The sequence below is a fragment of the Mya arenaria genome, chromosome 7 (assembly GCF_026914265.1).
Source record: "Mya arenaria isolate MELC-2E11 chromosome 7, ASM2691426v1".
NCBI lineage: Eukaryota > Metazoa > Mollusca > Bivalvia > Myida > Myidae > Mya > Mya arenaria.
The window spans coordinates 16,875,148-16,947,236 of record NC_069128.1 but is presented as its reverse complement, the minus strand read 5'-3'; the positions used below and the strand labels follow the sequence as shown (position 1 = coordinate 16,947,236).

At 38.5% G+C, this 72,089-nt stretch overlaps 5 protein-coding genes across 5 annotated transcripts in view; all 5 read left to right on the top strand.

Moving 5' to 3' along the window:
• Positions 1-10,491: 10,491 nt before the first annotated feature.
• LOC128240964 (uncharacterized) lies at positions 10,492-11,954 on the top strand. The gene is made up of 2 exons (XM_052957952.1): positions 10,492-10,977; positions 11,490-11,954. Exons 1-2 carry the CDS (start codon positions 10,492-10,494, stop codon positions 11,952-11,954), a joined length of 951 nt encoding a protein of 316 aa, XP_052813912.1.
• Positions 11,955-14,400: 2,446 nt separating this feature from the next.
• On the top strand, positions 14,401-21,653 carry LOC128240963 (mucin-2-like; the record flags this gene model as incomplete). The annotated part of the gene is made up of 7 exons (XM_052957951.1): positions 14,401-15,012; positions 16,813-17,524; positions 18,539-19,180; positions 19,649-19,867; positions 19,982-20,418; positions 20,611-21,412; positions 21,619-21,653. Coding segments are annotated over 7 exons (3,459 nt in total), but the record flags the coding sequence as incomplete, so codon positions are not given.
• A 139-nt stretch (positions 21,654-21,792) lies between these two features.
• LOC128240962 (integumentary mucin C.1-like) lies at positions 21,793-23,013 on the top strand (the record flags this gene model as incomplete). Its single annotated transcript, XM_052957950.1, has 3 exons — positions 21,793-21,870; positions 22,549-22,699; positions 22,913-23,013. Coding segments are annotated over 3 exons (330 nt in total), but the record flags the coding sequence as incomplete, so codon positions are not given.
• Positions 23,014-26,361: 3,348 nt separating this feature from the next.
• Positions 26,362-38,919, top strand: LOC128240961 (uncharacterized). Its single transcript, XM_052957949.1, has 12 exons — positions 26,362-26,380; positions 28,217-30,325; positions 30,494-30,934; positions 31,195-31,295; positions 33,140-33,195; positions 33,670-33,896; positions 34,324-34,519; positions 34,856-35,035; positions 35,407-35,545; positions 35,852-35,971; positions 38,264-38,329; positions 38,681-38,919. The coding sequence occupies exons 1-12, from the start codon at positions 26,362-26,364 to the stop codon at positions 38,744-38,746; spliced, it is 3,720 nt and encodes a 1,239-aa protein (XP_052813909.1). The 3' UTR covers positions 38,747-38,919.
• A 31,248-nt stretch (positions 38,920-70,167) lies between these two features.
• Positions 70,168-72,089, top strand: part of LOC128240960 (sialidase-like) — a gene marked incomplete at its 3' end in the record, with an annotated part of 9,447 nt that continues 7,525 nt past the window's right edge. Inside the window, exons 1-2 of the mRNA XM_052957948.1 lie at positions 70,168-70,360; positions 71,747-72,089. The exon at positions 71,747-72,089 is cut by the window's right edge and continues 79 nt beyond it. Coding sequence (XP_052813908.1) covers positions 70,168-70,360; positions 71,747-72,089 — 536 coding nt within the window. The remainder of the gene's footprint in view (positions 70,361-71,746) is intronic.

The window sequence follows — 72,089 nt, the reverse complement described above, 5'->3', positions numbered from 1 at the left end:
AAACAGCCTCGGATGTATGCCGGTACATCAGTAGAAATAGTTCGTTAAATTTTGAATAATATCATTAATTAAATGTAGTGTTTTAGCTTGTTTTTGTTGACCTAAGTTTAACTTGATGACCAGTGAAGTGTATTATTGCAAACATAATTTAAAGTCCCAAGAGTTAAGTCATTAAGTTTAAAGTGACACTCCTATTCAAAATTAATACATGCCCATGTATAACACACATACCTTGACTGATAAACCTTAAATTACTTACAAAATAATGCATTTATGAAAAATATTAAAGTGACATTCTTATTCAAAACAAAAACATACACATGTTTGACAAACATAAATATTGAGTGATATACCTTTAAGTACTTACTAAATAGTGCATTTATGGTAAATATTGATAACAAGTATATAACCGTGTATTTTAAAGCTAAAAACGCAAAAATATTAAATGATTCGTGAATGGTAAAAGATTTACTGTGATCTACTTTCGTCTCATGAGGTAGAAATACCGTGTTTTCGCAGCTTTCTTTCAAATTAAACTCGGTATCCTTCATAAGTACCATTGTTTTCGATATTTACTAAACCTTTTTCGTAAATGTATTAAATATGGTAAATCTTATTTGGGCGTAATAGTGCATCTTTAACTACTGATAACAAGATTGTAACCTCGAATTTAATAGCAGAAAGCGCAAAAATATTAAATAATTGGTGAATGCTAAAATATTTACTGTTGTCTACTATAGTCCGTGTTTTATGCTAATTTCTTTCAATTTAAACTTGATATCCTTCATAAGAACCATTGTAACATAGTAAAAAAAATACTACGCGATCTACTTGCAGCGGACTCGATTTCTGATATTGTAAACCGTCCATATACATCCGAAGTTGTTTTTGATAAAATGGCCGAGGAGTTCCGAAATTTACTAAGAGTTAGTATTTTACCAACTACGTTGAAGAATAAATAATACAAGAAAGCATCTGTTTTTATAGTCACTAAAAGCACAACTACAAATCGCTGGTTGTGTAAACAAGTTACAAACAAGTATACTTCCAGAAAATTACTGATATTGTGTACAAGTTACACAAAAGTCTGCCTGACCTTTTCCAGGAAAAAATAGAGGGTAACTGGTTGTTATAGGCTAAGATCGTAATATGTTTTACTTATTGAGCGCCAAAAGTTATATTTTACGAGTGGCGTAGTCACTAAAGAAATATTGACTTTGTTATTCACGAGGTGAAATATATTGCGATCTCAAACTGAAAGGAATAGTTTTTCTTTTTATGATATGCCTTTAAAGGATAGCATATGACAGTTTATTGTTGATTTTAAGAAAAGCCCGCCAAATTGTATGCGAACAGAACGTCATTTCGGAAATAACATCGTTGAATTTGTGTCTAAGCCCAGTGCACGCTGACCTTTGAAATGGTTTTAAGAGTGGGCTTAAAATTCAGAACAGTGAAATATATCAAAATGTTATTTCAATGTTGGAAACAGTGAATTTTTATTTCACTGGTAAATCTCTATAAACCACCGGAAAGCATATAATAAATACTTGTATTGTAAACAAGTTACTAAAAAAAGAATGCATCCTCTTTACGAGAAAATTATAACCTATGACTAAACTACTTTTAGTACAATACGAGTAGATACAAGTGTCACATAGTTTTTGACTTAAATAAGGATACTGTTATTCGGGTGTAGATAAAACTCAAGGCTATTAAGATCCAAGCCCCGATAATACCCAATCCTTATTTACTATTTCCATGAAGCGGACACTCTCATACACAAGATTACGATGAAGTTAAGCGGACGGTTTTCATTAAATTAAGTGCATATAGAATTAAACTTTGAGTAGTGATTTTTTGATCATGTGAATTGTAAACATATTTTAGATGTAACTGGATCAAATAGACGAAAGAGTTTGTTTTTTCCACGTCGCCACTAGTTAATTATAAACGCTGTTCAAAGTTGTGTTGTTGTTTTTTTTTATAAACGGTAGACACTTTAGCGAAAAAAATAGAATTTTACAAACATTTTAGACTATTAAATGTTAAAGTGTTTTCAGTATCCAATGAGGAGTTTATACACTTCGTGAGATTAAAGGTACCAGTATGTTTTAATAATGTTATTTAACAAAAAAATAAATTTTCGAACTTAGTTAAACAGGGGCCTTATTACAGAAGCATCTTAAGTTAAAATTTTACCTTTTCCTTAGATTCAACAATTTCCTTAACTGATTTATTTCATTTGAAGAAAGTGTGATGCTAATTGTATATTCTGCAATTAAAATATGGACCCTAAAGTTTTTTAAAATGAAAACTCCATTTTAAAAAAATAAGTTTTTTTAAAGAAATAAAACAATTCCAAATTTTACGCTTAAGTTGAGATATTTTAAAAAAGTCTTAAGATGCTTCTATAATACGGACCCAGGTAATTTTTCGTTTAATATATGTTTGCACTCATCACTGGTAAGGTCATGGGATTTTTTCATTAAGAAGAAAGTAAAGATACTCTTACTCAATGAATCAGATTTACGAAAGATACTCTTTCTAAATAAAGTCATTTCGTTCAGATCTACGAAAGATACACTTTCTAAATAAAGGCATTTCGTTCAGATCTACGAAAGATACACTTTCTAAATAAAGTCATTTCGTTCAGATCTACGACAGATACTCTTTCTAAATAAAGTCATTTCGTTCAGATCTACGAAAGATACACTTTCTAAATAAAGGCATTTCGTTCAGATCTACGACAGATACTCTTTCTAAATAAAGTCATTTCGTTCAGATCTACGAAAGATACACTTTCTAAATAAAGGCATTTCGTTCAGATCTACGAAAGATACTCTTTCTAAATAAAGTCATTTCGTTCAGATCTACGAAAGATACACTTTCTAAATAAAGGCATTTCGTTCAGATCTACGAAAGATACTCTTTCTAAATAAAGTCATTTCGTTCAGATCTACGAAAGATACACTTTCTAAATAAAGGCATTTCGTTCAGATCTACGAAAGATACACTTTCTAAATAAAGTCATTCCGTTCAGATCTACGAAAGATACACTTTCTAAATAAAGTCATTTTCTAAATAAAGTCATTTCGTTCAGATCTACGACAGATACTCTTTCTAAATAAAGTCATTTCATTCAGATCTACGAAAGATACTCTTTCTAAATAAAGGCATTTCGTTCAGATCTACGATATATGCGCTTTATAAATAAAGTCATTTCGTTCAGATCTACGACAGATACTCTTTCTAAATAAAGGCATTTCGTTCAGATCTAAGATATATGCGCTTTATAAATAAAGACATTTCGTTCAGATCTACCAAAGATACTCTTTCTAAATAAAGGCATTTCGTTCAGATCTACGAAATATTGGCTTTATAAAAAAAGACATTTCGTTCAGATCTACAAAATATGCGCTTTATAAATAAAGGCATTTTGTTCAGATCTACGAAATATGCGCTTTATAAATAAAGGCATTTCGTTCAGATCTACGAAAGATACTCTTTCTTAATAAAGGCATTTCGTTCACATCTACGAAATATGCACTTTCTAAATAAAGGCATTTCGTTAAGATCTACGAAATATGCGCTATCTAGATAAAGGCATTTCGTTCAGATCTACCAAAGAAATTCTTTCTAGCTAAGTCATTTCGTTTCGATTAAGATACTCTTTCTAAATAAAGGTATTTCGTTCAGATCTACGAAATATGCGCTTTCTAAATATGATATACTAAATAAAGGCATTTCGTTCAGATCTACGAAAGACAATCTCTCTATACTAAGGCATTTCGTTCTGAACTACGAAAGACAATCCCTCTATATTAATGCATTTCGTTTAGATCTACGAAATATACTTTTTTTTCTATTTTCTGATTATGACAAGTTATTTCAGCGTCAATATACGTATGTTGGAAAAAAGTGACCTTGACATTAGCGAGGGCAGTGATTACGAACAGTTTCAAGTCTGAGCTCAGACTCAAGACTCAATAGGGTGAAATTTCATTTCATTGTAACTTTCCTTCTAGAAAATCATTGATGGTGAAATTTGCTGAAATATGTAAGTTGTTTTATTAGTAACATATATTTTTGTAAAAAAAATGAAATGTTCCTTCATAAAATGAATTTTGAGTCTAAGTCTAGACTTGGACTTGAGACTGTTCGTAATCATTGCCCCTGGTTATCCGTTTTGGTGCGTAAGCATTGTCGTCCTGTCAATGGGCGTAACCCCGTCCACAATCCTTTTTTATAAATAAAGCATTTTGTTCAGCTTAATGAAAGGTACTCTTTTTAAACGAGGCATTTTAATTAGAATTTTGAAAGATACTTCTTTAACAAAGCATTTCGTTCAGATTTCCGAAAGATAATCTTAATCATACATTTCGTTCATATTTATCTAAGTTCCATTAAACAAGGCATTAGTTTTATTAAAATTCTGAAAACAAACAAGCTACTGGGGACAATGCAAAACATATTGACAACGAACTGTATTTATTATGCATAAAATGCGAAAAATATGGGGGGGGGGGGGTTATATATATAGAATTTTTTATCGTATTTGCAAAATTCAAGAGCACTGATACACATCTTCATTTCTATTTGAAGGTAACTAATAAAAACACCTGGTTAACAAATAAGAGGATTTCATTAAAAACAACAAAAACAATGATTGATTATGAATGCCAGCTTAAGACGTTCTCAGGCCAGATATTTAATTTTACTTCATAGATAGATTTCAACATGGATGAGCAATAAAGCGCCTAGCAATGCCTTATAGGGCTGGTATTAGATTCGTACCAACGTTGCAATAATATTATTCAAACTCAGATAAATTTTATAATAATAGATACTTTGATGTACATGTGTATTAGAACATAACCTTAAAAAAAGAATGACATGAGATAGCAGTACTTATGTCCATTTCAAAGTCCGCAAAAACAAAATATGCAACGCCCTAAATTTAAAGAAATAAAAACAAAAACAAACATACGAATCTTGTTAAAATAAAAAGGTCAATGATCGCATCACAGTACTTTTAGAACAAAGGATCTGTTAATATTTTTTTGGATATATTTTGATTTTGATATCAATTATTTTACATATTCATACACTGTATATCGAAAACTTAAGACAGGTAAAATTGTATTGTTCAGACTCTTTTTATCACATGATTTCCTAGTAAAAAATAGCATAAATGACCTACCTGTTTCACCTGCTCTAGTGATGAGCCGACTACCACGAAGCAATGCCCTTTCTCGCTATACATGCATTGAATAAGGGTTCTACCCGGAATAATTTAAAACCACAGATACATCCGATCATAATAATTTTGTTGATAAGTAGAATGCATACTTAGAATACAACCTACATTTTCTGACAATGACATTGCAGATAGGCAATCATTAAGTATTACATTAATCATTAAGAATTTCAATTTTCGCGGGTGTTTAATTGTCCGCCTTCTGCCACTCATCCGATACACACTGCCTGCGTCAGATTTTGCGTTGACAATGTGTCAGCCAATGAGGTAGTATTCTTAGACAGTAAGATGACCTGAAGTAAAAGTTTAATAATTGAGAGGTGCTCGTTCGCTAAACTCACTTCACACAGTCTTAATCATAAAAATGTTACTTCATCTTATCTAACCATTACTTAAGTAATAGCCAGTGAGAATTACAACAAAAGCAATAGAATAAAACGAAACTGGCTTTCTTTTAAATCTTGACGTCATATCCCGTAAGATGTCGTCATATTTTACAAAAATGTTCAGGACGTCATTTTCTTTTTTTACACATGAAGTACCGAACGACTGCATGACATCCAACTTTTACTTGGCAAGAGTAGCATATGGAATCTCCCTGGAATAAAATAAATACCTTTTGTCCTGAGTAACTTTAGGAGCTAAATCTCATCGGCCATTTTCAGCAAAAGAAGGCGACATTTTACAATTAAATGACTTAAATACTTACAACGTCATAACATTACTAATTCAAATACTTTCAAACTTGAGGAACTTATGAATAGCAAAGATAAAACAAAAGTTCTAAAGCTTGCTCTATTCTGGGAAATAATATTATCCAACTTTCGATAACTTATTAGCCATATAATAACATTTTGACATTTTTATGAACATGATTTTTTGTTTGTTTTGTTTTACTATACTTTTGTTCATTTGTTATAATCATATGCATGATATATGCCTTGATTATAAATACATTAAATAATAATCATGAACTTATCATTCCGCCGTCGTTCTTAATCGTAATAATTGAACAATACTACAGGCAGAAACATGCGTACGAATTGCAATACGGAGATGACCCGAAGATGAAAAAGGTTGTTCAGTAACCCGATTACGTAATAATTTGAGTAAGTTTTCTTAACCACTTAGGTTTTAGAAGGAATAATGCAAGTCAGCATCTTGTTTTCACAAGAAATGCAACTTTAAATCGCTGGTTGTGTCAACAAGTTAATAACAAGTATGCATGACCACAGGGGCAGGTTGCGTTGTTTTGACATCACAAGTTACATTTATGACGTAATTTATCACGTGGTATACACACACTGTTACAGTTACCACATCATAATTTTACTAAAAAATGACAAACAAATAATAATAAAAAACAGGCGGGGGAGTGGTGTGTCAAAACAACGCAACCTGTCCCTGTGTGCATGACCTCTCCCAGAAGTTTATTAGTATTGCATACAATTTACACAAAAGCATGCCTGACGTTTCCCAGAAAAAAATACTACTATTGTATACAAGACACAGAAGTATGTATTACCTTTCCCTTAAAAAAGTGGAGGATAATTCTTGGTTTCAGTGTAAGATCGTAATATATTTTACCGAGTAAGTGCCAAAAGTTGTATTTCACGAGTGACGTAGCCACGAGAGAAATACTGACTTTCGGTATTCTCGAGGTGAAATATATTGCGATCTTACACTGCAACCAGCAATTTTTCTTTTTATTGTTGATTTTAAGAAAAGCCCGCCAAATTGTATGCGAAAGTAACGTCATTTCGGAAATGACGCCGTTTATTTTGTGTCCGAGCCCTGTGCGCGCTGACGTTTGAAATGGTATTGAGAGTTAGCTTAAAATTCAGAACAGTGCAAAATATCAAAATGTTATTTAAATGTTGAAAAAAGTTAAATATCATTTTTATTTCACTAATAAATGTATATAAACCACCGTAAATCATATAATAAATACTACTATTGCAACAAGTTACATATAAGAATACACACCTTTCCATGAAAATCATAATCAATGACTAAGCTAATTTTAGTACAATGCGAGAAGATACAAGTGTAACTATATTTTGGCCTTAAAAGTACCACCAATTGTGCGATTATGATACAGATATTGAGAGTAGATAAAACTTGGGCGACTAAGATGCAAGCCCCGTTATACCTAATCCTTTATTGCTACTTCCATGAAACTGGCTCCCATATCGAAGATTACGTTGAAATTAAAATGAAGGATTGTTATTATAAAAATAATTACATATAGTTTTAATAAACGTTATCATTTCGGCCATGTGAATTATAAACAGGTTTGGACTATAGAAGTGACTTGATTCAAAAAGAAAGAGTTACTTCTCTCGTGACAGGTGAATGTTAAACGTTTTTTTTGTTTGAATTCAAAGACGATGAAAACGATATAGGCGTGGTTCATAATCGTGTAATTTTTTTTTCTCGGTTTAATAATAGACATTATCGAAATTATCAAAAGTTTAGAAATAATAAACATGAAAGAGGTTTCAATGTCTAATGAGGAGTTACAATTCGTGACATAAAAGGTAGCCGCATATTTCAATTATACATTTTGACAACACTTTTTAACATGCCATAAATCTATAGGTGAGTATACATTATATAAATCCCATATTTAATGATCTTTATCAGGCAGTGAACCTATTTCGTAAACAAAGACAATATAAATAAGTGTGCATGTTTCCAAAAAAAGATCTTACTTATCAGCCATATATGGGAAAACTTATTTTTTGGAAAACAAAATACAAAAGCATTTGAAAGATACACTTTTTTAAATAAGGCATTTCAGTTGATTTATGAAACGTACATTTTCTTAACAAAGCATTTCGTTCAGGTCTTTGAAAGATATCTTTTTTTAAATACGGCAATTCGGTAGATTTATGAAGTTACTCTTCCTAAACATTAGAATTTCAAATGTATGGATGTAAGCCTAATTTAATTAAAAAAATAAATACGTTCTAATGTGCAAAGAAAACACCGAAAAACACAAAGAATAGTGTTGATATTTATGACAGCTGCTTACTATGAACATAAATCATTTTTTTATGACAGTTTACTCTTTATCAACAAAGAACTACGTTAATTAATGGCAGCTTCATATTATAAACAAAGAATTACTTTTAATTATTAAACAGTTAATACTTATGAACAAATTAGTAGGATCATTAGTATGAGAGCTTAAGTTTATAGATAAGGAAGTACATTCATTTTTTGGGACATGTACTCTTTATAAACAATGAGCTACGTTCATTTTTGTGATAAGTACTCTTTATAAACATAGAATTACGTTCATTTTTGTGATAGGTACTCTTTATAAACATAGAATTACGTTCATTTTTGTGATAGGTACTCTTTATAAACATAGAATTACGTTCATTTTTGTGATAGGTACTCTTTATAAACAAGGAATTTCGTTCATTTCTTGTGACCGATACTCTAAAGAAACAAAGAGTAACGTTAATTTTTGTGCCATATACTCTTTTTTTTAAACGAATAATTACGATTTTTTTTTGTGACAGGTACTCTTTATGAACAAAGAATTACTTTCATTTTGTGGCACATTTCAAAAACATTCAAAAACATCTTAAATGCATTAAACTTTCTTGAAGGTCAACACTAAAAAATAAGTGCATTTTAATAAAACAAAAATGCAGTTTAACGCTCGAAAAATGCTTGATTAAGATTGCCAGTTGAAACCAACTCAAACAGAATACTTGAATACACTATTATTTCAACACTTATCATATTGAGAGATGAGCAATCAAGCACTTAGCAGTGCTTTATCGGGTTGAAATGAAGCTCGAATCAATGATTGTAGAACTTTCTTCAAACTCAAATCAATTATACATTGTAAGCAAACTTGAAAATAAAATTTTGTTCAAAGAACGACCGTTTTTGCTACCTAAAATCCTTTAAGATTGATGAGCAGTTTGTTATGTGTCACAAATAGTTCAGTTAAATTGTCTTTCAATTAGACCTTCAAGAAATTTTAATGGATTTTAGATGTTTTGGAATGACTTTGAATTGTTAAGCAAAGTGGAAAAGCATTAACAATACATTTATGAGATAATAATAAATTTATAATTGGAATATTATCTTCTTGTCTCCATGACCACAGCGGAAAACTGATACACATACAGTAAAATAAACATGTAGATCTACACATCAGGTATAATATGAGAACTTTTAAAAAGAAAGAAGTTCATCAAAACTAACGGTGTTAACAAATAATCTTGAAGATATATGATTTACTGTTTACTCGATAAACTGATACTTTATTGTGTCAAACTAAGGCTATTTATTACAAAAAACTGGTCAAACCCTTTCCGTCTCTATGAAAACATCATTGTTTACGTCTCGCTAGGGCTACTATATCCGGTGTACGGTGATCCACCGTTGTCCCGGGTGTCTGCAAACGTTACTTGAGAATAACTCCATGGGCTTCTTTTGGCACGGAAAATACATCGAAAGAGCAACCCTTACATTATTGCGCACATAATTAACATGATTAAAAGCTACCTTTCAGATTAATTTTCGAGGCTATAAGAGCGCCTTTGAACAACGGTTCCGTGTCGTTTTTAACCATAGGGATGACATGACAAGAGCTGCTCCATGAGAACAGCTGTGCTTTATTAGTTGGTGGATCTAAAGAAACAGGATTGGGGGGGGGGGGACGGCAAACTCGTGTAACATTAGATATATGATTAAAATGAAAGTGCATTTTTCCGGATATTTTGCACCGCCCGATACCTATTAGACATTGCATTACAATGTGTCTCGTGACAAAATAAAATGAGCGCTTCAAAAAACTGAAAATATCCAATAAGTAATGTTTCAAAGAAAGTAAAACCTTTTTTTAAATCCAATTCTTTATTTGTTTACCATTTTTCGGCTGATCAGCTATTAATATCAAGTATATATATTAATTTCAAAAGTGAGCAAAGTTGTTAGATAGTTAATATCACTCTTCGTAGATTTAAATGAGTCCTTTCAATGTAAAAGCGGCGCTTTCTGAAATGTCTTTCTAAAGAAATTAAACATTCTGTCGTTATTTGGAAACATTTACATTTTTAAATTTTAAACACACTTGTTGCCATAAACAAAGAATAACATACTTCAATCATGTTTTAAGGGAACAGATACGGACAGGATAAAACATTAAAATGAAGTGGCACGAATGGATAGTCTTACTGGTTTTCATTACACGGCCATCGACAATGAAGACAACAGATAACACTAAGCCAAACAGTAATTTCACCAACCGCGCGCCAAATACGACTGCGCCTAATAACAACAATGCTACAGAGAACACTTCTGCTACACTTCCAACCGCAACTACTACGGAGGCTCCTACTGGTTTCCCTACCTCAACTTCTACCGAGGCCACTACTGGTTTGCCTACCACCATTACGAGCGAGGCCACTACTGGTTTGCCTACCACCACTAAGAGCGAGGCCACTACTGGTTTGCCTACCGCAACAACGAGCGGGGCAAGTATTTGGATGCCTACCACTGCTACCAAGGTCACTACTAGTTTGCTTACCAACACTACTACCGAGGCAACAACTGGTTTCCCTACCACCACTACTACCGAGGCTACTTCAAGTTTGCCTACCAACACTACTACCGAGGCCACTACTGGTTTCCCTACCACCACTACTACGGAGGCTACTTCAAGTTTGCCTACCAACACTACTACCGAGGTAACAACTGGTTTCCCTACCAACACTACTACCGAGGCAACTTCAAGTTTGCCTACCAACACTACTGCCGAGGCCACTACTGGTTTGCCTACCATTACTACTACCGAGGCTACTTCAAGTTTGCCTACCAACACTACTACCGACGCAACAACTGGTTTGCCTACCACCTCTACTACCGAGGCTACTTCAAGTTTGCCTACCAACACTACTACCGAGGCAACAACTGGTTTCCCTACCAACACTACTACCGAGGCTACTACAAGTTTCCCTACCAACAATACTACCGAGGCCACAACTGGTTTGCCTACAACCATTACTACCGAGGCTCCTACTGGTTTCCCTACCTCTACTTCTACCGAGGCCACTACTGGTTTGCCTACCTCCAATACGAGCGAGGCCACTACTGGTTTGCCTACCACCACTAAGAGCGAGGCCACTACTGGTTTGCCTACCGCAACAACGAGCGGGGCAAGTATTTGGATGCCTACCACTGCTACCAAGGTCACTACTAGTTTGCTTACCAACACTACTACCGAGGCAACAACTGGTTTCCCTACAACCACTACTACCGAGGCTACTTCAAGTTTGCCTACCAACACTACTACCGAGGCCACTACTGGTTTCCCTACCACCACTACTACGGAGGCTACTTCAACTTTGCCTACCAACACTACTACCGAGGCAACAACTGGTTTCTCTACAAACACTACTACCGAGGCTACTTCAAGTTTGCCTACCAACACTACTACCGAGGCCACTACTGGTCTGCCTACCATTACTACTACCGAGGCTACTTCAAGTTTGCCTACCAACACTACTACCGAGACAACAACTGGTTTGCCTACCACCTCTACTACCGAGGCTACTACAAGTTTGCCTACCAACACCACTACCGAGGCCACAACTGGTTTGCCTTCCAACACTACTACCGAGGCTACTTCAAGTTTGCCTACCACCACTACTACCGAGGCCACTAATAGTTTGCCTACAACCATAACTGCCGAGGCCGCTACCAGTTTGAGTACCGCTACTACTACCGAGGCAACTACTGGTCTGCCTACAACCAATACTACAGAGGCCACTGCTATTTTGCCAAACACCAATACTACAGAGGCCACTACTGCTTTACCTAGCACCGTTTCTACAGATGTCACAGCTAAAAAGGGAACTACTGGAGTGCCAACAACCACTACTACCGAATCCACCACTAGTTTACCTCCCACAACTACTACAGGGGCTCCCAATGGTTTACCTACCACCACTACTACTGAGCCCACTACTGGTTTACCTACCACCACTACTACTGAGCCCACTACTGGTTTACCTACCACCACTACTACCAAGCCCACTACAGGTTTGCCTACCACCACTACTACTGAGCCAACTACTGGTTGGCCTACCACAACTACTACTGAGCCCACTACTGGTTTACCTACCACCACTACTACTGAGCCCACTACTGGTTTGTCTACCACCACTACTACTGAGCCCACTACTGGTTTGTCTACCACCACTACTACTGAGCCAACTACTGGTTTGTCTACCACCACTACTACTGAGCCCACTACTGGTTTACCTAACACCACTACTACCGAGCCCACTACTGGTTTGCCTATCACCACTACTACCGAGCCCACTACTGGTTTACCTACCACCACTACCACTGAGCCCACTACTGATTTACCTACCACCACTACTACTGAGCCCACTAATAGTTTACCTACCACCACTACTACTGAGCCCACTACTGGTTTACCTACCACCACTACTACTGAGCCCACTACTGGTTTGCCTACCACCACTACTACTGAGCCCACTACTGGTTTGCCTACCACCACTACTACTGAGCCCACCAATGGTTTACCTACCACCACTACTACCGAGCCCACTACTGGTTTACCTACCACCACTACTACTGAGCCCACTACTGGTTTACCTAACACCACTAGTACCGAGCCCACTACTGGTTTACCTACCACCACTACTACTGAGCCCACTACTAGTTTACCTACCACCACTACTACAGAGCAAACTACTTGTTTACCTACCACCACTACTACTGAGCCCACTACTGCTTTACCTACAACCACTACTACTGAACCCACCACTGGTTTACATACCACCACTACTACTGAGTCCACCACTGGTTTACCTACCACCACTACTACTGAGCCCACTACTGGTTTACCTACCACCACTACTACTGAGCCCATTACTGGCTTACCTACCACCACTAATACCGAGGCCACTACTGGTTTACCTACCACCACTACTACCGAGGCCACCACTGGATTGACTACCACCACTACTACCAAGCCCACTACTGGTTTACCTACCACCACTACTACCGAGCCCACTACTGGTTTACCTACCACCACTACTACTGAGCCCACTACTGGTTTACCAACCACCACTACTACTGAGCCCACTACTGGTTGGCCTACCACCACTACTACTGAGCCCACTACTAGTTTACCTACCACCACTACTACTGAGGCCACTACTGGTTTACCTACCACCACTACTACAGAGGCCACCACTGGATTGACTACAACCACTACTACTGAGCCCACTACTGGTTTGTCTACCAACACTACTACTGAGCCCACTACTGGTTTACCTACCACCACTACTACTGAGCCCACTACAGGTTTACCTACCACCACTACTACTGAGCCCACCACTGGTTTACCTACCACCACTACAACTGAGCCCACTACTGGTTTACCTAGCACCACTACTACTGAGCCCACTACTGGTTTACCTACCACCACTACTACTGAGCCCACAACTGGTTTACCTAGCACCACTACTACTGAGCCCACTACTGGTTTACCTAACAACACTACTACTGAGCCCACTACTGGTTTACCTACCAACACTACTACTGAGCCCACTACTGGTTTACCTACCACCATTACTACTGAGCCCACTAATGGTTTTTCTACCACCACTACTACTGAGACCACTACTGGTTTGCCTTCCACCACTACTACAGAGCCCACTACTGGTTTGCCTACCACCACAACTACTGAGCCCACTACTGGTTTACCTACCACCACTACTACAGAGGCCACTACTGGTTTACCTACCACCACTACTACTGAGCCCACTACTGGTTTACCTACCACCACTACTACTGAGCCCACTACTGGTTTACCTACCACCACTACTACTGAGCCCACTACTGGTTTACCTACCACCACTACTACTAAGCCCACTACTGGTTTACCTACCACCACTACTACTGAGCCCACTATTGGTTTACCTACCACCACTACTACTGAGCCCATTAATAGTTTACCTACCACCACTACCACTGAGCCCACTACTGGATTACCTTCCACCACTACTACCGAGCCCACTACTGGTTTACCTACCACCACTACTACTGAGCCCACTACTGGTTTACCTACCACCACTTCTACCGGGCCTACTACTGGTTTACCTACCACCACTACTACCGAGCCCACTACTGGTTGGTCTACCACCACTACTACCGAGCCCACTACTGGTTTACCTACCACCACTACTACTGAGCCCACTACTGGTTTACATACCACCACTACTACTGAGCCCACTACTGGTTTGTCTACCATCACTACTACTGAGACCAACACTGGTTTGTCTACCACCACTACTACTGAACCCACTACTGGTTTACCTACCACCACTACTACCGAGCCCACTACTGGTTTGCCTATCACAACTACCACCGAGCCCACTACTGGTTTACCTACCACCACTACTACCGAGCCCACTACTGGTTTGCCTATCACAACTACCACCGAGCCCACTACTGGTTTACCTACCACCACTACTACTGAGCCCACTACTGGTTTACCTACCAACACTATTACTGAGCCCACTACTGGTTTACCTACCACCACTACTACTGAGCCCACTACTGGTTTACCTACCACCACTTCTTCTGAGCCCACTACTGGTTTACCTACCACCACTACTACTGAGCCCACTACTGGTTTACCTACCACCACTACTACTGAGCCCACTACTGGTTTACCTACCACCACTACTACTGAGCCCACTACTGGTTTGCCTACCACCACTACTACTGAGCCCACTACTGGTTTGCCTACCACCACTTCTACTGAGCCCACCAATGGTTTACCTACCACCACTTCTACTGAGCCCACTTATAGTTTACCTACCACCACTACTACCGAGCCCACTACTGGTTTACCTACCACCACTACTACTGAGCCCACTACTGGTTTACCTACCACCACTACTACTGAGCCCATTACTGGTTTACCTACCATCACTACTACCGTGCCAACTACTGGTTTACATACCACCACTACTACTGAGCCCACCACTGGTTTGCCTACCACCACTACTACTGAGCCCACAACTGGTTTACATACCACCACTACTACTGAGCCCACCACTGGTTTACCTACCACCACTACTACTGAGCCCACTACTGGTTTACCTACCACCACTACTACTGAGCCCATTACTGGTTTACCTACCACCACTACTACCGAGCCCACTACTGGTTTACCAAACACCACTACTACAGAGGCCACAACTGGATTGACAACCACCACTACTACTGAGCCCACTACTGGTTTACCTAACACCACTACTACCGAGCCCACTACTGGATTGACTACCACCACTACTACTGAGCCCACTACTGGTTTACCTACCACCACTACTACTGAGCCCACTACTGCTTTGCCTACCACCACTACTACTGAGCCCACTACTAATTTGCCTACCACCACTACTACTGAGCCCATTACTGGTTTACCTACCACCACTACTACCGAGCCCACTACTGGTTTACCTACCACCACTACTACAGAGGCCACCACTGGATTGATTACCACCACTACTACTGAGCCCACTACTGGTTTACCTAACACCACTACTACCGAGCCCACTACTGGATTGACTACCACCACTACTTCTGAGCCCACTACTGGTTTGCCTACCACCACTACTACTGAGCCCACCACTGGTTTACCTACCACCACTACTACTGAGCCCACTACTGGTTTACCTACCATCACTACTACTGAGCCCATTACTGGTTTACCTACCACCACTACTACTGAGGCCACTACTGGTTTACCTACCACCACTACTACAGAGGCCACCACTGGATTGACTACCACCACTACTACTGAGCCCACTACTGGTTTACCTTCCACCACTACTACCGAGCCCACAACTGGTTTACCTACCACCACTACTACCGAGCCCACTACTGGTTTACCTAACAGCACTTCTACCGAGCCCACTACTGGTTTACCTACCACCACTACTACAGAGGCCACTACTGGTTTACCTACTACCACTACTACTGAGCCCATTACTGGTTTACCTACCACCACTACTACTGAGCCCATTACTGGTTTACCTACCACCACTACTACTGAGCCCACTACTGGTTTACCTACCACCACTACTACTGAGCCCACTACTGGTTTACCTACCACCACTACTACTGAGCCCACTATTGGTTTACCTACCACCACTACTAATGAGCCCACTAATAGTTTACCTACCACCACTACAACTGAGCCCACTACTGGATTACCTACCACCACTACTACCGAGCCCACTACTGGTTTACCTACCACCACTACTACTGAGCCCACTACTGGTTTACTTACCACCACTACTACCAGGCCCACTACAGGTTGGTCTACCACCACCACTACTGAGCCCACTACTGGTTGGCCTACCAACACAACTACTGAGCCCACTACTGGTTTACATACCACCACTACTACTGAGCCCACTACTGGTTTGTCTACCACCACTACTACTGAGCCCACTACTGGTTTGTCTACCACCACTACTACTGAACCCACTACTGGTTTGTCTACCACCACTACTACTGAGCCCACTACTGGTTTGTCAACCACCACTACTACTGAGCCCACTACTGGTTTACCTAACACCACTACCACCACTTCTACCGAGCCCACTAATAGTTTACCTACCACCACTACTACCGAGCCCACTACTGGTTTACCTACCACCACTACTACTGAGCCCACTACTGGTTTACCTAACACCACTACTACTGAGCCCACTACTGGTTTACCTACCACCACTACTACCGTGCCAACTACTGGTTTACCTACCACCACTACTACCGAGCCCACCACTGGTTTGCCTACCACCACTACTACTGAGCCCACAACTGGTTTACATATCACCACTACTACTGAGCCCACCACTGGCTTACCTACCACCACTACTACTGAGCCCACTACTGGTTTACCTACCACCACTACTACCGAGCCCACTACTGGTTTACCTACCACCACTACTACCGAGCCCACTACTGGTTTACCTACCTCCACTACTACAGAGGCCACCACTGGATTGACTACCACCACTGCTACTGAGCCCACTACTGGTTTACCTACCACCACTACTACCGAGCCCACTACTGGATTGACTACCACCACTACTACTGAGCCCACTACTGGTTTACCTACCACCACTACAACTGAGCCCACTACTGGTTTACCTACAACCACTACAACTGAGCCCACTACTAATTTGCCTACCACCACTATTACTGAGCCCACCACTGGTTTACCTACCACCACTACTACTGAGCCCACTACTGGTTTACCTACCACCACTACTACTGAGCCCATTACTGGTTTACCTACCACCACTACTACTGCGGCCACTACTGGTTTACCTACCACCACTACTACAGAGGCCACCACTGGATTGACTACCACCACTACTACTGAGCCCACTACTGATTTACCTACCACCACTACAACCGAGCCCACTACTGGTTTACCTACCACCACTACTACCGAGCCCACTACTGGTTTACCTAACACCACTTCTACCGAGCCCACTACTGGTTTACCTACCACCACTACTACTGAGCCCACTACTGGTTTACCTACCACCACTACTACTGAGCAAACTATTGGTTTACCTACCACCACTACTACTGAGCCCACTACTGGTTTACCTACCATCACTACTACTGAACCCACTACTGGTTTACCTACCACCACTACTACAGAGCCCACTACTGGTTTACCTACCACCACTACTAATGAGCCCACTACTGATTTACCTACCACCACTCCTACAGAGGCCACCACTGGATTGACTACCACCATTACTACCGAGCCCACTACTGGTTTACCTACCACCACTACTACCGAGACCACTACTGGTTTACCTACCACCACTACTACAGAGCCCACTACTGGTTTACCTACCACCACTACTACTGAGCCCACTACTGCTTTACCTACCACGACTACTACTGAGCCCACTATTGGTTTACCTACCACCACTACTAATGAGCCCACTAATAGTTTACCTACCACCACTAACACTGAGCCCACTACTGGATTACCAACCACCACTACTACCGAGCCCACTACTGGTTTACCTACCAACACTACTACTGAGCCCACTACTGGTTTACTTACCACCACTACTACCGGGCCCACTACATGTTGGTCTACCACCACCACTACTGAGCCCACTACTGGTTGGCCTACCACCACAACTACTGAGCCCACTACTGGTTTACATACCACCACTACTACTGAGCCCACTACTGGTTTGTCTACCACCACTACTACTGAGCCCACCACTGGTTTGTCTACCACCACTACTACTGAACCCACTACTGGTTTGTCTACCACCACTACTACTGAGCCCACTACTGGTTTGTCAACCACCACTACTATTGAGCCCACTACTGGTTTACCTAACACCACTACTACCGAGCCCACTACTGGTTTACCTACCACCACTACTACCGAGCCCACTACTGGTTTACCTACCACCACTACTACCGAGCCCACTACTGGTTTACCTACCACCACTACTACAGAGGCCACCACTGGATTGACTACCACCACTACTACTGAGCCCACTACTGGTTTACCTACCACCACTACTACCGAGCCCACTACTGGATTGACTACCACCACTACTACTGAGCCCACTACTGGTTTACCTACCACCACTACAACTGAGCCCACTACTAATTTGCCTACCACCACTACTACTAAGCCCACCACTGGTTTACCTACCACCACTACTACTGAGCCCACTACTGGTTTACCTACCACCACTACTACTGAGCCCATTACTGGTTTACCTACCACCACTACTACTGAGGCCACTACTGGTTTACCTACCACCACTACTACAGAGGCCACTACTGGTTTACCTACCACCACTACTACAGAGTCCACCACTGGATTGACTACCACCACTACTACTGAGCCCACTACTGGTTGACTTACAACCACTACTACTGAGCCCAATACTGGTTTACCTACCACCACTTCTACCGAGCCCACTACTGGTTTACCTAACACCATTTCTACCGAGCCCACTACTGGTTTACCTACCACCACTACTACAGAGCCCACTACTGGTTTACCTACCACCACTACTACTGAGCAAACTACTGGTTTACCTACCACCACTACTACTGAGCCCACTACTGGTTTACCTACCACCACTACTACTGAACCCACTACTGGTTTACCTACCACCACTACTACAGAGCCCACCACTGATTTACCTACCACCACTACTACTGAGCCTACTACTGGTTTACCTACCACCACTACTACAGAGCTCACTACTGGTTTACCTACCACCACTACTACTGAGGCCACTACAGGTTTACCTACCACCACTACTACCGAGCCCACTACTGGTTTGCCTATCACCACTACTACCGAGCCAACTGCTGGTTTACCTACCACGACTACTACTGGGCCCACTACTGGTTTGCCTATCACCACTACTACCGAGCCCACTACTGGATTGACTACCACCACTACTACTGAGCCCACTACTGGTTTACCTACCACCACTACTACTGAGCCCACTACTGGTTTACCTACCACCACTACTACTGAGCCCATTACTGGCTTACCTACCACCACTAATACCGAGCCCACTACTGGTTTACCTTCCACCACTACTACCGAGGCCACCACTGGATTGACTACCACCACTACTACTGAGCCCACTACTGGTTTACCTACCACCACTACTACCGAGCCCACTACTGGTTTACCTACCACCACTACTACTGAGCCCACTACTGGTTTACCTACCACCACTACTACTGAGCCCACTACTGGTTGGCCTACCACCACTACTACTGAGCCCACTACTGGTTTACCTACCACCACTACTACTGAGCCCACTACTGGTTTACCTACCACCACTACTACAGAGGCCACCACTGGATTGACTACAACCACTACTACTGAGCCCACTACTGGTTTGTCTACCAACACTACTACTGAGCCCACTACTGGTTTACCTACCACCACTACTACTGAGCCCACTACTGGTTTACCGACCACCACTACTACTGAGCCCACCACTGGTTTACCTACCACCACTACAACTGAGCCCACTACTGGTTTACCTACCACCACTACTACTGAGCCCACTACTGGTTTACCTACCACCACTACTACTGAGCCCACTACTGGTTTACCTACCACCACTACTACTGAGCCCACTACTGGTTTACCTACCAACACTACTACTGAGCCCACTACTGGTTTACCTACCACCACTACTACTGAGCCCACTACTGGTTTACCTACCACCACTACTACTGAGCCCACTAATGGTTTTTCTACCACCACTACTTCTGAGACCACTACTGGTTTGCCTACCACCACTACTACAGAGCCCACTACTGGTTTACCTACCACCACTACTACTGAGCCCACTACTGGTTTACCTACCACCACTACTACAGAGGCCACTACTGGTTTACCTACCACCACTACTACTGAGCCCACTACTGGTTTACCTACCACCACTACTACTGAGCCCACTACTGGTTTACCTACCACCACTACTACTGAGCCCACTACTGGTTTACCTACCACCACTACTACTGAACCCACTACTGGTTTACCTACCACCACTACTACAGAGCCCACCACTGGTTTACCTACCACGACTACTACTGAGCCTACTACTGGTTTACCTACCACCACTACTACAGAGCCCACTACTGGTTTACCTACCACCACTACTACTGAGGCCACTACTGGTTTACCTTCCACCACTACTACCGAGCCCACTACTGGTTTGCCTATCACCACTACTACCGAGCCAACTACTGGTTTACCTACCACGACTACTACTGGGCCCACTACTGGTTTACCTAACACCACTACTACCGAGCCCACTACTGGATTGACTACCACCACTACAACTGAGCCCACTACTGGTTTACCTACCACCACTACTACTGAGCCCACTACTGGTTTACCTACCACCACTACTACCGAGCCCACTACTGGTTTACCTACCACCACTACTACCGAGCCCACTACTGGTTTACCTACCACCACTACTACAGAGGCCACCACTGGATTGACTACCACCACTACTATTGAGCCCACTACTGGTTTACCTAACACCACTACTACCGAGCCCACTACTGGTTTACCTACCACCACTACTACCGAGCCCACTACTGGTTTACCTACCACCACTACTACCGAGCCCACTACTGGTTTACCTACCACCACTACTACAGAGGCCACCACTGGATTGACTACCACCACTACTACTGAGCCCACTACTGGTTTACCTACCACCACTACTACCGAGCCCACTACTGGATTGACTACCACCACTACTACTGAGCCCACTACTGGTTTACCTACCACCACTACAACTGAGCCCACTACTAATTTGCCTACCACCACTACTACTAAGCCCACCACTGGTTTACCTACCACCACTACTACTGAGCCCACTACTGGTTTACCTACCACCACTACTACTGAGCCCACTACTGGTTTACCTACCACCACTACTACTGAGGCCACTACTGGTTTACCTACCACCACTACTACAGAGGCCACTACTGGTTTACCTACCACCACTACTACAGAGTCCACCACTGGATTGACTACCACCACTACTACTGAGCCCACTACTGGTTTACTTACCACCACTACTACTGAGCCCAATACTGGTTTACCTACCACCACTTCTACCGAGCCCACTACTGGTTTACCTAACACCATTTCTACCGAGCCCACTACTGGTTTACCTACCACCACTACTACTGAGCCCACTACTGGTTTACCTACCACCACTACTACTGAGCAAACTACTGGTTTACCTACCACCACTACTACTGAGCCCACTACTGGTTTACCTACCACCACTACTACTGAACCCACTACTGGTTTACCTACCACCACTACTACAGAGCCCACCACTGATTTACCTACCACCACTACTACTGAGCCTACTACTGGTTTACCTACCACCACTACTACAGAGCCCACTACTGGTTTACCTACCACCACTACTACTGAGGCCACTACAGGTTTACCTACCACCACTACTACCGAGCCCACTACTGGTTTGCCTATCACCACTACTACCGAGCCAACTGCTGGTTTACCTACCACGACTACTACTGGGCCCACTACTGGTTTACCTAACACCACTACTACCGAGCCCACTACTGGATTGACTACCACCACTACTACTGAGCCCACTACTGGTTTACCTACCACCACTACTACTGAGCCCACTACTGGTTTACCTACCACCACTACTACTGAGCCCATTACTGGCTTACCTACTACCACTAATACCGAGCCCACTACTGGTTTACCTTCCACCACTACTACCGAGGCCACCACTGGATTGACTACCACCACTACTACTGAGCCCACTACTGGTTTACCTACCACCACTACTACCGAGCCCACTACTGGTTTACCTACCACCACTACTACTGAGCCCACTACTGGTTTACCTACCACCACTACTACTGAGCCCACTACTGGTTGGCCTACCACCACTACTACTGAGCCCACTACTGGTTTACCTACCACCACTACTACTGAGCCCACTACTGGTTTACCTACCACCACTACTACAGAGGCCACCACTGGATTGACTACAACCACTACTACTGAGCCAACTACTGGTTTGTCTACCAACACTACTACTGAGCCCACTACTGGTTTACCTACCACCACTACTACTGAGCCCACTACTGGTTTACCTACCACCACTACTACTGAGCCCACCACTGGTTTACCTACCACCACTACAACTGAGCCCACTACTGGTTTACCTACCACCACTACTACTGAGCCCACTACTGGTTTACCTACCACCACTACTACTGAGCCCACTACTGGTTTACCTACCACCACTACTACTGAGCCCACTACTGGTTTACCTACCAACACTACTAATGAGCCCACTACTGGTTTACCTACCACCACTACTACTGAGCCCACTACTGGTTTACCTACCACCATTACTACTGAGCCCACTAATGGTTTTTCTACCACCACTACTTCTGAGACCACTACTGGTTTGCCTACCACCACTACTACAGAGCCCACTACTGGTTTGCCTACCACCACTACTACTGAGCCCACTACTGGTTTACCTACCACCACTACTACAGAGGCCACTACTGGTTTACCTACCACCACTACTACTGAGCCCACTACTGGTTTACCTACCACCACTACTACTGAGCCCACTACTGGTTTACCTACCACCACTACTACTGAGCCCACTACTGGTTTACCTACCACCACTACTACTGAACCCACTACTGGTTTAGCTACCACCACTACTACAGAGCCCACCACTGGTTTACCTACCACGACTACTACTGAGCCTACTACTGGTTTACCTACCACCACTACTACAGAGCCCACTACTGGTTTACCTACCACCACTACTACTGAGGCCACTACTGGTTTACCTACCACCACTACTACCGAGCCCACTACTGGTTTGCCTATCACCACTACTACCGAGCCAACTACTGGTTTACCTACCACGACTACTACTGGGCCCACTACTGGTTTACCTAACACCACTACTACCGAGCCTACTACTGGATTGACTACCACCACTACTACTGAGCCCACTACTGGTTTACCTACCACCACTACTACTGAGCCCACTACTGGTTTACCTACCACCACTACTACCGAGCCCACTACTGGTTTACCTACCACCACTACTACCGAGCCCACTACTGGTTTACCTACCACCACTACTACAGAGGCCACCACTGGATTGACTACCACCACTACTACTGAGCCCACTACTGGTTTACCTACCACCACTACTACCGAGCCCACTACTGGATTGACTACCACCACTACTACTGAGCCCACTACTGGTTTACCTACCACCACTACAACTGAGCCCACTACTAATTTGCCTACCACCACTACTACTAAGCCCACCACTGGTTTACCTACCACCACTACTACTGAGCCCACTACTGGTTTACCTACCACCACTACTACTGAGCCCATTACTGGTTTACCTACCACCACTACTACTGAGGCCACTACTGGTTTACCTACCACCACTACTACAGAGGCCACTACTGGTTTACATACCACCACTACTACAGAGGCCACCACTGGATTGACTACCACCACTACTACTGAGCCCACTACTGATTTACCTACCACCATTACTACCGAGCCCACTACTGGTTTACCTACCACCACTTCTACCGAGCCCACTACTGGTTTACCTAACACCACTTCTACCGAGCCCATAACTGGTTTACCTACCACCACTACTACTGAGCCCACTACTGGTTTACCTACCACCACTACTACTGAGCAAACTACTGGTTTACCTACCACCACTACTACTGAGCCCACTACTGGTTTACCTACCACCACTACTACTGAACCCACTACTGGTTTACCTACCACCACTACTACAGAGCCCACCACTGGTTTACCTAACACCACTACTACTGAGCCCACTACTGGTTTACCTACCACCACTACTACCGAGCCCACTACTGGTTTACCTACCACCACTACTACTGAGCCCACTACTGGTTTACCTACCACCACTACTACCGAGCCCACTACTGGTTTACATACCACCACTACTACTGAGCCCACCACTGGTTTGCCTATCACCATTACTACTGAGCTCACCACTGGTTTACCTACCACCACTACTACTGAGCCCACTACTGGTTTACCTACCACCACTACTACAGAGCCCACTACTGGTTTACCTACCACCACTACTACTGAGGCCACTACTGGTTTACCTACCAAAACTACTACCGAGCCCACTACTGGTTTACCTACCACCACTACTACCGAGCCCACTACTGGTTTACCTACCACCACTACTACTGAGCCCACTACTGGTTTACCTACCACCACTACTACTGAGCCCACTACTGGTTTACCTACCACCACTACTACAGAGCCCACTAATAGTTTACCTACCACCACTACTACTGAGCCCACTACTGGTTTAACTACCACCACTACTACCGAGCCCACTACTGGTTTACCTACCACCACTACTACCGAGCCCACTACTGGTTTACCTACCACCAATACTACCGAGCCCACTACTGGTTGGCTTACCACCACTACTACCGAGCCCACAACAGGTTTGCCTACCACCACTACTACTGAGCCCACTACTGGTTGGCCTACCACCACTACTACTGATCCCACTACTGGTTTACCTACCACCACTACTACTGAGCCCACTACTGGTTTTCCTACCACCACTACTACTGAGCCCACTGCTGGTTTACCTACCACCACTACTACTGAGCCCACTACTGGTTTACCTACCACCACTACTACTGAGCCCACTACTGGTTTACCTACCACCACTACTACTGAGCCCACTACTGGCTTACCTACCATCACTACTAATGAGCCCACTACTGGTTTACCTACCACCACTACTACAGAGGCCACCACTGGATTGACTACCACCATTACTACCGAGCCCACTACTGGTTTACCTACCACCACTACTACCGAGACCACTACTGGTTTACCTACCACCACTACTACAGAGCCCACTACTGGTTTACCTACCACCACTACTACTGAGCCCACTACTGCTTTACCTACCACCACTACTACTGAGCCCACCACTGGTTTGCCTATCACCATTACTACTGAGCCCACCACTGGTGTACCTACAACCACTACAACTGAGCCCACTACTGGTTTACATACCACCACTACTACAGAGCCCACTACTGGTTTACCTACCACCACTACTACTGAGGCCACTACTGGTTTACCTATCACCACTACTACTGATCCCACTACTGGTTTGCCTACAACCACTACTACTGAGCCCACTACTGGCTTACCTACCACCACTACTACTGAGCCCACTGCTGGTTTGTCTACCACCACTACTTCAGAGTCCACTACTGGTTTACCTACCACCACTTTGACTGAGCCCACTGCTGGTTTACCTACCACCACTATGACTGAGCCCACTACTGGTTTACCTACCACCACTACTACTGAGCCAACTACTGGTTTGCCTACCACCACTATGACTGAGCCCACTACTGGTTTACCTACCACCACTACTACTGAGCCCACTACTGGTTTACCTACCACCACTACTACTGAGCCCACTACTGGTTTACCTACCACCACTACTACTGAGCCTACTACTGGTTTACCTACCACCACTACTACTGAGCCCACTACTGGTTTACCTACCACCACTACTACTGAGCCCACTACTGGTCTGCCTACCACCACTACTACCGAGCCCACTACTGGTTTACCTACCACTACTACTACCGAGACCACTACTGGTTTGCCTACCACCACTAAAACCGACGCCACTACTGGTGTGCCTACAACCACTACTACCGAGGTTACCTCTGGTTTGTCTACTACAAATACAACCGAGGCAACTACAGGTTTGACTAACACCACTACTACTGAGCCCACTACTGGTTTGTCTATCACCACTACTACTGAGCCCACTATAGAGCCCACTATTGGTTTACCTACCACCATTACTACTGAGCCCACTACTAGTTTACCTACCACCACTACTACCGAGCCCACTACTGGTTTACCTAACACCACTACTACTGAGCCCACTACTGGTTTACCTACCACCACTACTACCGGGCCCACTACTGGTTTACCTACCACCACTACTACCGAGCCTACTAATAGTTTACCTACCACCACTACTACTGAGCCCACTACTGGTTTACCTACCACCACTACTACTGAGCCCACTACTGGTTTGTCTACCACCACTACTACTGAGCCCACTACTGAGCCCACTGTTGGTTTACCTACCACCACTACTACTGAGCCCGCTACTGGTTTGTCTACCACCACTTCTACTGAGCCCACTATTGGTTTACATACCACCACTACTACAGAGCCCACTACTGGTTTACCTACAACCACTACTACTGAGCACACTACTGGTTTGCCTACCACCTCTACTTCTGAGCCCACTACTGGTTTACCTACCACCACTACTACTGAGCCCATTACTGGTTTACCTAACACCACTACTACTGAGCCCACTACTGGTTTACCTACCACCACTACTACTGAGCCCACTACTGGTTTACCTACCACCACTACTACTGAGCCCGCTACTAGTTTACCTACCACCACTACTACTGAGAACACCACTGGTTTACCTACCACCACTACTACTGAGCCCACTACTGGTTTACCTACCACCACTACTACTGAGGCCACTACTAGTTTACCTACCACCACTACTACTGAGCCCACTACTGGTTTGCCTACCACCACTACTACCGAGCCCACTACTGGTTTACCTACTACCACTACTACTGAGCCCACTACTGGTTTGCATACCACCACTACTACTGAGCCCACTACTGGTTTACCTACCACCACTACTACTGAGCCCACTACTGGTTTACCTACCACCACTACTACTGAGCTCACTACTGGTTTACCTACCATCACTACTACTGAGCCCACTGCTGGTTTACCTACCACCACTACTACAGAGGCCACTAATAGTTTACCTACCACCAATACTACTGAGCCCACTACTAGTTTACCTACCACCACTACTACTGAGCCCACTACTGGTTTACCTACCACCACTAATACTGAACCCACTACTGGTTTACCTACAACCAATACTACCGAGCCCACTACTGGTTTACCTACCACCACTACTACCGAGCCCACTACTGGTTTGCCTACCACCAATAGTACTGAGCCCACTACTGGTTTACCTACCACCACTTCTACTGAGCCCAATACTGGTTTACCTACCACCACTACTACTGAGCCCACTACTGGTTTACCTAGTGAGCCCACTACTGGTTTGCCTACCACCACTACTACTGAGCCCACTACTGGTTTACCTACCACCACTACTACAGAGCCCACTACTGGTTTGCCTACCACCACTTCTACCGAGCCCACTACTGGTTTACCTGACACTACGACTACCGAGACCACTACTGGTTTGCCTACCACCACTAAAACCGACGCCACTACTGGTGTGCGTACAACCACTACTACCGAGGTTACCTCTGGTTTGTCTACTACAAATACAACCGAGGCAACTACAGGTTTGACTAACACAACTACTACCTTGGCCACTACTGAGTTGTCCACCACCACTAAAACCAAGGCCACAACTAGTTTGCCTACCACTACTACTACAGAGGCAACCACTGGTTTGCCTACCACCACTACTACCGAGTCCACCACTAGTTTGCCTACCATCACAACTACCGAGGCCACTACTAGTTTGCCTACCACCACCACTACCGAGGCCATTACTGCTTTACCTAGCACCACTTCTACAGATGACACAGGTAGAAAGGGCACTAGTGGTTTGCCTACAACTGCTACTATCGAGGCCACATCTGGTTTGCCTACCACCACCACAACCGACGCCTATACTGGTTTGCTAACAACCACTACTACCGAGGTCACTTCTAGTTTAGAAACCACCACTACAAGTAAGGCCACAACTGCTTTGCCTACCACCACAACAACCAAGGCCACTACTGGTTTACCTACCACCACAAATTCCGATGCCACCACTGGTTTGCCTACCACCACTACTACCGAGACCATTAATATTTTTCCTACCACAACTACTACCGAGGCCACTGGTAAAAAGGGCACTTCTGGTTTGCCAACAACCACTACAATCGAGGCTACTAATGCTTTACCTAGCATCACTTCTATAGATGCCACAGGTAAAAAGGGCACTACTGGTTTGCCTACCACCGCAACTACCGAGGCCACTACAAGTTTGCCTACCACCACTATTACCGAGGCCACTACGGATTTGCCTACCACAACTGCTACCGAAGCCAGTACTGGTTTGCCTACCACCACAACGAGCGAGGCCACTAACGGTTTGCCTACCACAAATACAACCGAGGCAACCAGTGGTTTGCTTAACATCACAACTTTCAAAGCAACTACTGGTTTGCCTACCACCACTGCTACCGAAGGCAGTACTGGTTTACCTAACACCGCATCGAGCGAGGCATCTAATGGTTTGCCTACCACAACTAAAACCGAGGCAACCAGTGGTTTGCCTGACATCACTACTTCCGAGGCCACTACTGGTTTGCCTACCACCACTGCTACCGAAGCCAGTACTGGTTTGAATACCACCACAACGAGCGAGGCCACAAATGGTTTGCCTACCACCAAAACGAGTGAGGCAAGTACTGGATTACCTACCACCACTGCTACCGAAACCAATACTGGTTTGCCATCCACAACTAAAACCGAGACCAGTACTAGTTTGCCTACCACCACTACTATCGAGGCCACTACTGGTTTGCCTACCACAACTACTAAAGAGGCCACCACTGGTTTGCCTACCACCACCACTACTGATGCCACTACTAGTTTGCCTACCACTACTACAACCGATACCATCAGTGGTTTGCCTACCACCACTTCTACCGAGGCCACTTCTGGTTTGCCTACCACCACTTCTACCGAGGCCACTACTGGTTTGCCTTATACCCCTACTACCGAGGCCACTACTGGTTTGCCTACCACCACTACAACAGAGGCAACTACTGGTTTGTCTACCACCACTACTACCGAGGCCACTTCAGGTTTGCCTACCACCACTACTACCAAGGCCAATACTGGTTTGCCTACCAACATTACTATCGAGGCCACTACTGGTTTGCCTACCACCACTTCTACCGAGGCCACTACTGCTTTGCCTCCGACCACTTCTATCGAGGCCACTATTGGTTTGCCTACCACCACCTCTACCGAGGCCACAACTGGTTTGCCTCCCGCCACTTCTACCGACACCACTACTGGTTTGACTTATACCCCTTCTACGGAGGCCACTACTGGTTTGCCTACCACCACTTCCACCGAGGCCACTATTGGTTTGCCTCCCACTACTTCTACTGAGGCCACTACTAGTTTGCCTACCACCAATTCTACCGAGGTCACAACTGGTTTGCCTACCACCACTTCTACTGAGGCCACTACTGGTTTGCCTACCACCACTACTACCGTGGGCACTACTGGTTTGCCTACCACCACTACTTCTGAGGCCACTTCTGGATTGCCTACCATTAATACTACGGTGGCGACTACTAGTTTACCTACCACCAATTCCACGCAGGCCATTTTTGATTTACTTACCACCACTTCGACAGATTTTACAGTTAGAAAGGGAACTATTGGTTTGCCTACAACCACTACTACGGAGACTCTTACTGGTTTCCCTACGACTACTACTACCGAGGCCACTAGTGGTTTGCATACCACCACTTCGAACGAGGCCACTACTAGTTTGCCTACCACCATTAAGAGCGAGGCCACAACTGCTTTGCCTACCACCACAACTACCGATGCCACTACTAGTTTGCCTACCACCACAACTACCGAGGCCACAACTGATTTCCCTACCACAACTACTGCCGAAGCCACTTCTGCAGAATTCACTGCTCTGCCTTCAAACACAACCACACGGATCACTTCTGTCTTGCCTTCTTCCACTTCTACAAAGGCTACTTCATTTTCGCCTACCACGACTTCTACAATGGTCACTTCTTCCTTGCCTTCCACCAATTTTCCAACCATGAAGCCAAATTTGGGTAAGAATATTATACAGGTATGAGTTCTGACATACTTTATCGTTCTCAAAGATTTTTTTGGCCTAAAGCCTTCGTTTTGATAAACAAGCTTCAATGAATTCAAATTTGGAGTTTCTTATTCCACGACGATCAATACATTCTTTAATTGAGTAACTTATTCTTAAAACAAAGAGTGAATTGTTGTATTAATTTTTTTAAATCCTTCATTTGTTTGTGTTCCCGTTTCTTTGATGTGAAATTTTCTTTCACCTTACACACAGTGAGCGCAGTGGTTGTGTTCCACTTCACACTTGTGATCCAAGCAGAGTTTACAGACAAGCTCGGTCATGATGGCGACTTTAATGCCAATTTTAGGAGTCTGGTAAGAATCACACCATTTACTTTACAAAACTTGTCTTCAACTGTTTACTTCTTACTCGTTATCCACAGAAAATTCTGTAACTCGCTCGGAGCAGGATTGTGCACCCAGATATATATTTCGGAAAATGTTATTATACACATTCTATTGACTTCTATGTTTTATTTTACGATATTTCGTAAAAACGCATCCATACGAGTTCGACCCGACCTATGACTTAGTGCCTTGACGTTGGACAACACATAAAATATACAGTAGTTCCATTCATAAACGCTCTCAAAAAAGAAATTTTACAATGAAACTAAAATTATAAATTTTGAGTCTTGATTTTAAATTGTGGCTTATGACCGTACGTAAACGTGGACCCATGAATCTGCATAATGTTTTAATTTTGATTTTCTTTGATGTTAATTCATGTTCAAGAAAGTGTTAATTAGAAAGTTGTATTTTCTGAGTAAAACATTTTCCAAAAGGACGTTTGAGAAGATGCCGGACCTATCGACTTTAACTGATAATGTAACACCGTGTTTGTCTGCATTCTAAAATAGTTGAAGAAGAGAAACAATGAGCATTTGCACGTCTCTCTGATTCAAGCACATCCCTTATTTGGACCCCAAAGATTAAGATCCGAAGGCCTGAAGTCACCGAACAACCAATCCGCGAACCGTCTTTTGTTTTAGCGTCATTTTTAATATGCCGTTCTAACAGGGTGCATTAATAATACACACTAAAACTTCTCATTTTAATCAGTTGCATCCCTACTCTATAGAAATGACTTGGATATGGTGCTGTATATTCGTCGGAAATGCTCTTTCAGTAGATAAAAATACAAAACAAAGGAGATATATATTTATCGTTCAAATGATGAATGTTCCACAACGCTCAGCAAAACGAAGTACCTGAAATCCGGGCGTTTTATCTTTTACCCGAGGGTAAAAATAAGTATATTACCTAAAACTCGTGTAACAAAATGAGAACCCAAGCCTTTGTTATTATTAAGGTCATTGACGATAAGGAACCGTCCAGATTTCGTACATTCGGTTATAGCCGATATATATAAGAAAGGTACGATAGTCGGTTGACATAATCTAACATAGAGGATCCTTAGTGTTTTGGACACTTTTACTCATGGTCAGGCTTAGTTTAGACATTTAATACTAAAACCATAACATTTATATTAAATACACGAAATCATCAGAAGCAAAAGCGATTACGGTGAAACCCGTAAACAGTCAAATACTTTATCATTCGGAACCCATCGGCCATTTTTATCGTAAACAATCTCGGATGTATTTGGACGGTTTACATACTCAAAACGTGGCACGTTTAAGTCCGCTGCAAGTAGATCGCGTAGTAATTTTATTTAGCAGTTAAACTTTATGACTTAACTCTTGGGAATCTAAATTATGTTTGCAATAATACGCTTCACTTGCAATCAATTTAAACTTAAATCAATAAATACAACTTTAAAACAATACATTTAATTAATGATATAATTCAAAAATTTACAAATTTCTTCAGCTGATGTACCGGCATACATCCGATGTCGTTTTCGATAAAAATGGCCGAGGAGAAGAAGTTGGTTTGTTTCATTCTTAAACTATGTTAAATAGACGTTTAATTGATTTAAATCTCAAAGGAAGTATAAAAACGCAACTTACTTTTCAGACGAAACTACTATGTACTTTGTACGTATGACATAAAAACCTACGCCCAATTGTACTATCCGGAAATGTTTACTTTCAGGGCTCCGGCCTTAATGATTCTAGGAACATAACACAACATACTAAGCCGCATCGTTGATGCCTTGCATCAGCATTAGACACGTACTTTCGTATTTATTTCAGCTGATGAAGACGATGTTTAATAACATTCCACATGTAAACTTCACAGTCAGTTACAGGTAAAGGTTATTGCTTATTAATTAAAACTTCAAATTGAAGCTATTAAAATTCTGGTCATTTAAGATCATCGAGTACATTTTAAAAAGCTGGTTCTCAAAATATACATTCGTGGAAACTTCCAATGCCGGTGTTTCTTACGGATCCTTCTCCAAATAAATGCTAATACTTCACTAAGACTGACATACATTCTCTCATACAATCCCTATTCCATGTCGACTTAGCCAATAGTGTGTTGACTTGTTACGAACTTAGATATTCTACATCATGAACTTCGTCATAAACATCATAGACGCGCCTATTTGTCACAATATTTAGTAATTTACTTATATCATTGTATCAAATCATTTCTTAACTATTCCGTTTTTAGGACGAATACATTCAATATAAATGCAGTGTTACATGTTGATCGAAGTTCATTCATCCATTTAATATTTCATGTATACTCAGGTATATACACTCATTATTCATTACAGTGCAGGAAGTATACGGTGTCACATAACGACGACAGTGCCACAAGAGAAACCGGGGATCGCACATGAAACCGTGAAGGCACTAGAAGATATCCGAATCAATACTAACGTCGCAAGAAACGTCATTGCCACAAATCTGACTCACCTTTTAACAAAGGTCCTCCATATCAATATCAGCGAGGACGCTATTGGAGTCAACAACTTTGTGGAAGAGATAGCGGGAGAAAAGGGTAATTTCTCTTGATATCAAACAGATTCAAGTCGTGTTATTGTTTTCCCATTCTCTCGAAGTTTTAAGGTTATTAAACTAAAATCAATATTTTATCAAATCGATCACCCAATTTTTAACAAACCGACCTCCTTGATGCGCTGGGAAATATGTTTACTGCATGCCATGATCAATTAGGCAGAAAATGGCATGATATCTAGTTTTACATGCAACATATTGTTTTAAATATGGTTATATTATCAATAAGAGCGGTAACTCATAATAGATAACTGTCCTACATAGGTTAATTTCTACTAATATTGAGTGCTATGGCTATAAACGGTACAATGTAATCCGTGGCGTTCACAACCGTCCAGCTAATTGATTACTATAGTAAATATTCATTTATATCTTGTTCATGTATTGTTTATAAACATTTTTCCTAACAGAGGCATACGAACAGTCTCCCGACCCCTGTTCCTACTTTCGGTCAGACGTGTGCCCGACCACCGCCTACTATTTCACGTGCGCGGGGAATGGATCACCATCGTGCAGACACAAATGCGAGGGGCCGAATGGGCAGGGCTTATGTGGGGATCATGGCACGTGCTTCTTTGGTCTCCAAGACAAGGCACTGGCTTGCAAGTATGTCGATATGACAAATAAACGAGGGCGAGTGGTTTGGTAAAAAATGCACAAATATGAATGATATATATGGTACATATTCAGATAAAACACTCTTTGAAATTAATTTACTGGTTCATTCGTATATGGAACATTGACTTGGGTGACGCTTTCGACTGAATAAATTACATTCAAAATAAAACATATGTTTGCATATATATAAGTCACTTTTAATTGCGTTTCTGGAAATTTGGTTCTTCAAAAAAGAGTGATTCGGGCAAATTAGATAGTAAGGACAGGCACATTTTACATTTGGCGATTTCTAAAAATAGAACAATAATAACCCGTATGTTGCAGGTGCGAGGTGACATCATGGCACGTGTATCACGGCGCGCAATGTGAGCAGACGACAGCGACACTTTGGTTCGTGTTGGCGGTATCTCTTGGTACAGGAAGTGCTTTCCTGCTGATTCTTGTAACCATCATTATTTGGCTCTGCATACGCCGCCGACGAGATAAAAAGACGCACGGCGTCAGGTAATTAATTCGTAGGGTCATTTAAGGGTACAAGATATGGATGTTAGCATCATTTTAGCATCCGTTTTACAATTTGGTGACGATTGCTTCAAACATATATATGATAATACGTCAATGGTCAACCCTGATTATTATTATTATTATCATTATTATTATCATTATTATTATTGTTATTATTATTATTATTATTATTATTAGTAGTAGTAGTAGTAGTAGTAGTAGTACTAGTAGTAGTAGTAGTAGTAGTAGTAGTAGTAGTAGTAGTTGTAGTAGTAGTAGTAGTATCATGATTATTATTATTATTATTATTATTATTATTATTATTATTATTATTAATATATTAGTATATACACATATTATTTGTCTTTTAGTCTGTCTGATGACTTGGACTGGGAATTTTTTGGGTCCGGAGGGATTGGGACGCTTAGGGACCTCAGTTTCCGGTCACGCCCCGATAAGACGAGCCCCCTTTACGGCCGATTCCACAGACAACCGGGACATGTCAATGAGGTTAATTTAATAGTTTAGCAACTTCGGTGTTGGCGGGTAAGGGGCTTTTAGAGACGTCGTTTTTTGATACGCCAAAGAAACCTACCAGAGCATGATACATATCTTCTAACAGCAAGCTTCTTATTTTAGCTTTAATATTTACCTAGGGTTTACGAATATCATAAAAAGTCTGGTTTTAAATATGAAATTTAATTAACAGGCAGATGAGTTTGAAAATAAGTTCCAAAAGAGTAACTAGATCAACAAAAATGGCCGCAGCGCAGCCTTGACCGTTTGTTTTCATATTCTAAATTTTCCTCCAAACAGACATTTGAACCGGTGTTCAGCGGAAGTGGCCGACGGCGGGCGGGCATGTACCTCCCGACAGAACAAGAAGCTGGCGCCTCAAACGTGCCTTCCTTTCTTCGTATCGACACCACCGCTGACGTAAGTATATGATGGTAATATATGGTATTTACCAAGTTATATCAACCATAGGTCATATCAACCAATTAAGCTGAGATCAACCGAGTAAGGTCATATCATCATATCTAGTTAATGTCAACCGATTAAAGTAATATAAACTAAAGTTGATCAGATCATCCGATGTGATTTCAATTGGTTGGGGTAATTTTAGCTGATGTTCACCATATAGTCGGAAGTTGATCATAACAGTGGTATGACATGTATGTTATATAAACCGCTTTCAGTCATATACTGAATTCAGTCATTTTAACCGAATTAGGCCATATCAACCGATTTCGGTCACATAAACCGATTTTGATCATCATAACCGAATTAAGCCATATCAACCGATTTCGGTCATTAACCAATTTTGGCCATATCGACCAATTTTGGCCGTATCAACCGATTTTGGTCTAATACCGATTTCGGTCATATCAACCGAATAAGACTATTTCAATCGATTTTGGCCATTGTCAACTTGAAACTGTATTATTAGCTATAACTTTGAAATGAAAATCTTGTGCACATTTTAAAGGGACTCATTCATAGATTGGCATCAATATATCATCTATTAAGCATTACAATACTTCCATATTTTCTTTCTAAATAAGTGTTGATATTGGCCAAAGATAACCCATTTTCAGGCAACTTTAATACTAGTTAGCCTACTTTCTATAGCCACCCGCTTTCTTCTGAAACACACCTCGGTGGTCTGTGTATTCCACATCTTAAACATTCGCCTGAAACTGTATCGGGAGTTACAATGTTTTTAATCCTAGTTGCCCTTTGAAGGTACTCTCACAATAGATTGGCACCAAAATGCACCACAATTAAATCAGCATTAAAAAGCTATATATTATTCTTGTTTTCAATTTGAATGCTGTTGAACATGATCAAATACCCGATATTCCACCAATCCTACAACTAACTTATTTGGAACTTGGATACATATTAAAAGCATCACGTCATCAAGTCTTTCTTGGGCACACCCGATTTTTCTGCAACTGACTTCGGGCGTCTTTGTCTTCCACATCTTAAATAAGCTCATGAAATTCCATTCAGTTTGGATTACACTTGTTAGATGAAAAGTGTCATAATCATCGAGCTATATTATTCTAATCACCATATGGAATAAATTTAAAGATGCACTCCCACAGATTTTGACTATTTTTTGTCTTGGAATGAGCCAATTTTTGCGTAAATATCTGAAAACCAGTAATATAAGGATACTGACAAAGATCGTTTTCATATTTACGTTCGAAAATTAATGTTTTATGGCTAAACGTGTTACTAACACTTTAAGAAAAATGCATAAACATCAAGTTTTGAACATAAATATGAAAACCTGCGATCTGTTCTTTTTTGTCAGCAGTCTTATATCGCTGGTTTCCATGCATTTTCGCAAAAATTTGCTCGTTCTAAAGCAAAAAATAAAAAAGTTGTAAAAACGTTCAATTTGTGAGAGTGCAGCTTTAATGGAGTTTAACGTTATGAATATCCTGAGTACCAAGGAGTTTGACTTAACGCCGTCTTATGTCTCTGAGTGTCGTTTACTAGTATTTTATGTTGATGAACATGGAAGTTCTACATGTACATACATAGAGTACACGAACGCTGAATTATTTGATGAATACGACACTATGGTGATGTTGCATCCATGGTCACTAGCCATGCCCAATAGTCACGGCTCTAAAACACGCCCAATTACGTAAATAAATCTAACCTACAGGGATGCTATATTTAATTAAAAGGAGTTGTCGCACTTTATCTATGTGGTGTTTATTTAGGCACATCTAAGGGATATGACATGATCATGACTGGGCTAGGCAATTTGAGTTTGTGTTTTTGGTATATAAGCATAAAAGCGGATTTGACAAGGTCTTCAAACGAGATTTTTAATCAACGAGGGATCCTTTTTTACAAAATGTTCGCCATTTTTATAATATGATGTATATTTTGTAAAATGAAAACTTGCTGATTTGCCTTCTGGTCCTTGAAGATGTCATCAGCCCAAAACGGCTAATTTGGTTAAAATCTGCTAGCTTAACTCGTTTATTTAAGAAGTTATCTTGTTCTGTATTCTTGATTTTGTTCCCGTGTTATTCTGTCAATGTTTGGTGGATGTTATTAGTTTCAAAACTGTGTTATCATTAATTACAGAAAAAAATGTCAACAACTCTTTAAAAACAAATCCAAATAAGTCATTTAAGAGACTGAACCTCATTATGATATTACTTAGGGCGTGCTGAAATCACGTCTCTTAATCTTTTCCAGTATTCCATACAACGACCGACAGTTTCGCACGAACCATTGGGCGCCTACAGAAACCTCTACTCAGATGTGAGTATTAGTGGCCATACATAACTTATAAAACGGTCACCGGTAAAGCATACATACAACATTTAATTTTCACCCAAAAGTATCAGTAATCATAAACAGTCATACATATCAATGTATATTTACAATCCCAAATATCAATAAAAATCATAATCTAAAAAAATAAATAGAAAATTTCGATCACAGACATGAACAAGCATCTACAATTACAACACTAATGTTCGAGTTTAGAATACCAAGTTGGTAAATTTGGCGTCGACGGAAAGTACAATATTCGCCACAATTGAAACTAACACACTTTGTTAAACGCAATTCGGAAAAAAACACACAATATATTCTGATTCTGTTTTACAGGCATATAACACAGAGTTTCCGACAGACACACGCCCTAAGCCATCAGCTTCTAGCATGGACATTTGAACAATGCTTTAGTTACCATGACACTGGAAGCTTAATATAAGTTGCGCGCGCATAACCAGCTGGCCTGAGCATGCGCAAACATATTATAGTGCTTTGGTACATTTTGTGTCATTATCATTGAAGCATATTGTGATATTCCCTTTATTGTATTTCGTTTGACGGGGAATATAACCAGTTACATTCCTTTGTTATTGTTAATGTTTTATTGTGTTTATGTATATTAAAATAAAACCTTTAAGCAGTTTAATGACTTTAGTTAGTGTAAAATACTAAAGGCATGTCAGATGTTTTTTCCAGCTAGTGCGTTTAGTTTTATCTTAGTTTGAGTTGCAATCTTGGTACAGTGTTGAACACGCCACATAAGAAATAAGGATGCCAGGTCCACCTTACCAACGAACCTGTTGCTTAATGGGTGGCCCAATTACCGTGAACCTCAACTTTGTCATCTTCTGTTGGAACGAAATAAACAAGGAAAAATACATTCGTGTTTAAGACATATTACTTAATGCACACGCTTTCAAAACCATATAATTTATTTACAATTCCGTACCCAGCATACACGTTTACATAATTTATATAACACAGATTCATCCGCCATTTTGTTTATTTTGCGGCCCTATTACCGTGATAATGTCTTTGGACCAATCAGAGAACAGTATTAACCAAATATTCAAAAACATTCAACAAAACCTTGCCCCAAATGATGCACAAATAAAATAGGATTAGATTTAGAAAGTTATTTCCATTTTTTTAAAATTAATCAAGTGTATTAAACACACTATATGCAGAATATTAGGGGCAATTTTTTGATTCAGCTTTTACATATTGGTAACAAAAAAGAGTCAAAATACCCTTTGACTCACCCAGTTTGACAACTGAAAGTAAGTAAACAAATGCTCTAAAAATGGCTCACAAAAAAACTACGCATGGGTACACAGTTGGCATTATTTTGACATTCATGGTAATAGGATCCTCGCGGCCGGGAGGAGGAATCCAAACACACTTAAGAGAGGCAGATGAAAACGGGGAAAAATAAATGAACAATACATAATTACTGATCGTTTTACTACTGCTTTTCATATAATTAATCCACAAAAAGACGCATGTTATTCAAAGGTCAAAGGAGGTATTGTTGGACCAGACACAAACGCAAGACATTTTGTCACACTTGGTCGTACAGAAGGGTGGACACCCGGACTCCGCTCCCTGGGGACATTTGGTAGTTGCGCTACAGGCGTCTGAAACACAAAAATATGTTGTTTTTTGTATGTTGTCGCTAAAAGTTTTTTTCAAAAGAGAATGTTCGCCTTCCTTTGCCTGATACAAAGAGCCTCCAAACAATCCACGGTGTTGTTGTTAAAAAGTAGTGATATTCCGGTTATTACAATGTCGCAGAGGGATTATTCAAACGACCGATGATATTGAATGGTGTAAATAGTGGAACGGTTATCCCACGGACCAAAAAATGTTTTGATGATAATCAGGTCTTGTATATCTGATTGGTATGCCGCTCTTGTTTAGTGGTTTGTAACCTATAAGCGATATTCACGTCTATATATTTTAGTTTAGCCGGAGAGCATGGCCGTCGGAAAGATAGAAAAGTAGTGTTGCGGTTTTGCTGTTCATGTTTGATAGGAAGGTAGAAGTGAAAAGCTAAGACAAAGAACTAAGCAACATGGACAGATCGTAATCTAACAACAGTTGGTACTTGAATTACAGGGCAGACATCTGTACTTGTGGTTAATACTCAATAAGTGGTCGATCGCTAAAATCAACTCACATTTGAAAGAACATGTACATGTAGAGGGCGACAACGTTAACCCACAGGGTAAGGCACATAGATATCCACAGCTTTTGGCAATATGCTTAAGGGCCTTCGTTTGCAAGAGTGGTAAATGGCAAAAAATCAACACATATTTGATTTTACATGTACATTTCCAGTGTCAACGTTAACTCATAGGGTGGTCACATACATATACACCCCTACACCTTTTGGCAATATACTAGGAATGGAAGCTTTCACGGCCTTCGTTTGCAAAAGAATGGTCAGTAACTAAAATCCACACACATAGGATGGTTCATAAAAATGTCCATGTGTAGAGTGACAACGTTTACTCATAGGGTAGGCACATACACCTCTACATCTAAGGCTATAGACTAAGAATGGTAACATTCAGGCATTTCAAAGGTATAAATACAGTCGGTGACTCTACCAAACAATTACTATTGTTTCAATTAACCTAAGGTTCATGTAAACGTATCTTTGTTTTAGTGGTCTGAACGCCCGGAATTATCGAACAACATATAACGGTCGAAAAACAGAAAAAAACTACAACTCACGATTCGGGCACATGCACTTCTGGTCAATGCATTGCGAATGGTAACCGTCTACACATTTCTGCGGACAATCAATGTTGGTCGTGCTCATATCAACAAATGGTATATGCCAGTACAGATGAATTGATAAGCAAACAGGGTGCTTATATTCGCATAGATAAAACAATGTGTAGTTGCACAGCTGAAATGATGAAATACGGTGCTTATATCCTGTTATATGCATGCCTGTACGCCTAAAATGATTAAATACGGTGCACATATCCACACTAAGTACATGCCTGTATGCCTGAAATGGTGAAATATGGTGCTTATTCCCATATTAAGCACATGCCTGCACGCCTGAAATGATGAAATATGGTGCTTTGGTCTTGTCTTGGTCATTCAAATAACCACAATGATTATTTTGTTTATAAACTTCCGTTCTTGAATTACAGTCGAACCTCGTTATGTCGACTTTTTCGAGACCTAGTGAAAAAAGTCGAGATAACGAAAAGTCGACTCATCCGAATTACAAAAAAAATATCACCAATCCCAACATGTTTGAGTTGGATTGTCCGATGTTTACATCCACAATTGAACGGTCTTTTTTAATATTTTCGTCGTGAAAACAGCAAACTTATTATTGAAAATAAAGTGAAACAAAAGAAGAATTATTTGTGTCAAATTTATTTCTTTTGTGTTTATGGATCACTCAAAACACATATAAAACCACAATTGCATACATTTGTACATTATAAGATTTTATACCGGGTCCTTCTCTGAATTGGTCGACCAGAACAGTGGAACTAACATTTGTCATTTTGTAGTTATTCTTTCTGTTACCATTCGGGATTGATTTCAAAACAATAATATGATCATGTTTTATACAATACCAAAGAGCTTGAGCAATAAATGTCTCTTTAATTAAATACATAAACAAACAACTTTAATTATTCGCACTTACCAATTACATTTTTGTATCCCCCAATTATGACAGTTAGTTATATTGGCACGCACGGTATTTTGCGACATGCCGCAAACCGTCATGAATATTTTCACACCTACGTCTGGGACTGAAAAACGAGGTCGACATAGCGAAAAAGTCGAGCTAAAAAATCGACACAAACAGATTTATTTTATCTAGAATAAGAAGGAATAATTTCGGGACCGGAAAAAAGTCGACTTAATTAAAAACTCCACAAAACATGTAGTTCAGAAAAATTGATGCAAATTATTTGTCATAAACACGCCTTTTAATTTGCGCAAATCACAAGCATTTAGGTGTTTTATATTCTTCAATTAGTGATTAAAAGCAACTAAAGGATGTCTTTAACCTTTAGTTTGACAACGGAGAGTTACTTCCCTTAGAAGAAAATATGCCTTGAATTTGAAAAAAAAAATAACCGAAGGGAATTGGGGTTGAAGGGGTTAATATGCTGTCCGTCAATAAACTGCATAATACCATATTCGCCCTAGCTACGCGTCTGATCAGTCAAATTCTAACTCACGTCAAATATTTGCTATATTCCACTTTCGCTTTTGCTATATTAAATATTTTGGCGTCATCATTGAGTAATTAATTAAAATAATATTATTAGTATATTTTGATATACGTTTTGAGACAATAAGATTACGCCATCGTCAGAGACACGCCCAGTTTGTCACAATAGTATGTAAATTACTTGCATATCAATTATATGTATAGGTAAAAGTTTAAATAGCACAACTGACAGAAAAAGTATTCCAAGGGAGAGAGGGAAGAGCCTATTCGAAAATCATTTGAGATACATTCAGTAAAACCGACTTATAGTTTTTCGTCGAAACCCGTACGTATGTTATAAAGTATGACGTAATGACCCAGTTTTGAATCAAATTAGTCACATAAGCCAATTATCACGTGAAACTTTGCTCCGATTGGTCTTTTGAAGCGATTCATTATATTTTACAGGAATACAGTGTTGTTTTTTTCCGAACATCCATTCATATATATCGGCTATGCATCCTCGTATCTAATATCTGCGTCATGGTCTTGATTACTATATAAACGTTAAAGCTGCACTCTCACAGATATACCATATTTACAACTTTATTATTTTTTGTCTTGGAAAGAGCAAATTTTTGCGTAAATATCTGCAAACCAATGATATAAGATTGTTGACAAAAAATCAGATCGTAGATTTTCATATTTCCGTTCGAAAATTAATGTGTTATGGCTTAAACCGTGACTAACGGTTTAAGAAAAATGCATAAAACATCATTTTTTGAACTTAAATATAAAAATCTGCAAGCTAATGTTTTATCAGCAGTCTTGTATCACTGGATTTCATGGATTATCGCAAAAAATTGCTCGTTTCAAGACAAGTGCAGTTTTAAGAGAATTAAAATATTGTAACTTGAATGCAAACTGTGAGTTTGAATAAACAAGTAAATAGGTTCAGTTGATGACGTTATGTGCATGTATATAATTATTTGTTCATTATTTTAACAGCGAAGGAAGTATACGGTGTAACATAGAGACGACAGTGCCACAAGAGAAACCAGGGATCGCACATGAGACCGTGAAGGCACTGGAGGATATCCGAAACAATACTTACGTCACACGTGACGTCATTGCCACAAATCTGAGACACCTTGTTTTCGAGCATTTTTATAGCAACGTCAGCGGAAATGACATTGGTGTCGATGAAATTGCAGGAAAGAAAGGTAACTCGTGCCTGTTTTTTTTTAAATCAAGAACTAAGTGTATTGTATATTGGTTTTAGAAATTGCATCATTGTTTACAAGTGTTTTTTTTCGTATAACTAAATTCTTTCTTTAGACTTAGGTTATATTCGTTGCTGAATTTTATTGAACATTAAGCAATGGTTCTAAAGTTAAGTCTAAATAAGGTTTGGTAGCTTTTAACTTCATACTATCGTACAGTTGTAAAGATTGATTTTTGCTCGAACATTTGCATTATAAACAGTAGGCTGTAGTTTGAAATGGATTTGATTGAGTTTGGGAGCCTTTCGAAGCCCCTTTATCCTGCTTTGGGCATGAGTCCCTCATACTCAAACAGACCCCTGGGCTGGTATTTAATATTAGTCGGAAATGGATCTTAGAATGATGTAGCTAATCTGATTACCTGTTTATAATAACTGACCAATACAGTGAAAGAAGTCAATGATGCATGACCATAATATTTACTTAGGTATAATATTGAACACCACCCCTGGTGATTTTTCAGGGTTTAAACTTACCAGCTGTTAGAACCCCTGATTAATACAACCGGTTTGCCATTTTCTCGTAAAATAATACAGTGTGTGTATATCAGGTGATAAATTACAATGTACGTCATATATGCTACGTCGGAGGGCAACATTTTGCTTAAAATAAAGACTTAAAACTAAGATAACTTTTCTTTTACCATTTTAAATGAAACAAAGGGCAGTCTATGCCGCTTAAAAAGCCCCGCCTTCGTTTTATTACCCGAGTTTGATAGGGTGATTTGTTTCATCAAACACTTCGACAAATCTGTTTTCAAAATAATGTTTTGCCAGTGCTCCGTCAGACGGCCGTTTTGTGAAAAGGTTTGTCGAAGTGTTTTTAGAATCTAAACCCTCAATCGAACTCTGATAAAAGACCGAAGGCGGGGCTCCGTAAGCGGCGTAGACTGCGCTATGTTTCATTTAAAATGGTGAAAAAATAGCTAAGTTATCTTTGTTTAAAGTCTTCATTCGAAGCAAAATATTGTATTCCGACGAAGCATTTATGACACAATTTATCACGTGGTATACACACACACTGGTGATTAAACTCAGAAGCAAACTTTGATAAATTGCGGAAGTAAGCGCAGCGTGTCAGTCAAATTAATCAGATAGTAAATTATGACCGCAAATGCCTTTAAAAATAGTCTTTTTGTTACATAATAGTGAATAAATCAATGTTATTTCCATATATTATCTCGATGATATTTATAAGAATGCCACACATTTACCATCACAACATTATCAGAGGCCTGAAAGGTCCTAATTTACTATCAAAATCAATGTGACGAACACCTTTGTTAACAGTAATAGCCCAATTTTAAAGTTGAAACAAACCTCCTTCCTGTAGAAAATGGAAAATGATTGCTGCATTCCTCGAAAAATTTAGCTGAAATGGGCATGGTAATTATATACATCAGCAGTCAGGTTTTTTTTAAAACTTTGATAAGTTGTCCATAGGTAATATTTTGGGTAATTGACTCCTTGAAACGATTTGATTGGTTATTAATTATTATTGGATAAATATTGACCAATCATTTAACATTTCGACTAACAAACCGAAAACTTAACCGGTTGTTTACATGTTTAAAATATGAAAGTGTTTTAAATAAGGGAGGAAACTCATCCTCTTTTCAGGCTGTAAAGGTTAAGATCTACTTATAAAGTGTTCGATAAACTGATAGGAATCAAAGCACTGATCGTACTGGTAGGGTGTTACAATACAAGTGATTATGCATGTAAATAAAAGATCGTTATTACTTGTATACCGTGGGATGAATGCGAAAAGGTTCTAACTGACATTAAATAAAGAAGAAGTTAAAACCTTTTCGCTTTCACCCCTCGATACGTTCTCCCCATTTGTTACGCATTTTCATTTTAAGACGGAAACCGTATTCACTGTGTATGTGGAGAAAAAAAAATCGTATTCCTTGTTAGAAATGTAAGCTGATTTTATTTCAATAACTGCTATTGTTTACACAATTACAGTAATAAATGTAAGGAATGCGATATTGTTTAATGAAGAATAAACGTTCAAATTGAACAAATACATTTAGAAGTGTCATTATCTGCATGCTTTGCTTCACGATAATGCTTTCCTACATTTTATTTGCTTATATTTTTCGAAAATAGGAGTTTTGTATCTGTTTCTAGATAGAGTATTTCAAATGAAATACTGTCTACCTTTGGTTCAGATCAGCAAAAATCGTTTACTGCTTGATTCCGCGCGAATGCGGATCAGGTCCACATTCCGGGATTGGGACATATTGAATGCATTAAACATTATATGCGGACAGCGGAAGCGGACAGCGTGCACATTAGAATACAATTCTTAATAAAAAATAAATAAATTTGATAACAAAAAAGAAATAGTGGACCGAGATAAGGGTTTCATTTTTAAAGAAAGCTGTTCAGGTTCATATTTTGAAAAATGAAATTAGACTTTCAAACTTATGGCGTAAAAAAGAAAAGCAATTCATCATCCACTGATTACCAGATTTGATGGCAGATTTCAACTTCTAACAACATTCAAAATAAGCAGTTTAAAAAAAAAAACATTTTAATATTTCTAAAATAACGACATTTCCAGTGTTTTTATCTATCAAAAGAAGAAAAAATGACTTCAATATGATAAGGCAGGAGATTGTACCCGCGACCTTCCTTGCCCTAAGAATACCCAGATATTGAGACGGTTCTGATTAATAATCTCCAATGCAACAATAGTCAGACGTGAGAGAAGAAATAGGGCGAGTATGTTTTGGTGCGAGGTTGTCTGTTTTAGAAAATCAGTGAAGAAACTCATATTAGGTATTAAGACGCTGTAGCGTTGGTAAAACACAATAGTAATATTTTAGGCTAAAACAAGCCAAGGCTGTGTTGCGTTAAAAACTGGTATCTCTGTATAGATGCGAACGCAATGAATAGAAAAATGAATGACCATCAAAATGGTATTATGTACTCCATGGCCCTCCAAATCATGGACTATCCTTGTTAATTATGTATCTCTTTATATTTTTATTGATAACCGCTTGTCAATAACAGAGGCGTACCAACAGTCTTCCGATCCCTGTTCCTACTTCCGTACAGACGTGTGCCCGACTGCGGCCTACTATTTTACGTGCGCGATGAATGTCACACCTTCGTGCAACCACAAGTGTGAAGGACTGGATGGGCAGGGCTTATGAGGGGATCATGGCACGTGCTTCTTTGATCTCCAAAATAATGCACTGCCATGCAAGTATGTGGATACAGTTATTAGTCGGCCATATATTCGAATAAGGGTGGATTCGTCTAAATTGCAAGGATATGGAATTATAAAAGCATTGAGCAATAAATGTTAAAGAATGCCCCATTCATAAAGAGAACATTAACCGTCGTGAACAGTTTCAATGATAATAAACTCTATTTTTCTTTCATTTTGCATATTTATATTATAGAAATACCTCAAAGTTTAAATAAATGCCCGGAAAGTAACTTCTGTGCGATTATAAATTCTGATAAAAAAGTAAAGACAGGCTCCTCTGAATTTTAAAGTCTAAAACTAGTCACCGGTATTTCGCAGGTGCGATGTGACGTCATGGCACGTGTATTACGGTGCGAGTTGTGAGCAGACGACAGCGACACTTTGGTTCGTGTTGGCGGTATCTCTATGAACCGGATGTGCACTGCTGCTCATTCTGGCAGCCATTATTATCTGGCTCTGCATCCGCCGCCGACGGGATAAACAGAAGCATGACATCAGGTAATTTAAGCATGACATGATGTCTGAGTGCCCTATCTGTGGTTATTAGCATCCTTTTTTATCACTTTTTTAAAAAGTTGACGAATAGTGCAAGTAAATTTACTATTCTCTATGATATTGACTTAATGGTTAATCGTGACCATTGATTATTAATCATTCCATATATACACTGGTAATTTGTCTTTCAGTCGGTACGATGACTCAACCTGGGATCATCCGGGGTCCGGAGGGATCGGGACGCTTAGGGATCTCAGTTTCCGGTCACAGCCCGACAAGACGAGCCCGTTTTATGGCCGCTACCACCGGCAACCGGGACATGTCAATCAGGTTAACTTAGAAGCTTAGAAACTTTCGTTGTTGGCAGTGAAGAGACCCTTAGCGCCCTCGGTTTCTGGTCATGACAATTAAACCGACACGAGCCTGGTATATATCCGCTTACAACACGCTTAACTTTTGAGTTTAACTATTTATCTAGTTTTGACGTAAAAGGGTAATTGGCATTGACTCAAAATTAATGGTATGCCAGCACACATGGTGTTAATCTGGGATGTACTTTGCAAGTATAAATAACACGTTTGACACGTAAATAATGTTTCTTAACGAGTAACTAGGTCAACAAAATGGCCGCAGCAAGTGCCCGGTAGAAGATTTCAACCGATTGTTTACGTATGCTTTCTTTTCCTCCAATCAGGCATTCGAGCCGGTGTTCAGTGGAAATGGAAATGGGTTACGGGGGGCGGGCATGTACCTCCCGACAGAACCGGAAGTTGACGCATCGAGCATGCCCTCTTTCCTTCGCATCAACACCGCCGCCGACGTAAGTATATAACGATGTTTTTGGGCCGAAGTAGGTCATATTAACCGATCCAGATACTATGAACCAGGTTTTCATGCAATTTAGTTCATATTACACCTTATATAGGCATATCAAGTGGTTCGAAATATCATCCGCTTTAATTCATTTGAACCGATTGAGCTGATATCAATCGATTAAGGTCATGTCAGCCTGTTTTGGTCTTCAAATTTTAATCATATCAACCGATTAAGGTAATGTTAACCGAATGAGATCGTATCAACCGCTTAAGGTCATATTGATCGAGTTAGGTCTTATCACACGCTTAAAGTCATATTAACCGATTTAGGTCATATCATCCGCTTAAGGTCATATTAATCGATTTAGGTCATATTAACCGATTTAGGTCATGTCCACCGCTTAAGGTCATAATAACCAATGTAGGTAATATCATCCGCTTAAGGTCATATTAACCGATTAAAGTCATATTAACCGATTAAGGTTTGTTAAGCGCTTAAGGTGATATCAACCGATTTGGGTCATACCAATCGCTTAAGGTCATATCAACAGATTTAGCTCACATCAAGCGGTTTAGATAACAACAACCCGAGTTCTGGTATATCAACCGACTAAGCTCATATCAACCGGTTGGTAATATCAACTAATTCAACCGATTTTGGTCATCCCATTTTGGTCATATTGACAGATTTAGATTATCAATATGTTTATGTTTAGCAATATCGACCTTTTTATTTCATATCAACCGATTTTGTTCTTATGACCAGTTTTAGGTCATATCCACCCATTCTGATCATTTATCGGTCGAGGTCATATCATAACAGATTTATGAAATTTCAGCCGATTTTGTTCAAATCAATTGTTCACTGCAAAACACGCCGATTCTGTCTGTAACTGTATTATGAGGTTCATGTCTTTACCATGAAACCCTTGTTCACTTTTAAAGAGACTCTCTCATAGATTGGCACCAAGATACATAAACCATTGAACTAGCGTTTTAAAACAAATCATTGGTGATGGTGGTGTGTAAGTTTATTTATACTCGCACTATGGCCTTGCCCATTTGGCGAGTGCTCCGATAAGTGTTTTGTCATCAAGGTTTTCGGAGCGTAATGCATAGACAGAAAATAACCCTGGTTAGAGCTACCCTGGTGTTTAAACGTGCACCAGTGTAAAGCACGATCACACGGGACCTTAATTTCACGTCCCTACCGGAGGACAAATCATTCAATGAAGTTATACATAATGAATAGCCTGGGTACCGAAGATGGATACTAAGCATGCACTTAAAATGATATAGTCTGTTTTTAAGAGTCGTTCACTAGTATTATATGTTGATAAACAGGGAGGTTTTACGGACATCGAGTATCCAAACGCTGAGTTGTTCGAGGAATACGACAGCATGGTGGCGTTGTAACCATTACAACTAGCCACGCCACTATTCACAACCATAAGACACGCCCCATTATGTAAATAACACCAAGCTGCAGTGCCGCTAGATTTAATTAAACTGAGTTGTCACCCTCTGTGTTATGTTTTTACCTAGAAGGCTGATTTAATGGATATAAAATTGTAACGACTGAATTAGTCAATACTTGTTGTCTTTTTTGGTGAACAAGCATATGTGCGAGTTTCACTAGGTCATCAAATGACAGTATTTTATCAACGAGGGATCAATTCTTTTAACTACGTGTCCGTGAATTTAAAAGATGACTGTATTTTTTTGTAATATGAGCGAAGAAGTGGTGCCTTCTGGCCATCGAAGTTGTCAGGACAGCACCCCAGCAAGCGAAACTGATTTATTTAAGAGGTTGTCGTGTTCTGTAATCTTGAGTTTGTTGCAGTGTTGCTATGCCATTAGGTGGTAGATTGTACTAGTTGCAAAACTGTATGCTTAACTGAGTGTTATTAATTCAGGAACATAAGGCATCTAAATCAACATCTTAATATGTTAATTTTAAAATTGGATTTTGACTATAATCGCTATTGTAATTAGAAAAGAAAAATAATTATTTCATTCATTATTATTAATTGCAATGTAGTGTTAGTTGGCGTTTTCAGCAAAGTGTATTGCTCTTTGTTTAGTTAAAGTGTCCTTGAACCTGTTTTTATAGTGCCTTTGACCCTGTTTACATTGTTCTTGATCCTGTTTGCAGTGTCCATGACCCTGTTTACAGTGTCCTTGACCCTGTTTATAGTGTCCTTGACCCTGTTTATAGTGGCATTGACCCTGTTTACAGTATCCTTGACCCTGTTTACAGTGTCCTTGACCCTGTTTATAGTATCCTTGACCCATGTTTTACATTCTCTGTATTGATTTTATCTTATAAAACATCAACTATGTGAAACAAATGACTTAAGCCGCAGTATGCACGCAAAAATAAACACTTACTCGTAATATATGGAATGCTCTGAAAATATATATATCAAATCACTTTTAAAATAGTGTCAAAGAAAGCCATTTAATGTTCTGCAAATAATCATAATTGTATTACTTGTGTATGAGGAAATAAGTCATCTACCCTTATTAAAGTTGAAGTAAGCCATTTAAAGTACTGAATATCATTATAAATATAACCTGACTAATACTGCATGATAAAAAAACACGTTATAATGTCTTTAAATATGTTCTAGTATTCCATACAACGACCGGCCATTTCGTACAAACCATTGAACGTCTACAGAAACCTCTACTCAGATGTGAGTATTAATGACCATAAATACACGAGTGGTAGTCAGCAGATGAGGCATGTCACAATGACCATTTACAATAAAAAAATATCGGTATTCCAAAACAGTCACACATATTTAGAGCAATACATATTTACAATCTCAAATATTAATAAAACAATAATAATAATTGCAAATATCAGTAAATTTGAAAATAAAAAATATAAATAAACATTTTCAATCACAAAATTAATTGCTTAGTATGATGTTTATTGTATACTGTATTATATAATGTTTAATATACAAAGTCGGTAATTTGGTATTGGATATATATATATACATACATTTGGGGATTCGGTCACTTTTAAAACATTTAAAAACATACATGTATTTTATTAAACACATGTGTACAAAAGTCAAAATACATTCTGAATTTATTTTACAGATATATGACACAGAGTTTCCGACAGATAGACGCTCTTAGCCTTCAGCTCCTCTCATAGACATGACACCGGAAATAACGTATAGGTTGCGCGCGCAAACCCAGCTGGACTGAACATGCGCAGACATATCAAAGATCTTTGTCCCATTTTGTGCCATTTTTCGTTGACATCATTGTCACATTTTCATGACTTTTCGTTTAGCTAATTTCGTTTAACTGGTTATGTGTTCAGTCACATTCCATTAGTGTTGTTAATGTTCTATTGTGTTTATGAATACTATAATAAAATATACATGTATAAGAAGTTAATGTCTTCTAAATAGAGTTAATGAACATAAGTAATATGTTGTGGTCCTCGTACACAAGTGGACTCAGGAAACAAGGGTTTTTGGTCCATCATACTTGTTGAGGAATCATGTGACCTCAATGAGTGTTGTAAAAGACTAAGATATTTTCTACTTCATCACGTGTGAGATATTTTATATTTGATTGTATTTTAATGATACTACCTTGGCAAAAAATCTAAAATATTTCACTAGTATAGAAGCAGAAATAGCATTGTATTTTATAGGCAAATAAATATTTTCTGTCAAAGAATTTATTTAGAAACTATCCTCACTTAATAACTTTGTTTGTTTACATAGGTTGTGACCCGTGGTGACTCATATGGGAGCTCCTTTAGGTCACGTTACTCCTCACCCTGATATCGTATATCAGGATGTCCTACGACATAGGAAATGCTGTAATTAAAGTTCCAAACAATTTAGAAAATGCCAGTGTTTGTGCTAGAGGTTGCAAAGCACTTCTTGTGATCAGATGTACTTATCTGTAGAATTGAATGGTCTTAAATTTCTGTCCACGTTTGCTCACCGACTCACTCAGAACAGGCTTTCCTGGTGATATTGTAGATGTCATTTCCGTCCATCTTGATAATGCCGCCTGCATGTTATATACTGCAGATCAAATTCAAAGTTCAAATATTTATTGCATGAAGGCCTCCGGCGCATATACGGATATGCTTACATCAACACATGTAAACAACGTGGAGATCACTTTTTTATTGAGGAAACGGTGGAAGTCTTTGGACTGTTTTACACATCGATATCTATATTTAAACCGGGGATCACCGGTTTTGCATCCCCTATATTTTTCTCTGTATACTATTTTCTGAAGTGTCAAAGGCTAAATATTAAGTCTATGCATGGATTCGATAGTCAATCATCACTTTGTCAACGTTGAAATAGCCTTTCAGCATTATATTTTAAAATTGGACGCTTGTCGGCATGGAAACTGCAAAGGAACTCCCGGTAGCCATGTAATTAATCGACCTGATGCTGCTTCAGCATAAACACGCAGGAAAATTAAACTTCTGCTTTACTATAGAAGAAACTGTAGAAAACCGAATTACCATGAGTTGATGATAGCTTCCCTAAAGATAAGCTCATTCTTTGGTTGTCATGAGAAAGGTGGGAAAGCGGGATATTCTGGCAAATAATAACATAAAGAAAACCTAGCAAACGTGGTAGCTATAATTGTCATTAACGCGAACGTTAAACCTTTTTAAGGTTTTTACATGATATATTAAGCTTTATAGGATTATAAATAGATAATAAAGTGTCGCCTTAAGCTACAGAGGCAAACTCAACACCAGAAACCTACCGACTAATGATTTTTCTGTTTATTCCTGACTTTACCGGCGTGGGCTCGCACCCAACTTAAACCAAAATATTTGTTTAAAACTTAATTGCATTTTTCAACACAATATCGGTATAAAAGAGTAGAACAACTATAGTTTAAGTTATTTTTTGTCCATAAGTTTAAAATCGGGTGTGCACTAAATAAGGTTTCCGTTGTTTCTACATCGTGTGTGTGGTGAGTGTGTTTGTTTTGCTTACAAGGTGTTAAGAGAACTGAGCAAGTGGACAACAAGCTACTTTGACCTTTAACCCTTACCTTGTGTAGCGTGAAATAAGCTGACCAGATGTCATTGTGATGAAGATGGTTAGTTGTCTGAAATAACACCTTGTGAACTATTAATAACATTTGCTGTGTGTGTAGTATATTTGAAATCCTTTCGTCTTTTTTCCCGGTAAATATGTATCCGATTTTTAAGACGTTGATTATCAGATATATGGACACTAATGCGTGCGCATTTATATAATTAACATGCGTATGCGGACTACAAGTGCACAATGCGTACACATAGAATAGACATTACGATAATCAACTAGTTCGTTTTAAAGTATGCGGACTGCGAATGCGGAATGCGTCTACAACTAGTTCGTTATCACGTATGTCCACTACAAATGCACAATGCCTACTAATGGAATAGACTTAACGATAGCCAACAAGTTCGTTTTTAAGTATGCGGACTACTAATGCGGAATGCGTGGAACAGCGCCACCCAGTTTTTGGTTAGTTGTTCATTGATGGCAAGAGCATGTAACATTTAATTGTGTCTAGATTATATTCCAATCAAATGGGTAACGTTTCTATAAATATAAATATATATTACATTTAGAATGCAAAGTAGTAAAACAGAAGCTAAAATAAATCTTGCATTGATTCCGCATAAATACTGCACCTATCTTATTTTGCCTATGAAGGGGGCGGAGGGGGTCGTGGGGGCGCCCCTTATCAAAAGAACACACACAACTGATTGATTGTAATTTATGTTATAACGGAATAACAAGCATTTCATTTATCACGTTCAAACTACTAAATCGTCACATTATAATCAGATAGATTGAATCCTTGTGGTTTAAGCGTTATCAGCAAAGGGCTATATTTGCCTAAATTCTTTAATAAAATGAAACAAAGATAATAAAATAAATTGATACACAAACTACTTGTCAATGTGATCGCCTAATCTAATATCATTGATATAAAAATACAATATTTCAAAGTTTTGTGACTATTTTTTTCAAATAAATTTTATTACAATTTAATAACGTGAGCACCAAGGATGATCGTGTTGACACTGAGTTAAGAAGATCAATGTTAACAATGGCTATAATGTTTGAGGGGAATAACATGGGTTTCAATCTTATATATTTTAAGTATTTTGATCCTTTCTAGTTTTAAACATTTTAATATAGTTAAAGCAACAGCGACGAGGAAGTGAACGGTTTATACCAGCGATATAACATCAATGTAAATCCAAGTTCGCTATACACTGGTGATGCCCAAGCACATCTTTTAGAATACAACCTAAAGTTTAAGCCAGATTGCAGTTTGGCAATCATTTTGAACTAGGCTTTATCATTAAAGTGACACTCGTATATAAAATCAATGCATACACATATATTACAAAACTTTTGAGTGATAAACGTATAACTACTTACTAAATAATGCTTTTATGGAGAATATTAATAACTGATAACAAGATGTAACCATTTATTCAATAGCTGAAAACGTATACAATATTTAAAGATTGGTGAATGCTAAAAGATTTACTCTGATCTACTATCGTTTCATAAGGTAGAAATGCCGTGTTTCTAGCACCTTTCTTTCAAATTAAACTAGGTTTCCTTCTTAAAAACCATTGCTTTCGAAATTATTCATCCTTCTTTGTACATCAAAACAACTGTATAAATTATGGTAAACCGTATTTGGGAGTAAGACTGCATCTTTAAGAAGTTAAACTTTCGCGGATGTTTTAAGGCCTGCCTACTGCGACTCATCAGATTTTGCGTCGAATATGTGTCAGCCAATGAGGTTTTATTCTAAGACAGATAAATGACCTGAAAAAATATAATAATGATTAAAAAAGGGATCGTTCGCTACGCTCACTCCGCCCATTCTTAATCATTAAAATATTACTTCATGTCATCTTACCATTACTTGGTTAAGGTAACATATGGAACTTTCCTGGTAGAAAATAGATACCTTTTTTCTTGAGCAATATTAGGAGTTAAAACTCATCGGCTATTTTCAGCGAAAGAAGGCGACATTTTACAATTAAATGACTTTTTCGTTCAATTTTGATAATCACATGCATGTTATATGACTTGATTTTAGATAAACCTTGAATCTTGAACTTAACATTCCACCGTTGTTATAATTGAACAAGACTAGGGGCAGAAACATGAGTACGCATCATATCCGAAAATGACACGATGGTGACAAAGGTTATTCAGGGCTATTTTTTGAGATTCGGCCATTTTTATCGAAAACAGCCTCGGATGTATGCCGGTAAATCAGAAGAAGTAGTTCGTTAAATTTTGAATAATATCATTAATTAAATGTAGTGTTGTAAATAGCTTGTTTTTGTTGATCTAAGTTTAACTTGATTGCCAGTGAAGTGTATTATTGCAAACATAATTTAAATTCCCAAGAGTTAAGTCATTAAGTTTAAAGTGACACTCTTATTCAAAATTAATACATTACCATGTATAACACACATAACTTGACTGATAAACCTTTAACTACTTACTAAATACTGCATTTATGTAAAATATTAAAGCGACACTCTTATTCAAAATCAATATATACACATGTATGACAAACATAACTTTTGAGTGGTATACCTTTAACTACTTACTAAATAATGCATTTATGGTAAATATTGATTACTGATAACAAGTTTATAACCGTGTATTTGATAGCTAAAAACGCAATAATATTAAATGATTGGTGAATGGTAAAAGATTTACGGTGATCTACTATCGTCTCATGAGGTAAAAATACCTTGTTTTTGCAGCTTTCTTTCAAATTTAACTCGCTATCCTTCATAAGTACCATTATTTTTGACTGTTATTAAACCTTTTTGGTAAATATATTAAATATGGTAAATCTTATTTGGGAGTAACAGTGCATCTTTAACTACTGATAACAATATTGTAACCGTGAATTTAATAGCAGAAAGTGCAAATATATTAAATGATTGGTGAATGCTTAAAGATTTACTGTTGTCTAATGTAGTCCGTGTTTTATGCTAATTTCTTTCAATTTAAACTCGATATCCTTCATAAGAACCATTGTAAACTTGTAAAAAAATATTACGCGATCTACTTGCAGCGGACTTTAAAAGACCCGAGGTTGTTTTTGATAAAAATGGCCGAGGAGTTCCGAATTTTACTAAGAGTTAGTTTTTTACCACCTACGTTAAAGAATAAATAATACAAGAAAGCATCTGTTTCTATAGTCACTAAAAGCACAACAACAAATCGCTGGTTGTGTAAACAAGTTACAAACAAGTATACATCCAGAAAATTACTGATATTGTGTACAAGTTACACAAAAGTCTGCCTAACCTTTTCCGGGGAAAAATAGAGGGTGACTGGTTGTTATAGTCTAAGATTGTAATATGTTTTACTGATTGAGCGCCAAAAGTTATATTTTACGAGTGGCATAGTCACTAGAGAAATATTGCCTTTGTTATTCACGAGGTAAACTATATATTGCGATCTCAAACTGAAAGGAATATTTTTGTTCTTTTTATTATATGCCTTTAAAGGTATATGACAGTTTATTTATGATTTAAAAAAACCCGCCAAATTGTATGCGAAAAGAACGTCATTTCGAAAATGACGTCGTTGATTTGTGTCTAAGCCCAGTGCGCGCTGTTATTTCAATGTTGGAAACAGTGAAATATATTTTTTATTTAACTGGTAAATCTCTATAAACCACTGGAAAGCATATAATAAATGCTTATATTGTAAACAAGTTGCTAAAAAAAGAATGCATCCTCTTTACGTGAAAATTATAAGCTATGACTAAACTACTTTTAGTACAATACGAGTAGATACAAGTGTGACATATTTTTGGATTTAAATTAGGATACTGTTATTCGGGTGTAGATAAAACTCGAGGCTATAAAGACGCAAGCCCCGATAATACCCAATCCTTATTTACTATTTCCATGAAGCGGACACTCTCATACACAAGATTACGATGAAGTTAAGCAGACAGTTTTCATTATATTAAGTGCATATAAATTATATGAAAGTATTAAACTTTGAGTGGTGATTTTTTTGATCATGTGAATTGTAAACATATTTGGATTTTAGATGTAACTGGATCAAATAGACGAAAGAGTTTGTTTTTTCCACGTCGCCACTAGTTAATTATAAACGTTGTTCAAAGTTGTGTTGTTGTTTTTTTTATTAATGGTAGACACTTTAGCGAAAAAAAAATAGAATTTTACAAACATTTTAGAATATTAAATGTTAAAGTGTTTTCAGTATCCAATGAGGAGTTTATACACTTCGTGAGATCAAAGGTACCAGTATGTTTTAATAATGTTATTTGACAAAAAAAATAATTTTGAACTTAGTTAAACAGGGGCCTTATTACAGAAGCATCTTAACTTAAAATTTTACCTTCTCCTTAGATTCAACAATTTTCTTAACTGATTTATTTCATTTGAAGAAAGTGTGATGCTAACTGTATATTCTGCAATTAAAATATGGACCCTTAAGTTTTTTAAAATGAAAACTCCATTTTAAAGAATAAGTTTTTTTAAAGAAATAAAACAATTCCAAATTTTACGCTTAAGTTAAGATATTATAAAAAAAAAGTCTTAAGATGCTTCTGTAATACGGATCCAGGTAATTTTTCGTTTAATATATGTTTGCACTCATCACTGGTTAGGTCATGGGATTTATTCCGTAAGAATAAAGTAAAGATACTCTTACTCAATGAAGCAGATATACGAAAGATACTATTTCTAAATAAAGCCATTTCGTTCAGCTCTACGAAATATAATCTCTCTATATAAATAAAGGCATCTCGTTCAGATCTACCAAAGATACTCTTTCTAAATGAAGTCATTTCGTTCAAATCTACGATAGTTACTCTTTCTAGATAAAGCATTTCGTATAAATAAAGACATATCGTTCAGATCTACGAAATATGCGCTTTATAAATAAAGCCACTACGTTCAGATCTACGAAATATGCAATTTCTAAATAAAGGCATTTCGTTCAGATCTACGAAAGATACTCTTTTTAAATAAAGGCATTTCGTTCAGATCTACGCAAAATGCGGTTTTTAAATATGGTATACTAAATAAACTCATTCCGTTTAGATCTACGATACTTTTACTTCAGATACTTTTTTTCTATTTTCTGATTATGACAAGTTTTTTCAGCGTCAATATACGTATGATCGAAAAAAATGACGTCACCGACGTCAATTTGCTTGGCGAGGTAATCCTGGTTTTCTGTTTTGGTGCGTAAGCACTGTCGTCCTGTTATGAGGCGTAGCGCCGTCCACGACAATCCCTTTCTATAAATAATGCATTTTGTTCAGATAATTGAAAGGTACTCTGGAAACAATTCAAATATGTTGACAACGAACTGTATCATTTATTATGCATAAAATTCGAAACATATGGTTTATATATATATATATATATATATATATATATATATATATATATATATATATATATATATATATATATATATATATATATATATTATCCTATTTGCACAATTGAAGTGCATTGATAAACATCTTCATTGCATTAGACTTGTTGAAGGTAACTTATAAAAACACATGGGTTAAAAAATAAGAGAATTTCATTAAAAACAACAAAAACAATGATTTATTATAAATGCCAGCTTAAGACGTACTCAGGCCAGATATTTAATTTCACTTCATAGATAGATTCCAACATGTAGAGCAATAAAGCACCTAGCACAGCCTTATAGGGCTGGTATTAGATTCGTACCAATGTTGCAATAATTTTAATAATAGATAATTTGATGTACATGTGTATTTAAACATAACCTTAAAAAAAGAATGACACGAGATAGCAGTACTTGTGTCCATTTCAAAGTCCGCAAAAACAAAATATGCAACGCCCTAAATTTAAAGAAATTAAAACAAAAACAAACATACGAATATGGTTAAAATAAAAAAGGTCAATGACCGCATCACATTACTTTTAGAACAAAGGATCTGTTAATATTTTATTGGATATATATTAATTTTGATATTAATTATTTTACATATTCATTCACTGTATATCGAAAACTTAAGACAGGTAAAATTGTATTGTTCAGGCTCTTTTTATCACATGCTTTCCTAGTAAAAAGTAGTATAAATGACCTACCTGTTTCACCTGCTCTAGTGATAAGCCGACTACCACGAAGCAATGCCCTTTCTCGCTATACATGCATTGAATAAGTGTTGTACCCGGAATAATTTAAAACCACAAATACATCCGATCATAATAATTTTGTTAATAAGTAGATTGCATATTTAGAATACAACCTACATTTTCAGCCAATGAAATTGCAGAAAATCAGGCAATCATTAAGTACTAAATTAATCATTAAGAATTTCAACTTTCGCGGGTGTTTAAAGGTCCGCCTACTGCCACCCATCCGATACACACTCCCTGACTCAGATTTTGCGTTGACAATGTGTCAGCCAATGAGGTAGTATTCTTTGACAGTAAGATGACCTGAAGTAAAAGTTTGATGATTGAGAAGGGCTCGTTCGCTAAACTCACTTCACACAGTCTTAATCATTAAAATGTTACTTCATCTCATTTGACCATTACTTAAGTTATAGCCAGTGAGAATTACAACAAAAGCAATAGATAAAAACGAAACTGGCTTTCTTTTAAATCGTGACGTCATATCCCGTAAGATGTCGTCATATTTTTTAAAAATGTTCAGGACGTCATTTTCTTTTTTTACACATGAAGTACCGAACGACTGCATGTCATCCAACTTTTACTTGGCAAGAGTAGCATATGGAATCTCCCAGGAATAAAATGAATTCCTGAGCTTCAGCAAAAGAAAGCGACATTTTACAATTAAATGACATAAATACTTACAACGTAATAACATTACTAATTCAAACACTTTCAAACTTGAGGAACTTATGAATAGCAAAGATAGGACAAAAGTCCTAAAGCCTGCTCTATTCTGTGAAATAATATTATCAAGCTTTCGATAACTTATTCGCCATATAATAACATTTTAACATTTTTATGAACATGTTGTTTTTTTTTGTTTTTTTACTATACTTTTCTTCATTTGTTATAATCATATGCATGATATATGGCTTGATTATAAATACATTAAATAATAATCATGAACTTATCATTCCGCCGTCGTTCTTAATCGTTATAATTGAACAAGACTACAGGCAGAAACATGCGTACGAATTGCAATACGGAGATGACCCGAAGATGAAAAAGGTTGTTCAGTAACCACATTACGTAATAATTTGAGTAAGTTTTCTTAACCTCCTTGGTTTTAGAAGGAATAATGCAAATCAGCATCTTGTTTTCACAAGAAATGCAACTATAAATCGCTGGTTGTGTCAACAAGTTGATAACAAGTATGCATGGCCACAGGGGCAGGTTGCGTTGTTTTGACATCACAAGTTACATTTATGACGTAATTTATCACGTGGTATACACGCACTGTTACAGTTACCACAACATATTTTTACTAAAAAATGACAAAAAATAATAATAAAAAACAGGCGGGGGCGTGGTGTGTCAAAACAACGCAACCTGTCCCTGTGTGCATGACCTCTCTCAGAAATTTATTAGTATTGCATACAATTTACACAAAAGCATGCCTGACGTTTCCCAGAAAAAATACTACTATTGTATACAAGTTACACAGAAGTATGCATTACCTTAAAAAAGTGGAGGATAATTCTTTGTTTCAGTGTTAGATCGTAATATATTTCACCTAGTGAGTGCCAAAAGTTGTATTTCACGAGTGACGTAGCCACGAGAGAAATACTGACTTTCGGTATTCTCGAGGTGAAATATATTGCGATCTTACACTGCAACCAGCAATTTTTCTTTTTATTGTTGATTTTAAGAAAAGCCCGCCAAATTGTATGCGAAAGTAACGTCATTTCGGAAATGACGCCGTTTATTTTGTGTCCGAGTCCTGTGCGTGCTGACGTTTGAAATGGTATTGAGAGTTAGCTTAAAATTCAGAACAGTGCAAAATACCAAAATGTTATTTAAATGTTGAAAAAAGTTAAATATCATTTTTATTTCACTGATAAATATATATAAACCACCGTAAAGCATATAATAAATACTAGTATTGCAAACAAGTTACATAAAAGAATACACACCTTTCCATGAAAACCATAATCAATGACTAAGCTAATTTTAGTACAATGCGAGAAGATACAAGTGTTACTATATTTTGGCCTTAAAAGTAACACCAGTTGTGCGATTATGATACAGATATTGAGAGTAGATAAAACTTGGGCGACTAAGAGGCAAGCCCCGATAATACCTAATCCTGTATTGCTACTTCCATGAAACTGGCTCCCATATTGAAGATTACGTTGAAATTAAAATGAAGGATTGTTATTATAATAGTTTCATAAACGTTATCGTTTCGGCCATGTGAATTATAAACAGATTTGGACTATAGAAGTAACTTGATTCAAACAGACAGACAAACTCGTGACAGGTGAATGTTAAACGTTTTTTTGTTTGAATTCAAAGACGATGAAAAGGATATAGGAGTAGTTAGTTCATAATCGTGTAATTATTTTTTTCTCGAATTTATAATAGACATTATCGAAATTATCAAAAGTTTAGAAATAATAAATGTGAAAGAGGTTTCAAAGTCTAATAAGGAGTTACACTTCGTGACATAAAAGTTAGCCGCATATTTCAATTATACATTTTGACAACACTTTACATGCCATAGATTTTTAAGTGAGTATACATTATATAAATTCCATATTTAACGATCTTAATAAGGCAGTGAACCTATTTCATAAACAAAGACAATATGAATAAGTATGCATGTTTTATAAAAAAGATCTTACTTATCTGCCATATTTGGGAAAACTTATTTTTTGAAAAAACAAAATACAAAAGCATTTGAAAGATACACTTTTTTAAATAAGGCATTTCAGTTGATTTGTGAAACGTTCATTATCTTAACAAAGCATTTCGTTCAGGTCTTTGAAAGATACCTTTTTTTTAAATACGGCAATTCGGTAGATTTATGAAGTCACTCTTCCTAAACGATAGAATTTCAGATTTATGGATGTAAGCCTAATTTAATTAAAAAAATAAATACGTTCTAATGTGCAAAGAAAACACCGAAAAAAACAAAGAATAGTGTTGATATTTATGACAGCTGCTTACTATGAACATAAATCATTTTTTTATGACAGTTACTCTTTATCAACAAAGAACTACGTTAATTAATGGCAGCTTCATATTGTAAACAAAGAATTACTTTTAATTATTAAACAGTTAATACTTATGAACGCATTAGTAGGCTCATTAGTATGAGAGCTAAAGTTTATGAATAAGGAAGTACATTCATTTTTTGGGATATGTACTCTTTATAAACAAAGAGCTACGTTCATGTTTGTGATAGGTACTCTTTAAAAACATAGAATTACGTTCATTTTTGTGATAGGAACTCTTTATAAACATAGAATTACGTTCATTTTTGTGATAGGTACTCTTTATAAACATAGAATTACGTTCATTTTTGTGATAGGTACTCTTTATAAACATAGAATTACGTTCATTTTTGTGATAGGAACTCTTTATAAACAAAGAATTTCGTTCATTTTTGTGATAGGTACTCTTTATAAACAAAGAGCTACGTTCATTTTTGTGATAGGTACTCTTTATAAACATAGAATTACGTTCATTTTTGTGATAGGTACTCTTTATAAACATAGAATTAGGTTCATTATTGTGATAGGTACTCTTTATAAACATAGAATTACGTTCATTTTTGTGATAGGTACTCTTTATAAACATAGAATTACGTTCATTTTTGTGATAGGTACTCTTTATAAACAAAGAATTACGTTCATTTTTGTGATAGGTACTCTTTATAAACATAGAATTACGTTCATTATTGTGATAGGTACTCTTTATAAACATAGAATTACGTTCATTTTTGTGATAGGTACTCTTTATAAACATAGAATTACGTTCATTTTTGTGATAGGTACTCTTTATAAACAAAGAATTTCGTTCATTTCTTGTGACCGATACTCTAAAGAAACAAAGAGTAACGTTAATTTTTGTGCCATATACTCTTTTTTTAAACGAATAACTACGATTTTTTTGTGACAGGTACTCTTTATTAACAAAGAATTACTTTCATTTTGTGGCACATTTCAAAAACATTCAAAAACATCTTAAATGCATTAAACTTTCTTGAAGGTCAACACTAAAGAATAAGTGCATTTTAATAAAACAAAAATGCAGTTTAACGATCGAAAAATGCTTGATTAAGATAGCAAGTTGAAAGAAACTCAAACAGAATACTTGATAACACTATTATTACAACACTTATCATATTAAAAGATGAGCAATCAAGCACTTAGCAGTGCTTTATCGGGACGAAATGAAACTCGAATCAATGACTGAATAACTTTCTTCACACTCAAATAAATTCTACATGGTAAGATTATTTAAAAACTTTTGTTCAAAGAACGACCGTTTTTGCTACCTAAAATCCTTTAAGATTGATGAGCAGTTTGTTATGTGTCACAAATAGTTCAGTTCAATTGTCTTTCAAATAGACCATCAAGAATTATAATGCATTTTAGATGTTTTTTAATGTCTTTGAATTGTTAAGCAAATGGGGCTAACAAAAAGCTCTAACAATGCAATCATTTAATATCAGAAAATATTAAATTTATATTTATTATTGGAATATTATCTTCTTGTCTCCCTCCATGACCACAGCTATTGACATAAACATATATATACATATCTATAATAAGGGCTCGTTCGTTATGCACACTCTGCCCAATCTTAATAATCAAAATATGACTTCATGTCATCTAACTATTACTTGGTTAAGGTCGCATATGGAACCTGGATTAAAAGAAATATCTATTTTTTCCTGAGCAGCCTTCGAAGCTAAACCTCATCGACCATTTTCAACGAAAGAATGCGACATCATTTTAAAACAAAATGCCTCCCATTCTGCCGTAGTTATGATTGAACGCAACTACGGACAGAGACATACATGCGTATTGCATTACGGAGATGACCCGACTATGAAAAAGGTTGTTCAATAACCCAAAATAAATATACTTTTAGTAAGTGTTTTTACCTCATTGGTTGTTTAAGGAATAGTGCAAGTCAGCATCTTGTTCTTTTATATTTCCTAAAAGCAAAACTATAAATCACTGGTCGTGTAAACAAGGTGCAAACAAGTATGCCTGACCTTTCTCAGAAAATTACTGGTCTAAAAGTTACACAAACGTATGTCTGACCTTTCCCAGAAACCTACTGGTATTGTAAACAAGTTACACAAAAGTATGCGTGGCCTTTGTCAGAAAATGACTGGTATTGTAAACAAGTTACACAAAATTATGTCTGACCTTTCTTAGAAACCCACTGGTATTGCAAACAAGTTACACATAAGTATGTCTGACCTTTCCCAGATAATGACTGGTATTGTATACAAGTTACACAAACGTATGTCTGACCTTTCCCTGTAAATTACTGGTTTTGTCTACAAGTTACACAAAGGTAAGCCTGACCTTTGTCAGAAAATTACTGGTATTGTAAACTAGTTACACAAAAGTCTGCCTGACCTTTTGCAGGAAAAAAAGAGGGTAATTGGTTGTTTTAGTCTAAGATCGTAATATATTTTACCGATTGAGCGCCACAAGTTCTATATCACGAGTGGCGTAGTCACTAGAGAAATATTGACTTTTGGTATTCACGAGGTGAAATATATTGGGATCTCAAACATGAAGAAATATTTTTTTCTTTTTATTATATGCCTTAAAAGGATAGCATATGACAGTTTATTACTGATTTAAAAAAAGCCTAATTGTATGCGAACGTTACGTCATTTCGGAAATGACGTTACGTTCGCATACAATTTGGCGGGCTTTTTTTAAAATCATTAATAAACTGTCTTCAAACGAAACTATCTATATAAAGGCATTTCGTTCAGGTCTATAATACAACTATCTAAATAAAGGCATTTCGTTCAGATCTACGAAAGAAACTGTCTAAATAAAGGCATTTCGTTCAGATCTACGAAAGAGATTATCTAAATTAAGTCATTTCATTCAGACCTACGAAAGAAACTGTCTATATATATATATATATATATATATATATATATATATATATATATATATATATATATATATAGTATACAGTATAAGGGCATTTCGTTCAGATCTACGAAAAAATCTATCTAAATAAAGTTTCAGATCACGAAAGGAACTATCTAGATAAGGGCATTTCGTTCAGATCTACGAAAGAAACTATCTAGATAAGGGCATTTCGTTCAGATATACGAAAGAGATTACCTAAATAAGGGCATTTCGTTCAGATCTGCGTAAGAAACTATCTAAATAAGGGTTTTTCGTTCAGATCTACGAAAGAAACTATCTAGATAAGAGCATTTCGTTCAGAGCTACGAAATAAACTATCTAGATAAGGGTATTTCGTTCAGATCTACGAAAGAGATTATCTAAATAAGGGCATTTCGTTCAGATCTACGTAAGAAACTATCTAGATAAGGGTATTTCGTTCAGATCTACGAAAGAAACTATCTAGATAAGGGCATTTCGTTCAGATCTACGAAAGAGATTATCCAAATAAGGGCATTTCGTTCAGATCTGCGTAAGAAACTATCTAGATAAGGGTATTTCGTTCAGATCTACGAAAGAAACTATCTAGATAAGGGTATTTCGTTCAGATCTAGGAAAGAAACTACCTAGATAAGGGCATTTCGTTCAGATATACGAAAGAGATTACCTAAATCTGGGCATTTCGTTCAGATCTGCGTAAGAAACTATCTAGATAAGGGTATTTCGTTCAGATCTACGAAAGAAACTATCTAGATAAAGGCATTTCGTTCAGATCTACGAAAGAAACTATCTAGATAAGGGCATTTCGTTCAGATCTACGAAAGAGATTATCTAAATAAGGGCATTTCGTTCAGATCTGCGTAAGGAACTATCTAGATAAGGGTATTTCGTTCAGATCTACGAAAGAAACTATCTAGATAAGGGCATTTCGTTCAGATCTACCAAAGAAACTATCTAGATAAGGGCATTTCGTTCAGATCTACGAAAGAGATTATCTAAATAAGGGCATTTCGTTCAGATCTGCGTAAGAAACCATCTAGATAAGGGTTTTTCGTTCAGATCTACGAAAGAAACTATCTAGATAAGGGCATTTCGTTCAGATCTACGAAAGAGATTATCTCTAAATATGGCATTTCGTTCAGATCTGCGTAAGAAACTATCTAGATAAGGGTATTTCGTTCAGATCTACGAAAGAATCTATCTAGATAAGGGCATTTCGTTCAGATCTACGAAAGAGATTATCTAAATAAGGGCATTTCGTTCAGATCTACGAAAGAAACTATCTAGATAAGGGTATTTCGTTCAGATCTACGAAAGAAACTATCTAGATAAGGGCATTTCGTTCAGATCTACGAAAGAGATTATCTAAATAAGGGCATTTCGTTCAGATCTACGAAAGAAACTATCTAGATAAGGGCATTTCGTTCAGATATACGAAAGGAACTATCTAAATAAGGGCATTTCGTTTAGATCTACGTAAGAAACTATCTAGATAAGGGCATTTCGTTCAGATCTTCGAAAGAAATTATCTAAATAAGGGCATTTCGTTCAGATCTGCGTAAGAAACTATCTAAATAAGGGCATTTCGTTCAGATCTACGAAAGAAACTGTCTAGATAAGGGCATTTCGTTCAGATCTACGAAAGAAACTATCTAAATAAGGGCATTTCGTTCAGATCTACGTAAGAAACTATCTAGATAAGGGCATTTCGTTCAGATCTACGAAAGAAATTATCTAAATAAGGGCATTTCGTTCAGATCTGCGTAAGAAACTATCTAAATAAGGGCATTTCGTTCAGATCTACGAAAGAAATTATCTAAATAAGGGCATTTCGTTCAGATCTACGAAAGAAACTATCTAAATAAGGGCATTTCGTTCAGATCTACGAAAGAAACTGTCTAGATAAGGGCATTTCGTTCAGATCTACGAAAGAAACTATCTAGATAAGGGCATTTCGTTCAGATCTACGAAAGAAACTATTTAGATAAGGGCATTTCGTTCAGATCTACGAAAGAGATTATCCAAATAAGGGCATTTCGTTCAGATCTGCGTAAGAAACCATCTAGATAAGGGTATTTCGTTCAGATCTACGAAAGAAACTATCTAGATAAGGGTATTTCGTTCAGATCTAGAAAAGAAACTACCTAGATAAGGGCATTTCGTTCAGATATACGAAAGAGATTACCTAAATCAGGGCATTTCGTTCAGATCTGCGTAAGAAACTATCTAGATAAGGGTATTTCGTTCAGATCTACGAAAGAAACTATCTAGATAAGGGCATTTCGTTCAGATCTACGAAAGAAACTATCTAGATAAGGGCATTTCGTTCAGATCTACGAAAGAGATTATCTAAATAAGGGCATTTCGTTCAGATCTGCGTAAGGAACTATCTAGATAAGGGTATTTCGTTCAGATCTACGAAAGAAACTATCTAGATAAGGGCATTTCGTTCAGATCTACCAAAGAAACTATCTAGATAAGGGCATTTCGTTCAGATCTACGAAAGAGATTATCTAAATAAGGGCATTTCGTTCAGATCTGCGTAAGAAACCATCTAGATAAGGGTTTTTCGTTCAGATCTACGAAAGAAACTATCTAGATAAGGGCATTTCGTTCAGATCTACGAAAGAGATTATCTCTAAATATGGCATTTCGTTCAGATCTGCGTAAGAAACTATCTAGATAAGGGTATTTCGTTCAGATCTACGAAAGAATCTATCTAGATAAGGGCATTTCGTTCAGATCTACGAAAGAGATTATCTAAATAAGGGCATTTCGTTCAGATCTACGAAAGAAACTATCTAGATAAGGGTATTTCGTTCAGATCTACGAAAGAAACTATCTAGATAAGGGCATTTCGTTCAGATCTACGAAAGAGATTATCTAAATAAGGGCATTTCGTTCAGATCTACGAAAGAAACTATGTAGATAAGGGCATTTCGTTCAGATATACGAAAGGAACTATCTAAATAAGGGCATTTCGTTTAGATCTACGTAAGAAACTATCTAGATAAGGGCATTTCGTTCAGATCTTCGAAAGAAATTATCTAAATAAGGGCATTTCGTTCAGATCTGCGTAAGAAACTATCTAAATAAGGGCATTTCGTTCAGATCTACGAAAGAAACTGTCTAGATAAGGGCATTTCGTTCAGATCTACGAAAGAAACTATCTAAATAAGGGCATTTCGTTCAGATCGACGTAAGAAACTATCTAGATAAGGGCATTTCGTTCAGATCTACGAAAGAAATTATCTAAATAAGGGCATTTCGTTCAGATCTGCGTAAGAAACTATCTAAATAAGGGCATTTCGTTCAGATCTACGAAAGAAATTATCTAAATAAGGGCATTTCGTTCAGATCTGCGTAAGAAACTATCTAAATAAGGGCATTTCGTTCATATCTACGAAAGAAACTGTCTAGATAAGGGCATTTCGTTCAGATCTACGAAAGAAACTATCTAGATAAGGGCATTTCGTTCAGATCTACGAAAGAAACTATTTAGATAAGGGCATTTCGTTCAGATCTACGAAAGAAACTATCTAGATAAGGGCATTTCGTTCAGATCTACGAAAGAAATGATCTAAATAAGGGCATTTCGTTCAGATCTACGAAAGAGATTATCTAAATAAGGGCATTTCGTTCAGATCTGCGTAAGAAACTATCTAAATAAGGGTATTTCGTTCAGATCTACGAAAGAAACTATCTAGAAAAAGGACATTTCGTTCAGATCTACGAAAGAAAGAATCTAAAAAGGACATTTCGTTCAGATCTACGAAAGAAAGTATCTAAAAAGGACATTTCGTTCAGATCTACGAAAGATACCTTTTCTAGATAAAGGAAGTTCGTTTATACCTGTGAAAGAAATAATCTAAATTAAGGCATTTCGTTCAGATCTACGAATTATGCATATCGCAAAAGTAAATGCAACAGTTGTTCAAAAGGTTTATTTGCATTAAATGATTTTTAAAGCTAATTTCAATTAGATATATTTGAAGTAACTGGTCTTGACTTCACCGACGTCAACCGGCTTGGTATTTCCGTTTTGACTCAAAATCATTGCCGTCCTGTTTAAGAGCGCAGCTTTACTTTATGTAAACAAATTATTTAATCAAATTTTTAAAAAGATGCTTTTTTAACAAAGCATTACGTTCAAATATGGATTCTTGTTTAGATTTATAAAACTTACTATATTTTAACAAGGGATTTTTTGATTTCTTTTTAAACAAACAAATCCGTTTAGATTTTTGAATGCTACAAGACAGCATGTTTAAAATTGACAATTAACTGTATATATATATCATTATGGATGAACTGCTATACATGTGGGTTCTTTATCATATTTGCAATATTCAAGACACTGATAAACAACTAAAATGCGTTAGACGTTTTGAAGGTAAACACAAATGGTTAACCAAAAAAATATCTTTTTACAATGTCTTTAACAAGAATCTTGCATAATAATCATGAGACAACTGCAAAAATGTTCTTAATGTAATCAGACATTTCTCAATAAAAGTAAGAACAAAACAATATCCATAAAATAAAGTTTCTCGTTTTCTAGTAAATTTCAAAGAAATTAATTTCTTTTGCAGAAGCAAAATGACGGGACAAACAAGGACATTATGCACCGCAATATTTTTTCTAATCATGACAATGGAAGCCATTCAAACCAATACATCAACATCAAGTCCAAACCCTACAACAAGCTCAAGCTCTAAAGCATTTACCGAAACATTAGATGAGGTCTCAACAATAGTCACCGCACCGAGTACAGGCAACTCTTCTAGAGTCACTACACCGAGTACAGGCAAATCTTATACAGTCACTACACGTAGAACAGGCAAGTCTACTACATTAACTACACCGCCGAGTACAGGCAACTCTACTACAGTCACTACACCGAGAACAGCTGCCTATACAAACTTAACTACACCGAGTACATACACCTTTTCAACATTAACGACACCGCGTACATCCGCCTCTTCAACATTAACTAAACCGAGTACATCCGCCTCCACAACAGTCACTACACCGAGTACATCCGCCTCTACAACATTAACTATACCGAGTACAGGCGCCTCTAAAATATTAACTACACCGAGGACAGCATCCTCTACAACATTAACTACACCGAGTACAGCCGCCTCGACAACAATCATAACACCGAGTACAGCAGTCTCTTCAACTATCACAAAACAGAGTACAGCCTCAACCTCATTCACTACAGGGACACCAAGTACTGCCTCTAATACAGCCACTACAGAGACACCAAGTACAACCTCTAATACAGCCAATACAGGGACACAAAGCAAAGTCTCCTATACAGCCACTACAGGGACACCAAGTACAGCCTCTAATACAGCCACTACAGGGATACCAAGTTCAGTCTCCTATACCGCCACTACAGGGACACCAAGTACAGTCTCCTATACAGCATCTACAGAGACAACACGTACAGTCTCCACTAAAGCCACTACAGGAACACCAAGTAAAGTCTCCACTAAAGCCACTACAGGGACACCAAGAACAGCCTCTAATACAGCCACTACAGGGACACCAAGTACAGCCTCTAATACAGCCACCACAGAGACACCAAGTACAGCCTCTAATACAGCCACTAAATGGACACCAAGTACAGTCTCCACTAAAGACAATACAGGGACACCAAGTACATTCTCCACTAAAGCCACTACAAGGACAACAAGTACAGTTTTCTATACAGCCACTACAGGAACACCAAGTACAGCCTCTAATACAGCCACTACAGGGACATCAAGAACAGCCTCTATTACAGCCACTACAGAGACACGAAGTACAGCCTCCACTAAAGCCACTACAGGGACACCAAGTACAGCCTCTAATACAGCCACTACAGGGACACCAAGTCCAGCCTCTAATACATCCACTACATGGACACCAAGTACAGTCTCCTATACAGCCACTACAGGGACACCAAGTACAGTATCGTATACAGCCACTACAGAGACACCAAGTACCGTCTCCACTAAAGCCACTACAGGGACACCAAGCACAGTCTCCACTAAAGCCACTACAGTGACACCAAGTACACCCTCTAATACAGCCACTACAGGGACACCAGGTACAGCCTCTAATACAGCCACTATTGAGACACCAAATAAAGCCTTTAATTCAACCACTACAGGGACACTAAGTTCAGCCTCTAATACAGCCACTACAAGAACACCAAGTACAGTCTCTATTACAGCGACTACAGGGAAACCAAGTACAGTCTACACTAAAGCCACTACAGGAACACACAGTACAGCCATTAATACAGCCACTACAGGGACACCAAGTACAGTCTCCAATAAAGCCACTACAGGGACACCAAGTACAGTGTCTAATACAACCACTACAGGGACTCCAAGTACAGTCTCCACTAAAACCAATACAGGGACACCAAGTACAGCCTCGAATACAGCCACTACAGGGACATCAAGAACAGTCTCCACTAAAGCCACTACAGGGACACCAAGTACAGCCTCCACTAAAGCCACTACAGGGACACAAGGTACAGCATCTTATACATCCACTACAGGGACACGAAG

Excerpts from the sequence above, each read along its gene's own strand:
- LOC128240961 (XM_052957949.1), top strand. Across the intron at positions 31,296-33,139 it reads ATGCCAATTTTAGGAGTCTG|CTGATGAAGACGATGTTTAA; the intron begins GTAAGAATCACA and ends TATTTATTTCAG. Across the intron at positions 35,036-35,406 it reads AAAAAGACGCACGGCGTCAG|TCTGTCTGATGACTTGGACT; the intron begins GTAATTAATTCG and ends TTTGTCTTTTAG.
- LOC128240964 (XM_052957952.1), top strand. The coding sequence starts at position 10,492 with ATGAAGACAACAGATAACACTAAGCCAAACAGTAATTTCACCAACCGC. Across the intron at positions 10,978-11,489 it reads CTACCAACACTACTACCGAG|TTTGCTTACCAACACTACTA; the intron begins GTAACAACTGGT and ends GGTCACTACTAG.